The following is a 72,089-nucleotide window of genomic DNA, read 5'->3' on the forward strand; positions in this document are numbered from 1 at the left end:
ATGGGTGCATATATATTTATAATTGTTATATCTTCTTCTTGGATTGATCCCTTGATCATTATGTAGTGTTCTTCCTTGTCTCTTGTAATACTCTTTATTTTAAAGTCTATTTTATCTGATATGAGTATTGCTACTCCAGCTTTCTTTGATTTCCATTTGCATGGAATATCTTTTTCCATCCCCTCACTTTCAGTCTGTATATGTCCCTAGGTCTGAAGTGGGTCTCTTGTAGACAACATATATATGGGTCTTGTTTTTGTATCCATTCAGCGAGCCTGTGTCTTTTGGTGGAGCATTTAATCCATTCATCTTTAAGGTAATTGTCGATATGTATGTTCCTATGACCATTTTCTTAATTGTTTTGGGTTTGCGGTTGTAGCTCCTTTTCTTCTCCTGTGTTTCCCACTTAGATAAGTTTCTTTAGCATTTGTTGTAGAGCTGTTTTGGTGGTGCTGAATTCTTTTAGCTTGTCTGTAAAGCTTTTGATTTATCCATTGAATCTGAATGAGATCCTTGCCAGGTAGAGTAATCTTGGTTGTACGTTCTTCCCTTTCATCACTTTAAGTATATCATGCCACTCCCTTCTGGCTTGTAGAGTTTCTTCTGAGAAATCAGCTGTTAACCTTATGGGAGTTCCCTTGTATGTTATTTGTTGTCTTTCCCTTGCTGCTTTCAATAAATTTTCTTTGCCTTTAATTTTTGCCAATTTGATTACTATGTGTCGTGGCGTGTTTCTCCTTGGGTTTATCCTGTATGGGACTCACTGTGTTTCCTGAAGTTGGGTGGCTATTTCCTTTGCCATGTTAGGGAAGTTTTCGACTATAATCTCTTTAAATATTTTCTTTGTTCCTTTTTCTCTCTCTTCTCCTTCAGGGATCCCTATAATGTGAATGTTGTTGCATTTAATGTTGTCCCAGAGGTCTCTTAGGCTGTCTTCATTTCTTTTCGTTCTTTTTTCTATATTATGTTCTGCAGCAGTGAATCCCACCATTCTGTCTTCCCCATCACTTTTCCAATTCTGCCTCAGTTATTCTGCTATTGATTCCTTCTAGTGCAGTTTTCATTTCAGTTATTTATTGTTCATCTGTGTTTGCTTGTTCTTTAATTCTTCTAGGTCTTTGTTAAACATTTCTTGCATCTTCTCGATCTTTGCCTCCATTCTTTTCCCGAGCTCCTGGATCATCTTCACTATCATTATTTTGAATCCTTTTTCTGGAAGGTTGCCTATCTCCACTTCATTTAGCTGTTTTCCTGGGGTTTTATCTCTTTTTCTTCATCTGGTACATAGCCCTGTGCCTTTTCATCTTGTCTATCTTTCTGTGAATATGGTTTTTGTTCCACAGGCTGCTGTATTTTAATTCTTCTTGTTTCTGCTGTGTGCCCTCTGGGGGATGAGGCTATCTATGAGGCTTTTGCAAGTTTCCTGATGGGAGGGACTGGTGGTGGGTGGAGCTGACTGTTGCTCTGGTGGGCAGAACTTAGTAAAACTTTAATCTTCTTGACTGATGTTGGGTGGGGCTGTGTTCCCTCCCTGTTGGTTGTTTGGCCTGAGGCAACCCGACACTGGAGTCTACCTCAGCTCTTTGGTGGGGCTAATGACAGACCCTGAGAGAGCTCATGCCAAGGTGTACTTCCCAGAACGTCTGCTGCCAGTTTCCTTGTCCCCATGGTGAGCCACAGCCACCCCCCACCTCTGCAGGAGACCCTCCAACACTAGCAGGTAGGTCTGGTTCAGTCTCCCCTGGGGTCACTGCTCCTTCCCCCGGGTCCTGATGTGCACACTACTTTGTGTGTGCCCTCCAAGAGTGGAGTCTCTGTTTTCCCCAGTCCTGTTTATGTCCTGCAATCAAATCCCATTAGGCTTCAAAGTCTGATTCTCTAGGAATTCCTCCTCCCATTGCCAAACCCCCAGGTTGGGAAGCCTGACGTGGGGTTCAGAACCTTCACTCCAGTGTGTGGACTTTTGTGGTATAAGTGCTGTCCAGTCTGTGCGTCACCCCCCAGCAGTTATGGGATTTGATTTTACTGTGATTGCGCCACTCCTAACATCTCATCGTGGCTTCTCCTTTGTCTTTGGATGTGGGCTATCTTTTTTGGTGAGTTCCAGTGTCTTCCTGTCGATGATTGTCCAGCAGGTAGTTGTGATTCTGGTGTTCTCACAAGAGGGAGTGAGAGCACGTCCTTCTACTCTGCCATCTTGAACCAATCTCAAGCCTTGATAAACTCTTGAACAAGATTCACAGCACTTCCGAGTTGTTGAACATATTGATATGCCAGGAGGGTGGTATACTTGGACTCCATAGGGACAGATGTTCCTGTGCTTGGGACACTTCTGAACCTTGCCCTATGTACCTCTTCAACTGATTGTTCATTTGTATCTTTTTAATAAATTGCAACCATAAGTGTAGTTCCTTCTTGAGTTCCATGAATCATTCTAGAGAATTATCAAACCTGAGAGAGGGTCATGGGAACCCCTGAATTTGTGATCAGTCAGGCCAAGTGCAGTTAATCTGGAGATCCCATTTGTAGCTGGCATGTGAAGTAGGGGCAGTCTAATGGGACTGAATACTTAACTTATGGGATCTGTGCTAGCTCTAGCCAGTTAGTATCAGAATTGAATTGAATTTTAAGACACCCAGTTGGTATCAGAGGATTTGAGAACTGGGAATTGTTATTGGGGAAACAACACCCAGCTTAACCTAGAGGTCTAGTTTGGGGTATTACCATTTGTCCTCTACAGGGAGATAAGAGAAATTTTATTGTCCTTTGGGTCAGAGCAATTCATTGGATAAATGGTTACAGATCTGCTCCTCATGTAATGTGAAAAGCAAAGTATTTCTAGGGAAAGCGAACACCAACATTCTTTGTCTTTATACCATATATATCTCTGTATCTCAGGAGGCCAGGGCTTTTTACAGGAGCACTGAGAAATCCAGGAAGATTTATTTTCCTACACCTCAGAACTTTGTATGTGTACTTCGATTAGTACATCCTGCCTCCATCCCTCCTCCCCCTATCCTGTCTTGACCTGGTTAATTTGAGCCGAAACTTCAGATCTCAGATTACACATCACTTCTTCTGGAAAGCTTTCTTGACCTTCCCACTCAAAGTTTGACAAGAATGCTCCTCCTGAGTGCTTGCACAGGGCCCTGGGCCTATATAGCACAGCACTGTCATATAGTATTAAATTCTGTCTGTTGTCCCTCTAGTCTGTGTACCTCTTGAAAATAGGATATTTTCTCCTTAACATACCCTGTGCTAAGTAGAGTGCTTTCATAAAAAAAGAATTCAATAAATATTTTGTTAAATTATTTAGTCTCAGACTTTAAGGAGTTTACAATCAAAATGACAAAAACATACAAATGAGTATAATACAAAGGAAAATTATGTAAATTCTGTAAAACAAATAAAGCTGTATTTGCGTTTATGGAGAGAGAAAAATCTTACATAGTTGAAGTAATAGGAAGAGTAAAGGGACAAAGTAGGTGATTAAATAGTTAATCCCACTAGGGGATCATAAGTAGAAAAAATATGGGACACCCCTGTAAGTTAATGATTACTCAAGAAAGCAGGATTGGGACTTCCCTGGTGGCACAGTGGTTAAGAATCCGCCTGCAGAGCAGAACCAAGAAAAACTACAACCCTTCAGCCTGTGGAACAAAAACCACATTCACAGAAAGATAGACAAGATGAAAAGGCACAGGGCTATGTACCAGATGAAGAAAAAGAGATAAAACCCCAGGAAAACAACTAAATGAAGTGGAGATAGGCAACCTTCCAGAAAAAGGATTCAGAATAATGATAGTGAAGATGATCCAGGAGCTCGGGAAAAGAATGGAGGCAAAGATCGAGAAGATGCAAGAAACGTTTAACAAAGACCTAGAAGAATTAAAGAACAAACAGAGATTAACAATACAATAACTGAAATGAAAAATACACTAGAAAGAATCAATAGCAGAATAACTGAGGCAGAAGAACGGATAAGTGACCAGGAAGACAGAATGGTGTAATTCACTGCCACAGAACAGAATAAAGAAAAAAGAATGAAGACAGCCTAACAGACCTCTGGAACAATAGTAAACACAACATTTACACCTAGGGACACATACAGACAGAAAGCGAGGGGATGGAAAAAGATATTCCATGCAAATGAAAATCAAAAGAAAACTGGAATAGCCATACTCATATCAGATAATATAGACTTTAAAATAAAGAATGTTACAAGAGACAAGGAAGAACACTACATAATGATCAAGGGATCAATCCAAGAAGAAGATATAACAATTATAAATATATATGCACCCAATATAGGAGCACCTCAATACATAAGGCAACTGCTAACAGCTATAAAAGAGGAAATCAACAGTAACACAATAATAGTGTGGGACTTTAACAACTCACTTACACCAATGGACAGATCGTCCAAACAGAAAATTAATAAGGAAACACAAACTTTAAATGACACAACAGACCAGATAGATTTAATTGATACTTATAGGACAGTCCATCCAAAAACAGAAGATTACACTTTCTTCTCAAGTGTGCATGGAATATTCTCCAGGATAGATCACATCTTGGGTCACAAATCAAGCCTCAGTAAACTTAAGAAAATTGAAATCATATCAAGCATCTTTTGTGACCACAACGCTATGAGATTAGAAATCAATTACAGGGAAAAGAAGGTAAAAAACACAAACACATGGAGACTAAACAATGTGTTACTAAATAACCAAGACATCACTGAAGAAATCAAAGAGGAAATAAAAAAGTACCTAGAGACAAATGACAATGAAAACACGACGATCCAAAACCTGTGGGATGCAGCAAAAACATTTGTAAGAGGGAAGTTTATAGCAATACAAGCCTACCTCAAGAAACAAGAAAAATCTCAAATAAACAATCTAACCTTACACCTAAAGGAGCTACAGAAAGAAGAACAAACAAAACCCAGAGTTAGCAGAAGGAAAGAAATCATCAAGATCAGAGCAGAAATAAATGAAACAGAAACAAAGAAAACAATAGCAAAGATCAATAAAACTAAAACCTGGTTCTTTGAGAAGATAAACAAAATTGATAAACCATTAGCCAGACTCATCAAGAAAAAGAGGGAGAGGACTCAAATCAATAAAATTAGAAATGAAAAAGGAGAAGTTACAACAGACACCGCAGAAATACAAAGCATCCTAAGAGACTACTACAAGCAACTCTATGCCAATAAAATGGACAACCTGGAAGAAATGGACACATTCTTAGAAAGGTATAACCTTCCAAGACTGAGCCAGGAAGAAATAGAAAATATGAACAGACCAATCACAAGTCACGAAATTGAAACTGTGATTAAAAATCTTCCAACAAACAAAAGTCCAGGACCAGATGGCTTCACAGGTGATTTCCATCAAACATTTAGAGAAGAGCTAACACCCATCCTTCTCAAACTCTTCCAAAAAATTCCAGAGGAAGGAACACTCCCATACTCGTCCTATGAGGCCACCATCACCCTGATACCAAAACCAGACAAAGATACTACAAAAAAAGAAAATTACAGACCAATATCACTGATGAATATAGATGCAAAAATCCTCAACAAAATACTAGCAAACAGAATCCAACAACACATTAAATGGATCATACACCATAATCAAGTGAGATTTATCTCAGGGATGCAAGGATTCTTCAATATAGGCAAATCAATCAATATGATACACCATATTAACAAACTGAAGAAGAAAAACCATATGATCATCTCAGTAGATGCAGAAAAAGCTTTTGACAAAATTCAACACCCATTTATGATAAAAACTCTCCAGAAAGTGGGCATAGAGGGAACCTACCTTAACATAATAAAGGCCATATATGACAAAACCACAGCAAACATCATTCTCAATGGTGAAAAACTGAAAGCATTTCCTCTAAGATCAGGAACGAGACAAGGATGTCCACTCTCGCCACTGTTACTCAGTATAGTTTTGGAAGTCCTAGCCATGGCAATCAGAGAAGAAAAAGAAATAAGGGAATACAAAATGGAAAAGAAGAAGTAAAACTGTCACTGTTTGCAGATGACATGATACTATACATAGAGAATCCTAAAGATGTCACCAGAACACTACTAGAGCTAATCAATGAATTTGGTAAAGTTGCAGGATAGAAAATTAATGCATAGAAGTCTCTTGCATTCCTACACACTAATGATGAAAAATATGAAAGAGAAATTAAGGAAACACTCCCATTTACCATTGCAACAAAAAGAATAAACCACCTAGGAATAAACCTACCTAGGGAGACAAAAGATCTGTATGCAGAAAACTATAAGACACTTATGAAAGAAATTAAAGATGATACCAACAGATGGAGAGATATACCATTTTCCTGGATTAGAAGAATCAATATTGTGAAAATGACTATACAACCCAAGCAATCTACAGATTCAATGCAATTCCTATCAAACTACCAATGGCATTTTTTACAGAACTAGAACAAAAAAATCTTAAAATTTGTATGTTGACTCAAATGACCCTGAATAGCCAAAGCAGTCTCGAGGGACAAAACTGAGCTGGAGGAATCAGACTCCTTGACTTCAGACTATACTACAAAGCTACAGTAATCAAGACAACATGATATTGGCACAAAAACAGAAATATAGATCAATGGAACAGGATAGAAAGCCAAGAGATAAACCCATGCACCTATGGTCAACTAATCTATGACAAAGGAGGCAAGGATATACAATGGAGAAAAGACAGTCTCTTCAACAAGTGGTCATGGGAAAACTGGACAGCTACATGTAAAACAATGAAATTAGAACACTCCTTAACACCGTACACAGCAATAAACTCAAAATGGATTAGAGACCTAAATGTAAGACTGGACGCTATAAAACCCTTAGAGGAAAACATAGGAACAACACTCTTTGACATAAATTACAGCAAGATCTTTTTTGATCCACCTCTTAGAGTTTTTCACAAAAATAGACAAAAGGGACCTAAAGAAAGTTAAAACTTTTGCAAAGCAAAGGAAACTACAAACAAGACCAAAAGACAACCTCTGCATGGGAGAAAATATTTGCAAATGAATCAATGGACAAAGGATTAATCTCCAAAATATATAAACAGTTCATGCAGTACAATATGAAAAAAACAAACAACCCAATCCAAAAATGGCCAGAAGACCTAAATAGACATTTCTCCGAAGAAGACATACAGATGGCCAAGAAGCACATGAAAAGCTGCTCAACATCACTAATTATTAGAGAAATGCAAATCAAAACTACAATGAGGTATCACCTCACACCAGTTAGAATGGGCATCATCAGAAAATCTACAAACAACAAATGCTGGAGAGGGTGTGGAGAAAAGGGAACCCTCTTGCACTGTTGGTGGGAATGTAAATTGATACAGCCACTATAGAGAACAGTATGGAGGTTCGTTAAAAAACTAAAAATAGAATTACCTATGACCCAGCAATCCCACTACTGGGCATATACACAGAGAAAACCATAATTCAAAAAGACACATGCATCCCAATGTTCATTGCAGCACTATTTACAATAGCCAGGTCATGGAAGCAACCTAAATGCCCAGCGACAGATGAATGGATAAAGAAGATGTGGTACACATGTACAATGTACAATGGAATATTACTCAGCCATAAAAAGGAACCAAATTGAGTCATGTGTAGAGACGTGAATGGATCCAGAGACTGTCAAACAGAGTGAAGTAAGTCAGAAAGAGAAAAACAAATATCGTATATTAACGCATATATGTGGAATCTAGAAAAATGGTACAGATGAACCGGTTTACAGGGCAGAAATGAGACACAGACATAGAGAACAAATGTATGGACACCAAGGGGGAAAGTGGCAGGGGGTGGTGGTAGTGGGATGAATTGGGAGATTGGAGTTGACTAATATACACTAATATGTATAAAATGGATAGCTAATAAGAATCTGCTGTATAAAAAAATAAACAGAATAAAATTGAAAAATAAAAATAATAAAATTTAAAAAAAGAATCTGCCTGCCAATGCAGGGGACACGGGTTCGAGCCCTGTTCCAGGAAGATCCCACATGCCACAGAGCAACTAAGCCCATGTGCCACAACTACTGAGCCTGGTCTCTAGAGCCCACGAAGCACAAATACTGAGCCTGCATGCCCCAGCTACTGAAGCCTGCACACCTAGAGCCCGTTCTCCACAATTACAGAAGCCACTGCAATAAGAAGCCTGCACACCACAACGAAGAGTAGCCCCCGCTCGCCCACGCGTAGCAACAAAGACCCAACGCAGCCATAAATAAATAAATAAATTTATTTATTTAAAAACAAACAAAAAAAAGAAAGCAGGTTTGCTTAACCACAAAACCAAGCAGGCTTGCTTAGCAACAAAACCAGGCAGCAGAAGCATGAGATATGCCCCAAAACAATTAAACAATGGTGGAATGAGACCCACATCCTGCCCAGTGAGCTCAGTAAGTTAATGATCCTAGGACATGCTCTCTGCACACATAAAAAACAATAACTTAGAGAAAGGTGCTCATTGTACAGAGACCTGAAATACTTTTTTATAGTCCTGGCTTGATGATGTAGGGACAAAAAAACTCCCCTGCCCAACCCGGAGGAGGAGCTAATGATGGAAGCATGACGTCTACTCAAAAATGAAGAAAGTGGTCTTTTCCCCCTCCTCACTTTTCCTTTGATTATAAAACTGTAGCCCACTAAGTTCTTGGAGTATAGCACCCTCTCGCCCACCCACTTGTAAGCCTCACAAGCATCCTATTCTAATAAATCACTTCTTATCTCTCACTTTGCCTCTTGCTGAATTCTTTCTGCACTGAGACATAAAGGACTGGGCACTTCAGAGCCCCTCCGGAAACAATACGTATTGATTTCAGATGGCAACCGAGGCAGGACAGTGGTAAGATAAGAAGGTCTGGGGTCAGGTCCTAGAAGAGTCATGGGACGCCACGAGCCAGGAATATTGGGGAGGACACTCCGCTGATGACTGCCCGTTTTAGATGGGCTGATCAACCCTAAATACTATGGGGCTCTGATCAGGCACCTAGGTACAGGCCAGGGGACAGGGAACTGGAGGAACTGTGGCAATCAACATAGATTGCCATAGAAAGGTGGTATGGATGTTTAGAGATGTGGAAGGGATAAGGTGTCAATGGAAATGGTATATAAATGGAAGAAATTTTACTGTTTGGGTTGCTTCTGACAGAATTTGGCAATCTATACTTTTCTTCTTAATTCTGAGACTTTTCTTCTACATTCTATTATCTATCCCTGATTAAAACTCAAGTCTATGTGTTTCTCCCAAGGCCTCTCGTCTTTTGAGCTGGCCCACACTCTGTCTGTGGAATGTGTTTCTCTCTAAATAAATCCACTTCTCACCTATCACTCTGTCTCTCACTGAATTCTTTCTGTGATGAGACATCAAGAACCTGAGTTTCATTAGGTCCTAAAGCCAGGTGTGTGATCTCAGTTAAAAGATCGTGGGTTCAAGTCCCAACCTGGGTTTTAGCCAGGTTCGAGTCCTTGCTGCCTGGATTCAAGTCACAATCTGAGTTACACAGTGTTACTACTAAATAAGAAAACTTAAGATAGATGAAAAAAAGCTGTAAATTAAACAGTCAGGGCTATGGGAAATCCATGATGGCCACTTGGCTCTTCCCGGCTCCCTGGCAAACTCCATTTTTTATTTAATGGGTTAAAGCCCTTCTTGGCTACAAGGCTGATGCCCTCACAATAAAAATTAAAAAAAAAAAAAGGTTAAAAATGTGTTTTTCACTTGGGGTATACTTTTTACAATTTTTAGTAATCAGGGTAACCATTTTATTGAACAAATTATACAAACCTATGTGATCAATTATCCAGACGTATTTTACGAACAAATTTAATTTGGCTATATTTGGTAAAAAATAAGGGTCATTTTAAAGAAAAAAAATTATGTTTTAATAGATACAAAATTTTAGTTTTGCTATTTAAGGTCCGTATCTACTGTCTAAAACTCACTTTTCAAATAGCTCTTTGTTGCTATGTTATATTATTGTAAAGCTTAACTGAGTTATTAAGAAGGTATTTTATGCTTGTTTCTAAAGCTGATCATTGTAATCTATTTTTGGATGAAGACTAGATGCCCATAATCTATAACCAGGGAATTATACATACTAAAAAAAAAAATGTAAAGGACTGTGTCCAACCTAGATAAAAGGCCTCTTATCAGGTATTCTTAAGTACATCATGCCCAAGACAACTGAAGGGGATCAACTTCCAAGACTAGAGGTACTTTTCCCCTAATTACTAGAAGTGCCTGACGGAGGACTTCCTGAGCCCTGATGTCAGTCTTCCCCTCCCTCTGACCCTTACAAGTGCTGACCCTTTATTCCAATTTGCAGCCAGACCAATTCTTGCTCACTGTCAACAGCACTGGGGACCCCTTCTGTACTCTTCCTTTGCGACAATCTCTCGGGCATTAACACCTGGTTGGGAGACTACTTTGGAAGGGATAACATCTAAAGTTGTAAGCACAAATCTTAATTAAACTGCATGGTGGATTTTGACACAGTAAGAAAACCTTTGGATGGCTAACTATTGCTCTGGTGAAAGCTGCTATATCTATGGAAATGGCTGCTCCAACAAGGGCTATCTCACAGGTGGGAGCCGTTGCTCCAGCCAAGGCTATTATCCCAGGGGAAAATGCACCCAAGGGTGAGGAGAGACCTCCTTTTATCCCAAGCTACCCAGCGGGCCCATTTTCAGCCTAGTTAGCACCCGCAGCAGCATAAGTTACCAACCAACTGCCCCTACGGTTCTGCCTCCAAGAGAAATTTCTGATAAAAATCAAGGAACAATAAGAGTTCATATGCTTTTTTCAATGTCCTATCTAAGTCTGGCAGAGGATAAGTTGGGAAGTTTTTCTGAGGATTCTGAACTTTTCACAAAGGAGTTTACTGGGTTAATGAGATCTTTTGATCTCACCTGGGGGGATTTACAGATCTTATCCCACTGCTACACCCCTGAGAAAGAACAGCATATAATACTGGCAGCCAGAGCCCATGCTGACCAAGTGGCAGCCCAAGCCCAAAAGGGCCATACAATACACCAGGTGGGAAACAACACTGTCCCCGAAGCAGATCCACAATGGAATGGCCAGATAAACTTTATTGACAGGGATTGATGGGACCATATGATTAATTGTTTAAGAGAGTATGAGAAAGCTTACAGTGAAACCCGTCAATTATGAAAAAGTGAAAGAAGACCAACAGGGACCAGATGAAAATCTTACAGTTTTTCAAGTGAGATTAGTGGAAGCTTTTAAAAAGCATACAAATGTGGATCCCTCCTCCCCTGACAGACAGGCCCTTTTGGCTATGCATTTCATAGCCCAGTCTGCCCCAGATATCGGTACAAAATTCAAAAAACAACTGCTGGTCCTCAGACCCCTATGAATGATTTGCTCCAATTGGCTTATTTCATTTTCAATAAGAGGGATGTGGCCAAAAAGACTGAATGCACCCAGAGAGATAAACGAAAAGCCCAAATGATAACAATGGCTTTGTCCACTCAGAGACCACCAAAGGGGAGGCCAGGTTTTCTAGGCCAATTTGGCCATAGTAGACCACAAGGCCCATGGGTACCCAGACAAAATCAGTGTGCCCTGTGTGGACAGAAGGGACACTACAGGAAAGATTGTGATTGATGTGCCCTTTGCAAACAGCCAGGAAATTGGAAGAGGGAATGCCCCAGATGCCAGAGAGCAACGGGGGCCTCTCATCCTTTGATGGTTTCACAATCAAAGGACTGAGGGGGTCCAAGGCCCAAGATAGCCCTGCCTAAAATTATCATCTACCTAACTAATGCTGAACCTCAGGTGGTCATTGAAGTGGTGGGCCACCTGATAAAATTTCTTACAAACACTGGTGCAACCTTCTCAGTCTTAACATAAAAGACTGGAAGCCTTAACAACCATAAGAAATACAGAAGGGAGTATCAGGAAAGAGACAGGCACACACTTTCCTGGGACCCCTTTTGTGCAACATCAATGGCTGGTCATTTCTATATTCCTGATTATCCTATTTTTTTAATGGAAGAGACATATTAATTAAGTTAGGGTCCGCTCTGTTTCTCAAGGGACAAGGAAGGCACCCTTATCACCAAATGATATTAACAAAAAATAAAGAAGAACAGATTAAATCTATAACTGAGATAAAAGACTCAGTAGACCCTAAAATATGAAACACTGATGTTCTAGGCCTAGCCAAAAACAAACAGATTGAAGCCGTAAGTGACCCTCTTCCAGATTTAGAAACTGTTTGGGAAAAAGTGGTTTGGATCTTCAAAATCATGGTTATAATCTCTTTTAATGACTCCTTTAATGCTTAATTTCTTTTAATTTATATCTTTTCGTAGACTCATCCTCTGACGCTTAACATCCAAGAGGGCTTAAAGGATGATGCTAAACAAAGTGACATTCGTTTACAGTTCTCCCAACAGAGAAGGGACAGTCAGCCAGGTGTTTTACTCCTTCCCCAGGCAGGCCTACTTCCCATCTCAGCAGGAAGCAGTTAATGATCAGTTGTCACCCCTTACTCCCTTTTAAGCATAAAATGGTAAACACCTGGAGGGGGGAATGATAGGGACAGAGTAAAGGGACAAAGCAGGTGATTAAATAGTTAATCAATCCCACTAGGGGATTGTAAGTAGAAAAAATATGGGAGATCCCTGTAAGTTAATGATTACTCAAGAAAGCAGGTTTGCTTAACCACAAAACCAAGCAGGCTTGCTTAGCAACAAAACCAGGCAGCAGAAGCATGAGACACGCCCCGAAACAATAAAACAATGGTGGAATGAGACCCACATCCTGCCCAGTGAGCTCAGTAAGTTAATGATCCCTAGGACATGCTCTCTGCACACATAAAAAACAATAATTTATAGAAAGGTGCTCATTGTACAGAGACCTGAAATACTTTTTTACAGTCCTGGCTTGACGATGTAGGGACAAAAAAACTCCCCTGCCCAACCTGGAGGAGGAGCTGATGATGGAAGCATGACGTCTACTCAAAAATGAAGAACAGGGCTTCCCTGGTGGCACAGTGGTTGAGAGTCCGCCTGCCAATGCAGGGGACACGGGTTCGTGCCCTGGTCCAGGAAGATCCCACATGCCGCGGAGCGGCTGGGCCCGTGAGCCACGGCCGTTGAGACTGTGCATCCGGAGCCTGTGCTCCGCAACGGGAGAGGCCACAACAGTGAGAGGCCCACGTAGCGCCAAAAAAAAAAAGAAGAAGAAAGTGGTCTTTTCCCCCTCCCCACTTTTCCTTTGATTATAAAACTGCAGCCCACTAAGTTCTCGGGGTGTGGCACCCTCTCGCCCGCCCGCTTGTAAGCCTCACAAGCATCCTATTCTAATAAATCACTTATCTCTCACTTTGCCTCTTGCTGAATTCTTTCTGCATTGAGACATCAAGGACTGGGCTCTTCAGAGTCCCCTGATACCACATCTATCAGTTTCAGGAGGACTGTCTACAATTCCAAAAGTCATGGCAGTGGTTGTGGGCAGATGCTGTTCTCATTTAAGTTTCAGGGTAGAGAGTATGCTCAAACAAAATAACAGACTCAGAAACTCAGCCTTCATCTGCATCTCCCCACAAAATCCAGCTCCAAGGCTCTTTTCCCCATCAAGCACAAAAAGCATTCTGATGGCAAGTCTGATGATTGCTCTACAGTAATGAGCCCACCAAGGGAGCTAGAAGAGGCCCAGCTCCAGAGGCCCAGCTCCCAGCTAGAAGAGGCACTCCCATTGAGGGTGACAATGGCAGGACAAGGTCTAGGACTAGTACTTCTGCATCAAGCTGCAGAGCAAGGTCTGGCTATTCTGGAAGTTCACATTTTCTCTGTGTCTCCCTTGAGTTCCATTCATCAGAGATAGGACCACATACACTATTCTTATTCCTCATTTAAATCTCCTTAAAATGATGAAAAGCTAAGGAAAAGGTGGGATATTTCCCTCAAATCTATAGAAATACACACTGACAGGCTTCTAAGAAGTATAACTAAGAATCACATCACATAGATAATTTCTACTTTGGGGACAATTTAAGTGCTTGATATGCCTACAGAAACACATTGTTCCAAAGGCCAAGGCAATGTCTAATGAATTTAAGTCTGAGATGTCTTTATTGAGTTTGAGAATCCAGATGAAAAGACATCGAAACTGTTAAAAGGTAAACTGAGGCATATTAAAAATTTTAAGAGTTTATTTGAACATTTATCTATTCAAACGGTCCAGAACCAAACTGGAAATGGTTAGGAACACACCTTGGACAGGAGCCAGGTAAAAGATATATGAAGAAAGTGTGAAGCAAAGTAAAATAAATTATTTGATTGGCTATAGCTTAAAGCCTAGTTGGCTATTTGTGACTAGTTATCCTTAGCACTCTGATTTCCTAACCTTGAGGCAGTTACAAACTTAGATTTGGGTTTGCTTATTTAGGCTGCCACAGCACAGAATCACATCAGTCTAACGTTCTCCTCATTTAATTAATTTAACAAACATATGGAGGAGGATGGCTGTGTGATCAGGAGGCCCCCTCCAACAATGCTGACCCTTGGCCTAAACGTCTTACCTGTCTCCCAGCCACACAAGACACCCTATGAAGACCCATATCCCCAAAGAGTACTCTTATCCTAGGGCCAGTGCAGCCTCAGGAGCTCTTTATAGTCCTCCCTTGAATCAGGGTTGCAAGAACTCCTGCCTCTCTGTAGCAGATCCCAACCAGAAAAATACTGTAATGTTTATAACTGGGGGAGGATAGGTAGGAAAAGTCCATGCCAGAAGGCTGGATCAGCAAGGGCTGCCACTTTAGAACTTTCCTCATCCCCAGAGGCAGGCATACAAATCTTTAACTGAAGTGCTTATCGGATGTGAGTCTATTTGTTTGGGCTGCAGAAGAGTGGTGTCTCTGGGTTACTGTTTATCACTGCCCTCCAGTTCTGTGTCCTTAAAAGTGAGCTCATCTGTTTCCAACTTCTGAAAGAGTAAGTTGCAAAGTCAGCTGGAACAAGTAAGTTTCAGGATGCTACTGCTCTGTCTCGTCCTTGGAGCATGTCTTTTATTTTCACATAAAATATCCTAAGCTGAGTCTAGGGACCTGATTGAAAACATCTGCCTGTTAGTCTGTCTGTTACTTTAAGAAAGGAAGAAGTTTATGCAGGTAAAGTTTCTATTAGGACTAGAACTGCTATACCTTTAAGTCCCCTTCTGACTCGTATATACATATACATATGTATGTATATATAACATTTATATATGGAATATATATTTATGAATATTTGTATATTTATATAATATTGCCATATAAGAAAAATATTTACTTTTTGTCTCTAGTTCCTGGCACAAAGTTCCTAAAACCCTTGGAATTTCCTGAGTGGTGTCTTTTCTCATTCATAAGGAGCCCCCTTTGAACGCACCAGAGTTTATACTAATGAGGGGACTTTTGTAAAGTCCCAAAGAATGGGGGCTGGTTGCCAGAGGAACCAACCACCTGATTAGTGGGTTGGAACTTTTAGCCCCGCTCAGATCTCCAGGGAGGGGAGAAGGACTAGAGATTGAGTTCAATCACCAATGGCCAATGATTTCATACATCATGCCTATGTAATAAAACCTCCATAAAACCCCAAAAGGACACGGTTCAGAGAGCTTCAGGGTTGGGAAATAAGTGGAGGTGAGGGGAGAGTGGTGCACGTATAAAAAAGGCATGGAAGCTCTGTGTTCTTTCCCACATACCTTGCCCTATTTATCTGCTCAATCTGGCTGTTCCTGAGTTATGTCCTTTTATAAAAAACTGATAATTAGGTACGTGAAATGTTTTCCTAAGTTCTGTGAGTCACACTGGCAAATTAATTAAACCCAAGGAAGGGGTCTTGGGAACCTCTGATCTATAGCCAGTGTAGGGAAGCAAAAATTTGTCACCCCAAAATGTGTCTCTTTGACATGGAGATTTTTTTTTTTTGCGGTACGCAGGCTTCTCATCATGGTGGCTTCTCTTGTTGCGAAGCACAGGCTCTAGGCACGTAGGCTTCAGTAGTTGCAGCACACAGGCTCAGTAGTTGTGGCTCACGGTCTCTAGAGCACAGGCTCAGTAGTTGTGGCACACGGGCTTAGTTGCTCCACAGCACGTGGGATCTTCCCGGACCAGGGCTCAAACCTGTGTCCCCTGCATTGGCAGGCAGATTCCTAACGACTGCGCCACCAAGGAAGTCCCGATAAGCTGGACCTGTGATGGGCTTCTGAAGTGGGGGTCAGCGAGCTTACAGAACTGAGCCTGCAACCTCTGGGCTCTGATGCAAACTCCAGATAGATAGTGACAGAACTGAGTAAAGTTATAGGACACTCAGGGGTCGCAGAGTTTCTTGATGTGTGGAAAATCCACACGTCTGGTGTCACAGGCCAAGTAGTGTTGTAGTAGAATACTGAGAGCAAACGCGAACAGGAGGAAGTGTGTGTTTTCCTTTACAAATATAAAACGAAATTTCCCAGGGCCTTGATCCCTCTGTCTACAACTGAACAGGCTGTGAGCTACTTTTGTAAATTTATTAAGGACCACCCCGTTGCCACCACCACGGGAGACAAGATATCACAGAATCACTGCTGAGGTTTTAAAGAAAGGTGCTGAAAGACTAACCCAATTCCCTAGAATACTAAAATTCAAATGAGAGACTTGCCCATAGTCAGTCAGTAAGTGATTAAATGGGATAATACATGTAAAGTGCCTGTAACCGTGCCTGGCACAGAGCGCTATCCATTAGTTGGCTATGATTAACCCCTTCGATCAGATATTCTAGCTGCAGGCTCATAGCATCCCACACACTCGCTGCCTCTGGATTATACGAACTGCTTTGAATTGATAATCAAGTTTAAGGTTTTCACTTGTGTAATGCATGTCTGTTAACTCTGAGTACGATTTTAATGTACATTCTCGGATTTGGCCGCTTGGTGCCCTTTTAGCTTTAAAAAGGAAACACCGCAAATCAGTATTTTGGGTTCAGTAAGTTTTTCTCGGTGTTTTTTTTTTTTTTCCTGTTACAACTGCTACGTATTTTGATAATAGGAACTCCTTTACCTGAAGAACTCCCTTACAGGTCAAGGTGACCGCAATCCTTCCCGTTTCACGTTACTCGAAAAGCTCCGACCAACCGGTCATCCTGCTGATGTCACTGCGCATGCCTGCCTGTGACAGGACGCTCGGGAATGACGTCAGGCCCCCGCGGGTCCGCGCTCTCCGGAGCGCCATGCTGGGCGCGTCAGGCACGGGGCTCGTGCGGGCCCTGCGGGCAGGGACGCAGGTGTGGCTGTGGGGCTCGCGCGGCCGCTCCCTCACCTTGCCGCACGCGGCCCGTGGGCTACACGCGGGAGACTGGCGGCCCTCAGCCGGGCGGGGACCGCTCGAGCGGCGGCCGAGCCTGCCTGCGGCGGCGATCGTGAACTCGGCGCCCCGCCCTCTGCAGCCCTACCTGCGCCTCATGAGATTGGACAAGCCCATAGGTGAGTGTGGACGGATGTGGCGGTCCGGGGGCTGCGGGCGCAGTGGAAGTGAAGCCCGAAAGCCGGGGCTTGGCCGCCAGGTGCCGAATACCGTCAAGACACCCGAACAGGGCTATCTCCGAGGTAACCGGCCGGCTGTCAAGCCTCTCTGAATCCTGAGCACGTGAGCTGGGCAAAAAATTCGCTCATTCCACAGTCCGTGTTTAAGTAGTGAATCGAGCAGAAATTCCGTACCCGTATCTCTGCATTTGCGCAGATTTACAGTGTGGAAACACTTCTACGTTCATTATATTTCATCCTTCCCATAATCCCAGAGCAAGTAATTGAGACGATAAAGACGCTGAGGAAATTAAGGCTCTTTGGCAGAGCCAGACCAGATGATGCTGAGTTTTTTTTAGCTCTTTGCCCTGCACCATCCGTCACACAAAGATTTAATTCATTTGGATGCTGCAGGTACAGCATTTATGGACTACTTATCAGCTCACAGTCGCCTCCTAAGGGAGGATTTTGCTGAACTTCCTATTTAAATTCACCTTTCTCCTCAGTCTCTCTTTACCCCCCATTTTTCTTCATAGCATTCGCCACTAGCCGTATGCATTTATTGGTTGATACACTTCTCCAGTACAGTATAAGCTCCACTTATATGGGACTTTTATATCTAGTGTCTAGAACAGCCTAGCGGTAGTATTGAATGAATTAAGTCCTACAGCATTGCGTAGCCTTAGGGCTAGAAAGAGCTATGGAAACTTTGTACTTTCAAAGAACTCCCAGTCTAGTTTAAAAAGAGTATTGTGTGAGTTGGAGAAGATTCGGTTAATAGTATTATGTATGTTAAGAAGATACAAGCCTGCTTGCTTTGGTTCTAAATAAGGTGACTGCAGGATTTTCAGACAACTTATGAATAGTACTATCAGAATTCATTCAGCAAACATTTTTTGAGCCCTTACTGTATGCCAGGAACAATAAATTGACAGTAGTAGAATTCCAGGTTCAATACTTCTTTACTTAAATTCTTCTTTTGTGGGGTAATTTTATGTTTATTGTTTTATTTTGTTGAATTTTGATCTTGTTAAAAAGTGGGTTTCGTTGTTTTTCAGAAAGGATTACAACTTCCTACAACCATGTCACAAACTACATTATTTCAGGAGGTTTCAGCAGGTAGCACTTTTTCCACTAAATTGGTGGTATAACTGGTTTTACCACGTTTATGGCTGAAACTGCATTTATGTTTTCTTTTTTTTTTTTTTTTTTAGTATGTGGGCCTCTCACTGCTGTGGCCTCTCCCATTGCGGAGCACAGGCTCCGGACGCGCAGGCTCAGCGGCCATGGCTCACGGGCCCAGCCGCTCCGCGGCATGTGGGATCTTCCCAGACCGGGGCATGAACCTGTGTCCCCTGCATCGGCAGGCAGACTCTCAACCACTGCGCCACCAGGGAAGCCCGCATTTATGTTTTCTTGAAGACAATGTGTAATTAGTGAATGAATCTTGGCCTCAGTTTACACAAGCTCTTTGGTCTGCCCATCACCTCTCAGAATGCTTACTCACTTTATAATCTCCCAGAGAGTTTTTACTTTTTCTATAATAAGTATATCTTTCTGAAACCTATTGTATCCTCCCACCTCTGCATCTTTCTTCATGGGAGAGAACAGAATGAAAGTGTCATAGGGGAGACCAAAAAATGTTGGTGAGAATCAGGAGGGCAAAAGAACAATAAGAACTCATGGGTGTTTAGAGCTTTAGGTATCCAGAGTGATAGCCTGGAGCCAAACTGCTTGGATTTGAATTCCAGCTCTGCCATGTTTTTGCCTGTGTGACCTTGGACAAATTACTGTCTCTATGCTTCAGTTTCTGTGTTTGTTAAATGGGTATAATAGAAGTTGTGCCTATCTCATAGGTTTGTTGTGAGAATCAAAACTATTGTAGGACAGCACCTGGCACAGAGTAAGCACTATGAATTTGTTATTGTTTTCATTATCACCATTATTAATATTGTCATAACAACTCTAAGAGGTAGATGATGTTCTTTCCCCTCTTTTGTAGATGAGGAGTGCTGAGGCTTCAAGTTTAATATACTTTAGTGTCTAGTGTCACTTACTAGGAGCAGACATTGAACCTTCACTGCAGGAACCCTCCTCATCTATAGGGGTGCCCTGCAGATTCCTATCAGTGAATACGGTACCTAAAATGCAGACTTACAGCCAAGGAAATTTTGACACTGACACAAAATGCTATAGGTGGTTACACATCTTTCTCTAGAATTCTTTTTTAAATGGCGCCTTCATTTCTACTTGTACCAGGAAAATGCCTGTGAAGTAGTGATCTTTTTTTTCTGTCAGGGCAGGATCAGCTAGCTACTCCTCTGTCCCTCTGAGCTATACTGATAGGTCCAGGGAAAAGGAAGTGGTTAAACCCATTGTGTTTTAACCTCTTCGTGCATCTGTTTCCTCATCTGTAAAATAGGAATAATAATAGTGCCTACTTTATAAGGGTGTCTTTGAGGATTAAATGAGTTTGTATATATAAAGCATTTAGAACACTGCTTGACATTTCACAAACATTTAGAAAATAGCATTGTTGTTATTGTTTTAGATGGGACACACTGAATATGAGTCTGCCCAGAACAACCTGAATTCAGGTCTAGACTGGTCATTTCTGATTTTTAGCCTCTCCTTGCCTTGCCTTTTCTGTGTGTTTAAGCCCCTTTTGGAAAAGACTTCCTGAGTTTTTCCTACTCCATACCCCGTTAACTTGGGTGGCATTGTTTTATGCCTTTATAGCATCGTGTACTTTCCCCGTTGTTGAATTGATCTATTTCAGTGTTATTTATTTAACCGTGTTTCTTCCTTTTGCTTTATAAGCTGTGTGAAGGCAGAAATCAGCCCTCACTTAGTCACCATTGTATTCCCAGTTCCTGGAACAACTCTGGTACAAAATATTTGCTTTATAAATATTTGCAAATGAATAAAGCTTAAATTTAATGAAGCTTAAACATAATCATAATGACTTTGTCATTTGACCATTTTTGTACAGGATCGATTTTTCTTTAGCCAAATGTCCTATTTATTCCACTTTTTGAGGAGGAAGAAATTATCCTCTACCCTTCTAAGTTAAGTCTAAGAATTAAGTTGACATGAGACAGATTAATAGGAAAAAATCAAACAAAAATTTAATAGCATGTGTGGGTGAGAGAGACCCAGGAAGACTGAGTAACTCACCAAAATGGCCAAAATACCCTCACCTTAAATATCTTCAGCTAAAGACACAGCAGGATATTGGGGGTAGTGGTTTGGGAATTAAAAGGGGAGGAAGGTAATTCACTGGAGATAGAAAAGTAAATGTTTGGTAAACGGTCGTCTCTGGTCTCTAGGCCCTATCAAGTTTCCCCACCACACCTAGCCCATATTTTTGGCAGATATCTGATGATAGGTCTACTCTGGTAACATTCTTGAAAATGTTCTTGAATCTTCTGTTTCTTAAAAATAATTGGCCTAAATTAATCCTCATGCCAAAGGGACACATTTGTGGGGTGGCACTCTTATATTGCTAATATACACTCTTATATTACGAATAGAAAAGAAAAGCTCAGAATTTATCTAATAGGTACAATATCCAAACATTTGTTGAAAGATTTTCTTTTGAAAATAGGATATCTACTACAGGTCATGTGTGAAGGCTCCTATCCCTACAATTTATTTGGTTTTAGCTTAATTTCATCTAGTTTATGGGCTGAGTACCAAGAACTAATCCCATTTGTGCATGTAGTAGCAAAATATTTTTAAAAAAACAATAGGTTAATCCTTCTTTCCCCCCCAAACCATTTTATTATATTATATTAACAATAAAGAAAGTTTTATTAAAGTTTTTTGAGGAGGTAATACATGCAGATGATACAAAATTTAAAAAGGTATAAGGGTATAGAGTGAAAACTAAGTCTTCCACCCCTTTTTCCCAACCAACCAGTTTTCTTCCCCAAAGGCAACTCTCAGTATCAGTTTCTAATGTTTCCTTCCTGACATAGTTTATGAACATACATTCAAATGTATGTATTTGTTTTATATGTGTATGCATGTGCGTATACACACACACACACACACACACACACACACACATGTATAGGAAAACTCTTCAGCTTACCCTCCATAGGAACTGGAACATTTGCAACCTCATCAGACATATATGACTATCCAGCTCCCCAGAGTATGTTGTCAGCCTTTGGGTTGTGCCAGTCTGCTAGGTGGAAAATGTTATCTCAATGTAATTTTCATGTGTATTTATCAAAGTTGAGTATCTTTTCATTGGTATAAGAGCCATTTGTATTTTCTATTATGTTTTTTGTCCATTTTTCGATCAGGCTTTTGATCTGTCTTCAGTTTCTGGGAACCCTATATATTAGGGAGAATAGTCCTCTGTTATATGAGTTGCAAGCTTATTTTCCCAGTTTTGTCATGTGTTTTTGACTTTGTGTTCCTTACTTCTTTTGGATACAGCATTTCAAACAAATGAAAACAGCTAACTTAATTTGTACTTTTTTTGTCTTTTTATTTTGCTTAGGAACCTGGCTACTGTACCTGCCATGTACTTGGAGCATTGGTCTGGCAGCTGAACCAGGTTGTTTTCCAGATTGGTACATGTTATCCCTCTTTGGCACTGGAGCTGTTCTGATGCGTGGAGCAGGCTGTACTATTAATGACATGTGGGACCAGGACTACGATAAAAAGGTAGATTCGTCCCAGAAGGGAACAGAGAGGCTCCTCTCAATTCTGCAGAGTAAGATGGTGGCATCACTTTTGAATGCCACATAAAGCAACAGGATCATTTAGCGTCCTCACTGAAATCCAGCGTAAGAAGTGCCAGTATCAGTTGAATAGCTGGTGTTGCAAAGTGCGGTGTGCTTCCTTTCTCAACAGAGGAGCGGCCATGGGGGCAAGGTGTGTACATCATTTTTACAAAACGAATTAGAATTTGGAAGGCCAGAGAAAGGATGTTGGGAGTGAAGGTGAAAATTCCATTCTGAACCTTTGGGTGTCTAAAAGAACTGTCATCCCTTCCTTTGAGATATACGTTGGAGCCATAACTATTCGTATGTAAATCAGATCTTAATTTAAATGAATCAAGGCAGCCCTATTAGCATTTGCTATAATTATTTCTTTTAAAAACATAATTTTATTTTTTTCTCCTTAGAAAAATAATACATGTTTATTCTGAAAAATTCAGACAGTACAAAAATAGAAAGGATAGAAAATGCAAGTCTTCCTTATCACCTCCCCCAAGCCCCCAGAAAAAACTTCATTTAAAGTTTGATACATCATATGTCTCTAGATTATTTTCTATGCATGTTCTAATGCATGTGTGTAATTATTTCTTTGTTCTTCAATAGACCATTATTTTCTCAAGGGAATGGTCTGTCTTGTTTGCCTTTTATTCCAGCAGACATACTATAACAAGTATAAAATCATTAAATGCTTGAGTAAATAATCAAGTAAACGTTCAATTTATAAGAAATCCAGGGTGAATTATGTGAAGTAAATAATCATGTGACACTCACATAAAGTGAATAATCTTCCCTGGTTTGCCTTTCATATAAGTCTTAGTTTTCCTTAAGCAAAGCACACCCATAATGATTTTTAGCTTATAGAACAGTGTCACATTAATAATTTTTAAATTCAAAAACATTTATTGAATACCTACTATCTATGAGACACAGTGACAGGTTCTAGGATTGTGTGGATGAAAGACAACATTGCTGACTTCAGTTTAGTAGCTATCAAGAGATGGTGTCCACAGGGCACTTACTGCAGACCACCTACCTTACCTTAGCATAATGCAGGGGGTTAGAGAGAAGTTTTGATGGGGTGAGGTGGGGTAAGGTGACTTTGGAACTATGACAGACTAAGATGGCAAAAAAAGCCTGTACAGGAGGGTGAAGGTCACTCTAGGCAGAGGAAACAGCAGACACAGAGGCATGGCTGTGAGATAAAATATATTATGCTTGACAACTGCAACTATGTGGTTTGTGTGTGGCTGGAGGGTAGGATAGTGGCAGAGTGGCAGGTGATGCATGTTAAGGCATCTCTATGTCTCGCTGACCATTGGGATGCTTTGATCTATGCCAGGAGATGCGTACTTTCTTGTTTTGGGGGTTTGCACATCCTGGTCAGTTTTTCATCTGCATAACCATATTAATGAGGCTTCTGGCCAGTATCACTTCAAAATAACTATTGAACACATTTAGAGCAGCCTAATGTCAAAATCCTGGTTGTGATATTGTACTGTAAAGTTTTGCAAGATGTTACCCTTGGGGAAAACTAAATAAAGGATACATAGGATCTCTATATTTCTTATAATACAGAGATTTTTTTAAAAAAATTGCATGTGAATCTACAATTATCTCAAAAGAAGTTTAATTAAAAAATAACATAGGACTTCCCTGGTGGCGCACTGGTTGAGAGTCCGCCTGCCGATGCAGGGGACGCAGGTTCGTGCCCCGGTCCGGGAGGATCCCGCATGCCACGGAGGGGCTGGGCCCGTGAGCCATGGCCGCTGAGCCTGCGCGTCCGGAGCCCGTGCTCCGCAACGGGAGAAGCCACAGCGGTGAGAGGCCCGCGTACCGCAAAAAAAAAAAAAATAATAAAAAAAAATAACATAATCAAACCAACCAACATTTTCTACTTTTTTAATTAACGAAATAGAGCCATTTTAGTTTTGTCTTAAGTGATTTTTATACTCACTAGATAAAAGGGAACTGATTAGATATCTTACATCTCCCCCATGCCATTTTTCTCTGATTAGAGGAATCTACAGTCTGTGGTGACATACAACAAAGCACTTAAATGAGTATTGTATAGCTATGGTTTTGCTAACATGAATTTTAAAATGTTGTGAGCATCTCTTTTACAGAATGGGTTAAAAACCTTGGTCAAATTGTAATGCTTACCTTACATTTTCTTAAAGACAGTATGTTTATGGCTGAGGGTTTTGCTTAATATGTTAGATGACTAAGTAAATTGCTAATACATTAAGTGGTAAGTGAATTGCTATTAGGTTATTTGGGTTAACTGTGTTTTGTTGATGATGTATGTAATCTGCTAGTCATGCGATAAACATTAGGTCCAATAAACATTGAAATAATATCAATGCACAGGTATTAATGATTTGGTTTTGTAAGCTGTGAGCATTCTAGTTTCATAAAAGCCACATAGAATATGTTTTTTGATCATCATATTGCATCGTTCTTTTTCTTTTGATGGAGTGCTTGTTTTTCACCTCTCGAGTTTAGCCAGGCAATTACCATTGTACTGGAGGGGCAGTGTAATTTTGTGGTTAGTACTGTGGTTGGTGGGACTGGACTGACTGTGCTACCTTAGTATCTGTGACCTTGGAAAGTTACTGAGCCACTCTGCCTCAGTTTCCTAAAACTTAGAAATGGCAAGAACTTGTGAGTGGCTAAAAGAGAGTTGTTACAAGGATTCAATGATGTGATGCATATATAGCTCTTAGATTATTAGCATTCAAATACTGGCAGGAATAATCATAATATCCTAAATCAAATACAAGAACATAAATATTATTCCCACTTGAAGCTACAGGGACCAAATCAAGGATGAGATATCCAGTTCTGGCACTAAGCAAGATGAGTCATTACAGTTTTTGACAAACAGTTTTATTGCACAGTGAAGCATGCTATAAATTGGGTCAGCAAATTTCTTCTGTAAAGGACCAGATAGTAAATATTTTAGGCTTTGTGGGCCACACAGTCTTTGTTGCAACTACTGCACTCTGTTACAGCGTGAAAGCAGCCACATACAATATGTAAAAAAATGGGTGTGTCTCTTTCAATAAAATTTTATTTGTGGACACTGAAATTTGAATTTCTTATTTTCATGTGGCACAATACATTACTATTTCTTTGTTTATTTTCAACCACCAAAAAAAGTAAAAACCATTGTTAGCTCATGGTTCCAACCAAAAACAGACAGAAAGCTGGATTTGGCTCACAGGCCATAGTTTGCTAAACCCTTGCTATAAATCATACAAAAATATGTTATATTAATTATAGTTAACATTTATTGCATCAGGCATTGCATTCACTCTGTAAGGTACGTGCTATTATTACGTCTCCCTCTCTTTCTGTTTTTCCTTAAATAGGTAAATAACCTAAGCCTGAGGGAGGTCAAGTAACTTGCCAGAATTCACACAGCCAATAAGTGATGGAATTGAATTCAAATGCTAGGCTCTCTAATCCCAGATCCTGAGTTCTTAACTTCCAGCAATGCTGAAAATTTTGGTTATGCTCTTTATTTGTGGTTGAATTTAGAATAATCACATTTCATGATCTCTTGGAAGGAAAAGAACAATATATATTATTTGTTCACATAATTGCTCTACCTATATTCTTACAGTGAGTTTGCCCTTTATATATGGGTGCAGTTAATATAAGATTACAGCCCCATTCCTACGTAGACTGGCAAAAGCACTCCCACTTTCAAACTCAGATAATCTGTCTTCTTTCTTCATGTCTGATATCTGATTGCAGTGCTTCCCATACTCAAAGCATTTACATGATATCAGCCTTATCTAACATGCTCTGCACTTTCCTCTTTCCTGAGAATTCTTATTATTTTTGTCCCTCTTTGCTCCATGGAAATTGAACATATACTTGCTAAGCTGGATAGGTAAATAGTTAGATTACGAAATTGCTTTGTTTTGTTTGTTTGGAGATGGGGATAGGAGATGGAAAGAAAGAGGAATGAATGGTGGGAATTTTTAGTTCTTTTCAATGCTATTTTAAATAGAAGTTTTGATTCATGGTAGTACTTCCAATGTTCACCTTTTATTCATATTTCTGCCTTAGTACGTACCATGGGCCAGTCTCTTGAGTAAATGTTTAAGTAAATGATTGAGCTATTCCCCGATGCTAAGGTATCTGTTTTTATGTTGTTAAGGTTACAAGAACAGCAAGTCGCCCAATAGCTGCTGGAGACATTTCAACTTTTCAATCCTTTGTTTTTCTTGGGGGACAGCTGACCTTGGCACTGGGTGTTCTTCTGTGTCTGAATTACTACAGGTACAGTATATGTGTTTTTTCATAATCATGTAAAAAATCTTTCCTTTGACATAGAAGTACATATAAAATAAAATAGAAATATCTGTATTACAAAGTTGTTTATTACCTAATCAAGCATCTGTAAAGTTAGCAATGTAAGTAAGTCACCACACAATGTAAAGTCAAGAATGCTTTCAGCCAAAGGAATGAAGAGATCAGTGTTTCGTTTTTTCTGCACCACCTCCAGTACTTGCACTATGTGTTCCCTAAAGGACTCAAGACACTTTTCCTAGGTTTTCTAGGTGCATGCGTGGGAGTGTGTGTATATACCCATTTGTATAATTTTATTTATCCTGGTAGTATCTCTGAAGCGTTAGAGGCAGAAGTGATTATGCTTACTTTGCAAAAAGAGGAACTGGGTCTTTCCCAGAGTCGTATTCCTAATCAATGACAGAAGAAAAAAGAACTCATTCTTATACTTCTTAAACAGAGACAAAATTAGACATTTGTGTACCAGATGGCTGCTTACATAGTGCTTCAATAAGACAAAAAAGAGTTCAGCAAATAAGCATATTTTATAGAGACTAGACTTAATTGTATATCTTGTTCTGATAGCTTCAGTCAAGTGAAAACACTTTGAAAGGTTATTCCTGGAGGGGTAGTGTTAAGTGAGCTGTGAGCTTCCTAAAAACATCTTATCTGACTGTCATCCTTTCATAGGTACTTTGTGACCTTATCCTCTTCTAGAGAAGTAACCCCTTGTGCATATAGGGAGGGATATCTTGACTCTAATTCTCTGTTAGGACATCTCAGTTTACTAGCTATCTTAATGTTTGAAAGCAACATTTAGGCAGCAGCACATGGGGAGTATTATGTTGGATACTGGGGCCAGATGCCTTAGGTTTGCTTCCTGGCCCTGCTACTGACTAGCTGTATAACAATTGGCAAATTACTTTCTCTCTTTGACTTTAGTTTTTTCATCTGCAAAAAAACAAGTAGAATAAAACTACCTGCCTCGTAAGGTTGTGGTGAAGGTTATAATGAGTTAACATATGTAGAGCAGTTAAAACAGTCCTAATACGTGAAAGCAATATATGTGTTAGCTATTCTTATTTTGTTTCATTGTTTGTAACACTTAAGATATTTTCTAATCACCCTTTATGTTAATTAAAGTCCAGGAATAAACGTCTAGGAAGAGAATTTTACAAAAAATACAATTTAGATAAATCATTTCCTCATTAGTGTTGCTATTATTGCCTTATTTACCGTTTTTTTTTTTTTTTTTTTGGCGATACGAGGGCCTTTCACTGTTGTGGCCTCTCCTGTTGCGGAGCATGGGCTCCGGATGCGCAGGCTCAGTGGCCATGGCTCACGGGCCCAGCCACACCGCGGCATGTGGGATCCTCCCGGACCAGGGCACGAACCCATGTCCCCTGCATCGGCAGGCGGACTCTCAACCACTGCGCCACCAGGGAAGCTCCTTATTTACCGATTTTTAAGAGATGGTGATATTAATCTTTTTCATGTTTTTTCTTGATTTCAGTATAGCTCTTGGAGCAGCATCCCTACTTCTTGTCATCACCTACCCGCTAATGAAGAGAATTACATACTGGCCTCAATTAGCCTTGGGTGAGCTTGAAATAACTATAAGTATTTCCTTCAATACCCTCAAGCTATACTTTTATATATAATATCAATCAATGCATGTGTGTGTGTGGGGGGTGTGTGTGTGTGTGTGTGTGTGATGTGGCAGAGATAAAATGTTAAGTCAGTCATGAAATTTTCCAAACCAGGAATAGATTTTCATGTTTTAATGGAGGGCAATTAGCCATTTTTATTGGCTAAAAAATCTTGGACATCTGCTAAGATATCATCATTATTATTTTCTGAAATGCTCTTAAAAATCTAGGTATGTCATGAAGAAAGAAAATTAGCCCCTTGACTTCACCGCTCTCTTTAGGTAGTTGATCTAGATGCCCTGAAGATTTTGGGGATTGGAATAGAAAGCACTCTGAGGCAGGAGAACAAGAGTTGAAGTGTGTGATAGCTTAGCTCCCTTTCTGGGAAGCCTTCCTTAAACTTACCAGAAGAAAGTTAGCCAGTCCCTCCTGGGCTCCCATAGCACTCTAATGTGACACTTACTCGTTTCAACAGCACTAATTCAACAGGAAGATATTGAGAGCCTACCCTCTCTTCCCATTAATAAATTGTAAACACCTAGAAGATAAAGCATTCTTTATATATGGATGGTGCAGCATCTAACATGGTGCTTGGCACATCACAGGTATTCAATAAATATTTGTTGGCAGATAGAGGAAGATAGGTAGGTAAGTCGAAACCTATTGCAAAAATATCTACTCCTAGACTTTTCTGTTCTATTCCTAGAATAGAGTATTAAGAAAACTAGTATTTTTACTTTAAATATTTATTGAAACCCTGACTTTTACTTTGTGCCAGGAATCACATCAGGTACTAGGAAAATAAACATGACTGAAACACATTCATCATCTTGAAGGAGCAAGTCCCTCAGATACCTCAAAGTCAGTGGGTCCCAAACATCTCAGAAACCCTTTTTCTCCTCCTCATTGCCTGTTTCCACTTAGAATCCCTCCTCCTCAGTTGATGAAGTACCTCTCCTCTGTGGCCCCACAGAGCATGCATGTCAGTGTACCTGAGGGACTTGCAGGTGGAGATGTCTAGCAGGCAATTCAGTATCTAGTCTGAAGCTGAGGGAAGTGATTAGGCTTACACATAGATATTTAGGAGTTGTCACCATGTGGAGTTTGTTTACAGTCCACAGAGAGGGTGGACTTGAAGAACAAGTGTTCCTGTCTAACTCTTGTTTCTGTAACTTAAAGGGGAAATAGAGCAATAATGGAAAAAACACAGGAGTTTGACTCAGATAGGTCTAAGTTCAAACTCTAGCATCTAATACTATTTATCATTGGTGCCAGTCGTCATACTAGGTAGGATAAATGTTGTTCTCATGAAACCTCCTATTTATCAGGGAGATATTATTCTTTCTGTTAGCTCTGTTATTTTAATTGTTATTTAACCTTTCTGGTTCTGTTTTCCTTTTTTGTAAAATGTAGCTAATAACTACCACATGAGAGACTTGAGAAAATTTAAGGGAGAAAACAGCATACACAGAGCCTAATACATAGAAGCATTTAATACATGCTGATGCCTCTCTCCTTCCCTTTGGAATTCTAAAGTACATTTAGACTTTTCTCCTCTTTCTGTTTCACTAATTATAGGATTGACTTTTAATTGGGGAGCATTACTTGGATGGTCTGCTGTCAAGGGCTCCTGTGATCCATCTGTTTGCCTTCCTCTTTATTTTTCTGGAATTATGTGGACTCTAATATACGATACTATCTATGCTCATCAGGTAAAGAAATATTCTTTTTCATAACTTTGGCTTAACTGTTATTATTTTTTAAGAACTTTAAAAATAAGTACTAAATTAAAGGGAAAGTTTTTTTTCTTTAGGCTTTTAAAAAAAATTGAAGTAACATTATATGTGTCATGTGTACAACATTATATTTCGACTTCTGTATACACTACAGCATACTCAGCATCAAAAGTTTAGTTTCCATCCATCACCATACCACTGACCCCCTTTACCCGTTTTGCCCTCCCCCTTCCCCTTTCCCCTCTGGTTACCACTAATCTATTCTGTGTATCTATGTGTTAGTTTTATTTTGTTTGTTCGTTTATTTCTCTCTTTCTTTTAATATTCCACACATAAGTGAAATCATAGTGGTATTTGTCTTTTTCTGTCTGACTTACTTTACTTAGCATAATACCCTCAAGATCCATCTATGTTGTTGCAGTTGGCAAGATTTTATCTTCTTATGGCTGAGTAGTATTCCACTGTATGTATATACCACATGTTTATCCATCCATCTGTTGATGGGCACTCACATTGTTTCCATATCTTGGCTTGTAAATAACACTGCAGTGAACATTGGGGTACATATATATCTTTTTGAATTAGTGTCTTTGTTTTCTTCAGGTAAATATCCAGAAGTGGAATAGCTGGACCATATGGTAGTTCTATTCTTAACTTTTTGAGGAATCTCCTTACTGTTTTTCCGTATTTATATTCCCACCAACAGTGCACAAGGGCTCCTCTTTCTCCACATCCTTGTCAACACTAGTTATATTCCTGTCTTTTAGATAGGCATTCTAACAAGCATGAGATGATATCTCATCATGGTTTTGGTTCGCATTTCCCTATTAATTAGTGATGTTGAACATCTTTTCACGTGCCTATTGGCCATCTGTATGTCTTCCTTAGAAAATTTCTTCAGGGCATTCTATTCATATCCTCTGCCCATTTTTTAATTGGGTTATTTGTTTTTTGGTTGATGAGTTCTTTATATATTCTGGATATTAACACCTTACCGGATATATGATTTGCCACTATCTTCTCCCATGTGGTAGATTGTCTTTTCATTTTATTGATGGTTTCCTTTGCTGTGCAGAAGCTTTTTAGTTTGTTGTAGGCTCATTTATTTATTTCTGCTTTTGTTTCCCTTACCTGCGGAGACATATCCAGAAAGATATTGCTAAGACTGATGTCAGGGAGTGTACTGCCTATGTTTTCTTCTGGGAATTTTGTGGTTTCAAGTCTTACATTCAAGTCTTTAATCCTTTTTTTGTGTGTGTGTGGTACACGGGCCTCTCACCGCTGTGGCCTCTCCCGTTGCGGAGCACAGGCTCCGGACGCGCAGGCCCAGCGGCCATGGCCCATGGGCCCAGCCGCTCTGCGGCACGTGGGATCCTCCCGGACCGGGGCACAAACCTGCGTCCCCTGCATCGGCAGGCGGACTCCCAACCACTGCGCCACCAGGGAAGCCCCTTTAATCCATTTTGAGTTAATTTTTATGTATGGTATAAGATAGTGGTCTAGTTTCATTTTTTGCATGTGGCTGTCCAGTTTTCCCAGCACCGTTTGTTGAAGAGACTGTCCTTTTTCCATTTTATGTTCTTTGCTCCTTTGTTGTAAATTAATTGTTCATATATGGGTGGGCTTATTTCTGGGCTCTCAATTCTGTTTCCAATGATCTGTGTGTGTCTGTTTTTCTGCCAATACCATGCTGTTTTGATAACGATAGCTTTGTAGTATAATTTGAAATCAGGAAGTATGATACCTCCAGCTTTGTTGTTTTTTCTCAAGATTGCTTTGGCTTTTCAGGGTCTTTTGTGGTTCCATACAAATTTTAGGATTTTTTTGTTCTATTCCTGTGAAAAATGTTGTTGGTATTTTGATAGGGATTGTATTGAATCTGTAGATTGCTTTAGGCAGTATGGATATTTTAATAATTTTAATTCTTCAAGTCTATGAGCACGGAATATCTTTCCATTTGTCTTCTTCATTTCTTTTAACAATGTCTCATAGTTTTCAGAGTACAGGTCTTTCACCTCCATGGTTAAATTTATTCCTAGGTATTTTGCTGTTGTTGTTGTGATTGTAAATGAGATTATTTTCTTAATTTCTCTCTCTTTGAGCTCACTTTTAGTATATAGAAACACAACAGATTTTTGTATATTGATCTTGTACCCTACAGCTTTACTGTATGTGTTTATAATTTCTAATAGGTTTTTGGTGGCCACTTTAGGGTTTTCTGTATATAAAACCATGTCACCTGCAAATAGTGATTGTTTTTCTTCTTCCTTTACAATTTGGGTGTCTTTTATTTCTTTTTCTTGCCTAATTGCTCTAGCTGAGAATTCCAATACTATGTTGAATGAAAGTGGCAAGAGTGGGCATCCTCATCTTGTTTCTGATCTTAGAAGGACAGCTTTCAGTTTTTCACCATTGAGTATGTTTGCTTTGGGTTTGTCATATATGGCCTTTATTATGTTGAGGTACATTCCCTCTGTACCCACTTTGCATGCAGCCTCTGATGTCACATGACTGTGATTACAACATTATATGGAAATGCTTACAAATAAAGTTGCTGGAGGAGACCAGTCAGCCAGATGTGAGTGTATCATCAGGACCTAGCTCTACTTAAACAGGAAGGATTTGATGGGAGAGGCAAGGAATAAACTGAGCCAGAAGTGAAATCTGAATGGATGTGGTTAGGTGGCAAGTGAGCATTTTTCCACATGTGTGATTTTAGCAAGATTGAAACTAAAATGTATAGGAAATTATTGAGATTTGAAAACTCTGAAGTAAAGAAGAGCTATGTGAAGAATTAGAGTCTGACTTCTAATTTATTAGTAAAAGTATAGTTGAAAGTCAGTATAGGGTCGTAAAAGTACGATGATATGTAGAAATAGGTCTGGAAGATAATTTTAGCAGTAACATTTAACTTTGATTTGGCCTGCACATTCATTTTTGATCAACTGTTTCTGAGTTACTGTCATGTTCTTTAAAAGACAGTTTCTCCTGGAATTAGATGGTAGTGATGGTTGCACAACCTTGTGAATATACTAAAACCACTGAATTACATACTTCAAAATGGTAAACTTTATGATATGTGAATTAAATCTCAGTAAAATCCAGGCAATTTCTTACTACTTTCTCATGTTAGGACAAGAGAGATGATGCTCTGATCGGGCTTAAGTCCACGGCACTGCTGTTCCGTGAAGATACCAAGCAGTGGCTCAGTGGCTTCACTGTGGCGATGCTGGGGGCACTGAGCCTGGTGGGAATGAACATTGGTCAAACTGTGCCCTACTACACTGCTCTGGCTGCTGTAGGGGCCCATCTGGCTCACCAGGTTTGATCTTTTCCATATCTTTCCCTCTTTTTTCTTTGGTGTAAATTATAAAAATTATTTAAACAGGGCTTCCCTGGTGGCGCAGTGGTTGACAGTCCGCCTGCCGAGGCAGGGGACACGGGTTCGTGCCCCGGTCCAGGAAGATCCCACATGCCGCAGAGCAGCTGGGCCCGTGAGCCATGGCCGCTGAGCCTGCGCGTCCGGAGCCTGTGCTCCGCAACGGGAGAGGCCCGCATACCGCAAAAAAAAAAAAAAAAACCACTCCCCCCACCAAAAAGAAAACTATTTAAACAAAATGCCCTCTGTGTTTACCAAGCAAGTTAATTCCTTAAACAACTACTTGGCTTGTACTGCCTTGAACTGCCCTTTCCCTGCCCCAATATGTCATATAAGAAAGCTAGCTGTATTATTTTAGAGAAATAATGTAAACCTAAACCTAGATATTTTTTTTCCTTCTAATTTTCCTAGAATTATTTCTGATGTGTGTCTAGAGAAATTTGAGCAATGTCTTAAGGTTGTGGGTTGAGTTGAATTACTCTGAAAGCAAACTGGTCAACACAACTGTATTGTTTAAATGTGGGCATCTATTGATGGTTAGCAAACTAATCATTCATATGTTTGAGTCACAGTGGCACAGGGACCAAGGCAAGATAAGACACAAAATGGGAAGATGTCAGGGTTCTGCCTACACAGTAGGAAACTGCCAGGATGTTCACCCAGCACCTCAGCCCCACTTGTTTATATGGCAGGTCTACATCACTGACTTCTGTAAAATGAATAAACTAAGTAGAATTTAATTAAATAGGTTGCTTGTAAATGGACTGTATTTTTGCATCAGTATTACTGTTATTTTCTTTGGACAAAATCGAGAAGATGCTAGTAAGCCTGTATTTAGATGATCTATTTTATACAGATCGGTGCATGTGTAAGCAGGACTTGCATAACATGGTATGAAGGAAACTAAAATCTGATGTCCATAAAGTAAACCACATACTATATCACCTTCATTGTTTTCCTCACCAGGAAAGCTAAAAGGTTTGAATTAGTGATTCTCCACATTTCACCATTTTCCTCTTCAGAATTTCTCAGCATCTCCTTTTGGTCATTACTCAGCTTCACGGGAGTTGTTATCATCAGTTGATTGTCTGGTTAGGATAATGGATGTTTAGCAATATTTAAGCGCCTGGATATTAGCAGAGGAAGGCAAAAATTATGGGGATAATCACAAATATAGGAAATATTTGGAACCCACTTTATATTCTGAATTGCCTTTGTGGTCCTCTGCCTAGTCCTTGACACGGTACTTTAAGATGGACATAGTCTTCTAGTATTTGGAGAAAGGAAATCATGATAATTTTAAGCCTGCAGGTCACATAATAAAGAATAGTTGAGGGCTTCCGATGCTTAAGTCCAGGGAAGCGTAAAATAGGGACATGAGACTTTCTCAATATATTTGCAGGACAACTGTGGAGAAAAGAGAGTATGTTTGGTCGCTACCTGCAGATCTAGGATTTTAGGTGCCCTTCTCTATGTGGGGATGGGAGGGAGATTTTAACATGTATGGGGGTATTTTGGGGTATCATAAATAGACTGGGGAGGGACCACTACAGGCATTTAGTGAGCGAGGGCCAGGTACATTAAATATCTCTTGATGCAGTAGACAGCCCTGCACGGTAGAGAGTTGTCCTGCCCAAATGTAACTTGTTCCTCTGTTGAGAAACATTGCTCTGAAGAATAGAGCTAAACTGGAGGGTAGGAGTTATAGAGAGCAGATTTTAGATCAATCAGTTTAAGGAAGAACTTTCAAAATAGAATTAAAAATAGCATGCGTTGCCTCTCAGAGTGTTCGTGCACCCGTCAAGTGCAAGTTTTTAGCTTAGATGATATCCATTGAGAGATATGGTAGATTTTTTCTGCGTTGGAAAACAATCTGGGGTACATTAAAGGCTTCCCATTGCTTAAAATTCTATAACAAAGTGCTGTTATCTTCTTCATATTGATGTGTTTATTTGTGATGCCTAGAAGTCCATACTGCGTTCTAACATGGCATGTATTCTTTTCTTATAGATTTACACTCTGGACATCCACAGACCTGAGGATTGTTGGGATAAATTCACCTCCAACCGAACAATAGGACTAATAATTTTTTTAGGAATTGTCCTTGGGAATTTGTGGAAAGAAAAGGAGACAGATAAAACAAAGAAAAATATAGATAATAGAGTAGAAAATTAGCAAATTAAGTTTATCTGGGGATTTTTAAAACAAACTTTTACAAAATACTCACAGGTCTTATTACCACATAACTAGATTTGAATAAGTCTTACAATATGGTAATGAATTACAAACCAGTAGATGAAGTTGTAGAGCATTTTTGCCTGGATTTTAGTTCAACTATGTACTAGTCAAATTCTTCCCCATCACAGAAACCAGGAACTCTTCAGGATTTGCGATCACCTGGAGTATTTAAGTTATAATTCTCATCTGCAGTTACAGGAATTATATGAGTTTTGGCACTTTAGAAGAAAACTTGATGTGTGTCTCATCTAAATGACTGTCTTTGTAGGAAAATGGACTCTCTTTTTAGGGCAAAATAAAAGCTGCTACAGGAAGTTGAGGCTTATTGTTCTTTGCGTTGACCTTTACTTACTGCCAAAAGCTGTAATTCAGGAAACCGTTCTGTTTTTTATATTTTAGGAGAATTTAAATCAGTAAATAAAATTTTTTACCTGTTGTACCTGTACATACTACTGTTTGTTACCAACCCTGACATTTATTTGAGAGGTCTCTGTATACAACCATAGTGACCAGAATGGGCAGACAGTCACTAATGATGATTTTAATTTCTATTTATTTATTTTTTATCTCAGGTGATTGTAATTGATAGGATAGCGGTATGTTGGCTAGGTGTAGTAACTGTTTTTTCCTTACCCCCTTCAGAATATTCTCAACACAGCAGCCACAATGATTTTCTTAAAACCTCTATAAGGTCATGTCATTCTTCTTCTCAGAACCCTCCAGGATCTTCCCAGGTCACTCAGTACAAGCTAAAAGTCTTGTCACCTGCTAGGCCCACCATGATCTGGCCTTGTCTGTGGCTCCTCCACTCACACCCCTCTACAGCCCTGCTGGCCTCCACACTGCGCCTCAACAGGCTGGACAGACTCAACCGAGGGCCTTTACATGTACAATTTCCTTTGCCTACAGTGCTCTCCTTGAATTATGTCTTAGTCCTTCACTGCAGGTCTTTTCCTAAATGTCACCTTCTCAAAGAGGCTTTTCTTAGCCATTGTTTCTAAAATTTCATTTACAGGGGCTTCCCTGGTGGTACAGTGGTTAGGAATCTGCCTGCCAATGCAGGGGACACGGATTCCAGCCCTGGTCCGGGAAGATCCCACATGCTGCGGGGCAACTAAGCCCGTGCACCACAACTACTGAGCCTGCGCTCTAGAGCCCGGGAGCCACAACTACTAAGCCTGCACTCTAGAGCCCGCGAGCCACAACTACTGAAGCCCACGCGCCTAGAGCCTGTGCTCTGCAACAAGAGAAGCCACCGCAGTGAGAAGCCCGCGCACCGTCACGAAGAGTAGCTCCCGCTTGCCGCAACTAGAGAAAGCCCACGCGCAGCAACGAAGACCCAATGCAGCCCAAAATAAATAAATTTTAAAAAATAAATAAAATATATTGAAAAAATTCATTTACAGATACTACCTACACTACCTATATTATTGGGTTTTTTTTTTCTCTTCACAACTTACAACTCTCAACCTAAAATATGTCTTACTTGATTTAAGTGGCTGTCATGAACAGTGAGGTGTAGTGTGTTTACTGCTGCCCACAATGGAGATGGGTTATGGGCAGCAGTAAACACAAAATTGCTCAATGATGGTAGTGAGGATGATGTGATGCAGCTGACACAGAGCACTTACACATGCCAGGCACAGATAAATGAGCATAGGAAAATGTATTTAACTGCTTATTCGGCAAACACTAAACCACTGAGTGTGAGTGTTTAGACTTCAGACAGTAGTAGCAGCTGTAATTGTACTCTGCTATAGCAGCAATGAGTTGAAGAGAAGAAATAGAAACTTTGTACCCTATTTTTAGGGAAATACATTTGGTCACTATTTTATCTAATCCTGACACTGTACCAGGATACATAAAATTTAAATCTTTGTTGATTTCTGTTTTCTTACAAATATCATCCAACCCCACCCCCCCGAAAAGATTTACTTAGCAAAATTTACACAATTTTTCTAGAAAATATAGTAATAATAAAAAATAGGGAGTTTAAACAGATGGGGGATATCTTCAACAATGAATGAAGTGAGAACCAGGAAAAAAAAATTGGGCTTAGAAAAGGGTTATGCCTCTTAAAAATATACCACTTCTCATAGCAGAAAAATGTTGATCTCTAAATGCCTTTTTTGCAGGTGTAAGGTCTGGAAGAATTTTGACCAGGATAAGTGGCAGAGGAGAAGATCCAAAAGGAATCTGTTTTTCCCTTATACAGCAGAAACCAACACAACATTGTAAAGCAATTATACTCCAATAAAGATATTAAAAAAAAATTATCTTGCTCTCAAAAAGCTGCTTAAGCTTAATTGAATTGTTTTAGTTCCTTTTCATTTCTCCCCGCCAGGTAGAAAGGCTGAGAAAGTAATATAAATGGGTAAGGGGCAGTTAAGGGGGAAAAACTGAAATAGATTATTTGCTTCTAAAATCACAGACTTTAAGCAATTCAGGGTTGGAAAGAAGTACATCCATCATCTGTCTGGTATCAGGGTTGTCTATCTCCTGTGTAGTCATGACGGGAATTATAACAAGATAAGTGAAACTACCACTCTTGTCTTGGGAAATTTGATCAATGGAGTGGGCCCTTGCCCTAGTTTTCTGCTGTAGAGTCACCGTGAGGTTGTAAAGAGCAAGGGTGTGAAAGAACTTTGTAAGCTGAACACTTACCTAATATAAGTTTATGGTGAGGGTGGAGGTGGGGTGGAAGCTATAGGAAATTTGGCTTGCTGTCTGAAAATTGCATCACAAGCGCTGCCTCTCCTGCTTCCTGAACTTTGCTGAATTGCTTTATACCTCTTGCAGGTTGTAAAGGCCTCCACAGTTAGGCCCTACCATTTTCCCCAAATCAAGATACACTCTCGCCCTTGGGCTGGTCTCTTCACTGTCAGCACTTCTGCTGTCAAGCTAGCAGCTGGTAGGATGACTAGGACAGGGCAAACTTTTGCCCCTTCAGGGCAAACAGGCCTGTGTGAGAATTCTCCCTGTAATACTTGCCAGCGGGAGACCTCAGACCAGTGATGAACCTCCCTCACAGCCACCACCTCATCTGCCAAGCCTGAGCTGTTGTGAACATTAAACAGAGTTGGTATATGTTAAAGCCTGTGATGGGCTGAATTGTATGGCCCTGAAATTCATATAGTGAAGTCCTAGCCCCCAGTAACTCAGAATGTAACCATATTTGGTGATAAGGTCTTTAAAGAGGTTATTAAGTTAAAATGAGGTCATTAGGGTGCGCCCTAAACCATTACATGTCCTTACAAGAGGAAATTTGGACACACAAAGAGACACTTGTACACAGAGAGATGACTGTGTGAATGCACAGGGAGAATATTGCCATCTACAAGCCAAGGAAAGAGGCTTCAGAAGAAACCAACCCTTCCAACACCTTGATCTCAGAATTCTGGCCTACAGAACTGTGAGAATATGAATGTGTTTTTTAACCACTCTGTCTGTGGTGTTTTGTTATGGCAGCCCAAGCAAACTTAATATGAAGCTGTACTGTAGTACTGAACTGCGCAGAAAAGATACTCTACCAATGCAGTTTACTAGAAAGTGCTCCCTTTTCCACCCCAACTCTGCTTTTTTGTCTCAAAGCACAAGTTTTAGCCCTTACAGTGTTCATAACAGTGGTAGGCTGAATACAACCTTCCAAAGATGTCCATGTCCTAATGCCAGAGCCAGCAAATATATTTCCTTATATGGAAAGGGGCTTTGCAGATGTAATTGAGAAGGACCTTGAGAAAGGGAGATTATCCTGGTTTATCTGGGTGGGTGCAGTGTAATCACAAAGATCTTTACAAGAAGGAGGAAAGAAGGTCAAAGTCCGTAGTAGCAGATGTGATGATAGAAGCAAGAGGTTAGAGTGAGGCAAGAAAGGGTTTGCAAGCCAAGAAACACAGGTGGCCTTTAGAAGCTGAAAAAGACAAGGACACAGATTCTCCCCTCTGAGCCCCTAGAGGGAACCAGCCCTGCTGACACCTTGACTTTAGCCCAGTGAGACTGAGTTTGGACTTCTGACCTCCAGAATTGCAAGATCATAAATTTGTGTGGTTTTAAGTCACTAAATTTGTGGTAATTTGTTGCAACATCAACAAGGAAACTAAAACAACTATTTGAGCTCTATTGAGCTGTCCTCTGAACCACCAGAGCTCTTCATTGGCACCAGTAGAGCAGTGGTTAAGAATGCAAGTCCAGGTGACAGCTTGCCTGGGTTTGAATCTCTCTTTTAACACCTGCCAGTTACCTGATCTCCCTGTGGTTCTGTTTCTCAAATGGGGCTAATAATAGTACCCTTCTCATGGATTTAAAAATGATCTGTCTCGGGCTTCCCTGGTGGCGTAGTGGTTGAGAGTCTGCCTGCCAATGCAGGGGGCACAGGTTTGTGCCCCGGTCCGGGAAGATCCCACATGCCGCGGAGCGGCTGGGCCCGTGAGCCATGGCCGCTGAGCCTGTGTGTCCGGAGCCTGTGCTCTGCAATGGGAGAGACCACGACAGTGAGAGGCCCGCGTACAGAAAAAAAATAAAATAAAAAAAAGAATGAGTTTACGTCTCTGACATAACATAATAAATACTCAATGAATATTTTAAATAAATTCACTTGAAAACAAGAAAGTTTTTTTTGGCTGTGCAGCTTGTTCTTAGTTCTCTGACCAGGGATTGAACCCAGGCCCTCGGCAGTGAAAGCACGGAGTCCTAACCACTGGACCGTCAGGGAATTCCTGAAAACAATAAAGTTTTTAACACAAATTAATTAATTACTAACTGAAAATTGTTAAGATCTCATGATGTGCAAAAGAAAGTAGGAAAAAGGTATGCAGTTTCATAATTTCTCCCCATCCCTGCCTTCGGGTTTCTGAGTGCCTCGGTTTTATTCCTGGCTGGTGTTTATTGTGTGTACAGGTAGGCCCTCCTTCAGAGTCAGATGTGAATGAAATTACAATAACAGGTGCGGATGTGCTCCAGCAGGAAGGAACAGCAAGTGCGAAGCCTGGAAATAGGGACAAACCAAGCAGATTCAAGGAACAACAAGGTCAGATTTCTTATTTATTTCCAGAGCCATGCTGCATTTTAACACATGGCAGTGAGGCTGCTGCTAGAAGGTGCAAACGGTGTCACCACTTTTGAAAAGAGTGTGGCAGTTTCTTAGAGTTAATTCTGCCTTTACCAATTGACCCAGCAATCCCATGCCTAGGCATTTACCCAAGAGAAAAGGGAGCAGGTTCACACAAAAACCTGCACATGAATGTTTACAGTAGCTCAATTTATAATCACCCCAAACTGGAAAAAAACCCAAATGTCCTTCAACTGATAAAGGGTAAATAATCTGTGGCACATATATATGATGGAACACTACTCAGCAGTAAAAAGGAACAAATTACTGATCGAGGCAGCCACGTGCATGGGTCTCAAACGCATTATACCAAGTGAAAGAAACCAGACTCCAAAAGCAGGGTACTGTAGGATTCCATCTATATGATATCCTGGTAAAGGTAAAACTATGGGGATAGAAAACAAATCAGTTGTCGCTAGAAACTGGCAGTCAGGGGAGAGGTTGACTATAAAAAGGCACGAGGGAGTTTGGAGGAATGCTGGAACTGTTCTGTATCTTGATTGCAATGATTTTACACAATTGTATACATTTGTCAAAATGCAGAGAAATGTATATACACACAGAGATGAATTTTACTGTATGTTAATTATACCACTCACACACAAAAACTGAATGGAAGTCTTTTCATCAAGTTAAGGTGAAAACAGTCAAAATGCAATCACATTGTTGTTATGCTAATTAAACTAGAAGCTAAAATTTTATCCATCCACATATAGATTTATGCTCCGGAAGAACCACCCTTTTTCCAACACCTAGAGTCATTCATTTAATCATTATTTATCGTATACCTACTGTATGCTATGCACTGTTCTATGTTCTGAGGATACCTCAATGAACAAGATGTGTCCCTACCTTCCTAGAGCTTGCATTTTAATAACAAATAAGTAAGTGAATAAATACATAGGTAAATAAATACATACACTATTTAAAATAATATAATTTGACATAGTGGTAAGTTGTAAAGAAAATAAAGCATGGTAAAGGGAAAGAGAGTTATGGGGCAAGGAGACTATTTTTTTTTCCTTTTGGCCACACAACACGGCATGTGGGATCTTAGTCCCCCGACCAGGGATTGAACCTGCACCCCCTGCATTGGAAGCATGGAATCTTAACCACTGGACCGCCAGGGAAGTTCCCAGGAAGGAGACTATTTTTGATAGAGCGCCAGGGAAGAAATTCTGAGTGGCAGTTGAACAGAGGCTTAAACGATGTGATGGAGGGACTGTGTAATATCTGTGGCAAGACTGTTCCAGGAAGAGGGAACAGCACGAATATCAACCTTGAAACAAGGATGAATCAAGCAGATACAAGGAGCAACCAGATTGCCGGATTTCTGGTCTTGTTTCCATAGTCCACTATCATGCCACATTATGAATTCAGATCACTTTAATTTATACCTATCAAAATTATAATATACTGGGGAAAGTTTAGTCTATTTATCCCAAAAAGATAACTGGAAGATACAATCATGCACAACTACTGTCAAAAAGTGGGAAGCAAAACAAAACAAGTGTGCCAATTCTTAGTTGCAAACTGGTCAATCTCAGCAGACAATTTATCGAGAGAACATCAGAAATCTCACAGAGAGGCTTCCCTGGTGGCGCAGTGGTTCAGAGTCCGCCTGCCGATGCAGGGGACGCGGGTTCGTGCCCCAGTCCGGGAAGATCCCACATGCTGCGGAGCAGCTGGGCCCGTGAGCCATGGCCGCTGTGCCTGCGCATCCGGAGCCTGTGTTCCGCAACGGGAGAGGCCACAACAGTGAGAGGCCCGCGTACCGCAAAAAAAAAAAAAAAAAAAAAAGAAAGAAAAAAAAAAGAAATCTCACAGAAATGAAGAACCGGTGTGCTTGTTATCAAGTTATTGCCTCTCAGGTCTAAATCCAACCCACATTATCTGCTTTACAATAATGGGGCTGGACCCTGTAAGCATTTCTCCTTGGCATTGAGCATGATATTAAACTTTGTCAGTAGAGGGTGCTGGAGGGACATTGCAGGAGGAAGGGGCTCCCTTTCCGGATTCAGGTGCGTTTCTATTTTCTTCTTGTTTCTACATGTGGCTGTCAGCAGCATGTGGTCAGGATTTCAGTAATGCTTCTCCCCAGCTATGAGCTGAATTGAGTTCCCCCAAAATTCATAAGTTGAAGTCCTAAATCCCCAGAACCTTAGAAAGTGAATGTATTTGGAGATAGGGCCTTTAAAAAGGTAGTTAAGGTTAAATGAGGTCATTAGGAGGGGCCGTAATCTGATATAACTGGTGTCCGTATAAGCGGAGATCACACAGAGGGCAAACCATGTGAAGACACTGGAGGAAGGCCATCTATAAGCCAAGAAGAAAGGTCTCAGAAGAAATCAACCCTGGTGACAATTTTTTCTTGGACTTCTAGCCTTCTAGCCTCCAGAACTGTGAGGAAATAAATTTCTGTTGTTTAAGCCACCTAGTCTGTGGGACTTTGTTATGGCAGCCCTAGTAAATTAACACACCAGCTGTGCACATAAAGGTAAGCTCTCAGTCCCTACACAGCTAGGCGACCACCTTGCTGCAGCCCTCCTGACATCAGGCCTCATGACTACCAGCTGGAAAATGGGTTCTTGTGCCCATAACCCCTGCACAGGCCCACATGCCAGCCCCTGTCCTTCTGTACTCCAGAGTGTTTGCCATCCTTGCCCATGTGTACCCCAGAGGATGTTTCCTCTTGCCAATTCTGACCATGGCTTCCCGGCCAAGTTCAGCCTTCCTCTCCCCAGATGGTGTTCCCTGCTTGTCTGGTGGCTATAGACCATCTGGCTGAGGGCCACCCAGCAGCTTGGCCGTGGGCTACAATCCAGTGGGCTACAACGACTCCTTCCCCCACAGGTTTGAGTTCCAGCTTAAGGACAGGGAGACATTCCAAGTTTGTTTCTTCCTTGGGTACTTTTCTCAGACCTAGGGTATCCTTTAGAGTTCTCTTTACCTCTCATAGTTATCACCCTGTTATACTTAATAGTTCTTTATATTAAACTTTCCCTGTTCATATTATGCTTAGACTCTCACTGCTGCAGTCTGTTACAGAGTCAGTACTGCGAGCAGCCCTAAGAGGTAGACCTGTAAAAATGGGATTGGGCAGTTTGTTTGCCGATGCCCTTGCATTTGAGCACAGTGTTGAGCTCCTTGCCAATGGGATATGGGAAGCTAGTGGTTCCTGGCATGCTGGGATAGCACAATCAAACTATCACCTGTGTTTGATTGTAACGAAGTGCAAACTGAAGCAAATGTCTTAGCATCCCAAGTGGTTGCTGCACCTGCCTGTGACAGCAGTCAGTGATGACGATAAGGGATGTAGTGTGAGATCAATTTTTCTGAGTTCGCTTGAGTACTTACAGAAAGAAAATGACAAACTCAAATCTTTGAACTCAGCTCAAGTCACAGTTGGAGAACCAGAAAGCTCCCATGACAGCCCTAAAAGAATCTTTTCCTTTTACCCAGAGAGCTGGTACTACTGAAAATTAAACATAAAATTTAATTGTTTGGATTGCTGAATTAAAACAATGGTGGAACTTACAGTTTCTAAGCCTCTCTTTTGTACGAGAGAAGCTTGCAAACTAAGTCCAAGCCAACTAGCCTTCCTTTGCTTAAATACCTGTGAAAACCTCATCTGAGGCAGATGTCTTGAAATGGGTCTTTCATTTTCCTGAAGACCCAGCCCAGCTTTGTGACTAGATGCATAACTAAGGTTAAACCTCAGCATGTTCCCACCTGACAGGTACACATTATGACCCAGGAAGAAATACTTTACCCCCTGAAAGAACTGCCACACTTTTCTAATATATCTCACATGTAGGAGTTTATTCTAAAGATGTTAAAACCAGAAGAGTGGAATATAACACTAGGTCAGGCCAAATGTATTGATATGAGTGCACTTACCGGAAAGCTTTCCTGGCATAATGTGGAGGAGGGAATGCAAAGGCTTAAGGAGATAGGAATGTTGGACCTGATTTATCACATGCACTCTGTACATCCACCTCCCAGCTATGTTCCAGGAAAAGACCCAGGAGACAAGTCTCTTCACTAAGGCACCTACATTCTTGGAAATCTCTGTCACTCTTTTTTTTTTTTTTTTTTTTTTTGCGGTACGCGGGCCTCTCACTGTTGTGGCCTCTCCCGTTGCGGAACACAGGCTCCGGATACGCAGGCACAGCGGCCATGGCTCATGGGCCCAGCCGCTCCGCGCCATGTGGGATCTTCCTGGACCGGGGCACGAACCCGTGTCCCCTGCATCGGCAGGCGGACTCTCAACCACTTCGCCACCAAGGAAGCCCCAGTGTCCTTGCTTTAACCGTCAGTCATATTGCCCTTTCACAGGCAATAACACAGTCACACGCAAAGGAATTGAGAAGGACTGTATCAGTGGTCCTGTAATTTGAGCTAGGACTGATGCAAAAAAATAAGAACCACTTTAATTTATAATAAAGACCTAGAAACAGGAAGTGGAAATCCCCAAATGGTGTGAGATAAGTGTGGAACCCCATAAGGGGATCAAGGTCATCCTGAAAATATTCCCCTGGCACAGAGGTTAGCTTTTATGGCCGGTTCCTTAGAGAGGGGAACCAGAAATTGACATATGGACTTCTAGAATTGTGTAAAGCACAGAATGGATTCAATCATTTTTCAATACCTTTGTCTTCTTCATAAGATCCTGAATTACAGAATCTCTCTGGGAAAATTTGTATGTTGATAACTGGACAGAATGAACCCTACCTGATAATTATCATCTTTATCCTGTTTTTTTTCCTTTTTTAAAATTTTATTTTATTTATTTTTTTATACAGCAGTTCTTATTAGTCATCAATTTTATACACATCAGTGTATACATGTCAATTCCAATCTCCCAATTCATCCCACCACCACCGCACTCGCGCCACTTTACCCCTCACGTCCATATGTTTGTTCTCTACATCTGTGTCTCAATTTCTGCCCTGCAAACTGGTTCATCTGTACCATTTTTCTAGGTTCCACATATATGCGTTAATATATGATATTTGTTTTTCTCTTTCTGACTTACTTCACTCTGTATGACACTCCCTAGATCCACCAACGTCTCTACAAATGACCCAATTTCATTCCTTTTTGTGGCTCAGTAATATTCCATTATATATATGTACCACATCTTCTTTATCCATTCATCTGTCGATGGGCATTTAGGTTGCTTCCATGACCTGGCTATTGTAAATAGTGCTGCAATGAACATTGGGATGCATGTGTCTTTTTGAATTATGGTTTTCTCTGGGTATATGCTCAGTAGTGGGATTGCTGGATCATATGGTAATTCTATGTTTAGTTTTTTCAGGAACCTCCATACTGTTCTCCATAGTGGCTGTACCAATTTACATTCCCACCAACAGTGCCAGAGGGTTCCCTTTTCTCCACACCCTCTCCAGCATTTGTTGTTTGTAGATTTTCTGATGATGCCCATTCTAACTGGTGCGAGGTGATACCTCATTGTAGTTTTGATTGACATTTCTCTAATAATTAGTGATGTTGAGCAGCTTTTCTTGTGCTTCTTGGCCATCTGTATGTCTTCTTTGGAGAAATCTCTATTTAGATCTTCTGCCCGTTTTTGGATTGGGTTGTTTATTTTTTAATATTATGCTGCATGAACTGTTCATATATTTTGGAGATTAATCCTTTGTCTGTTGAATTGTCTGCAAATATTTTCTCCCATTCTGAGGGTTGTCTTTTCATATTCTTTATGGTTTCCTTTGCTGTGCAAAAGCTTTTAAGTTTCATTAGGTCCCATTTGTTTATTTTTGTTTTTATTTCCATTACTCTAGGAGGTGGATCAAAAAACATCTTGCTGTGATTTATGTCAAAGAGTGTTCTTCCTATGTTTTCCTCTAAGAGTTTTATAGTGTCCGGTCTTACATTTAGGTCTCTAATCCATTTTGCATTTATTTCTATGTATGGTGTTAGGGAATGTTCTAATTTCATTCTTTTACATGTAGCTGTCCAGTTTTCCCAGCACCACTTATTGAAGAGACTGTCTTTTCTCCATTGTATATCATTGCATCCTTTGTCATAGATTAGTTGACCATAGGTGCATAAGTTTACCTCTGGGTTTCTATTTTGTTCCATTGATCTCTGTTTCTGTTTTTGTGCCAGTACCGTATTGTCTTCATTACTGTAGCTTTGTAGTATAGTCTGAAGTCAGGGAGTCTGATTCCTCCAGCTCCATTTTTTCCCCTCAAGACTGCTTTGGCTAATCGGGGTCTTTTGTGTCTCCATACAAATTTTAAGATTTTTTTGTTCTAGTTCCATAAAAAATGCCATTGGTAATTTGATAGGGATTGCATTGAATCTGTAGATTGCTTTGGGTAGTATAGTGATTTTCACAATATTGATTCTTCCAATCCAAGAACATGGTATATTTCTCCATCTGTTGCTATCATCTTTAATTTCTTTCATTAGTGTCTTATAGTTTTCTGCATACAGGTCTTTTGTCTCCCTAGGTAGGTTTATCCCTAGGTATTTTATTCTGTGTGTTGCAATGGTAAATGGGAGCGTTTCATTAATTTCTCTTTCAGATTTTTCATCATTAGTGTATAGGAATTCAAGAGATTTCTGTGCATTAATTTTGTATCCTGCAACTTTACCAGATTCATTGATTAGCTCTAGTAGTGTTCTGGTGGCATCTTTAGGATTCTCTATGTATAGTATCATGTCATCTGCAGACAAGGACAGTTTTACTTCTTCTTTTCCAACTTGTATTCCTTTTATCTCTTTTTCTTCTTTGATTGCCATGGCTAGGACTTCCAAAACTATGATGAATAATAGTTGTGAGGGTGGACATCCTTGTCTTGTTCCTGATCTTACAGGAAATGCTTTCAGTTTTTCACCATTGAGAATGATGTTTGCTGTGGGTCTGTCATATACGGCCTTTATTATGTTGAAGTAGGTTCTCTCTCTGCCCACTTTCTGGAGAGTTTATGTCATAAATGGGTGTTGAATTTTGTCAGAAGCTTTTTCTGCATCTATTGAGATGATCATATAGCTTTTATTCTTCAGTTTGTTAATATGGTGTATCACATTGATTGACTTGCATATATTGAAGAATCCTTGCATTCCTGGGATAAATCCCACTTGATCATGGTGTATGATCATTTTAGTGTGTTGTTGGATTCTGTTTGCTAGTATTTTGTTGAGGATTTTTGCATCTATATTTATCAGTGATATTGGCCTGTAATATTCTTTTTTTGTAGTATCTTTGTCTGGTTTTGGTATCAGGGTGATGGTGGCCTCATAGAATGAGTTTGGGAGTGTTCCTTCCTCTGCAAATTTTTGGAAGAGTTTGAGAAGGATGGGTGTTAACTCTTCTCTAAATGTTTGATAGAATTCACCTGTGAAACCATCTGGTCCTGGACTTTTGTTTGTTGGAAGATTTTTAATCACAGGTTCAATTTCATTACTTGTGATTGGTCTGTTCATATTTTCTGTTTCTTCCTGGCTCAGTCCTGGAAGGTTATACCTTTCTAAGAATGTGTCCATTTCTTCCAGGTTGTCCATTTTATTGGCATAGAGTTGCTTGTAGTAATCTCTTAGGATGCTTTGTATTTCTGTGGTGTCTGTTGTAACTTCTCCTTTTTCATTTCTAATTTTATTGATTTGAGTCCTCTCCCTCTTTTTCTTGATGAGTCTGGCTAATGGTTTATCAATTTTGTTTATCTTCTCAAAGAACAAGCTTTTAGTTTTATTGATATTTGCTATTGTTTTCTTTGTTTCTGTTTCATTTATTTCTGCTCTAATCTTTACGATTTCTTTCCTTCTGCTAACTTTGGGTTTTGTCCGTTCTTCTTTCTCTAGTTCTTTTAGGTGTAAGGTTATATTGTTTATTTGAGATTTTTCTTGTTTCTTGAGGTAGGCTTGTATAGCTACAAAATTCCCTCTTAGAACTGCTTTTGCTTCATCCCATAGGTTGGATCGTCGTGTTTTCATTATCATTTGTCTCTAGGTATTTTCTGATTTCCTCTTTGATTTCACAGTGATCTCTTGGTTGTTTAGTGACATATTGTTTACCCTCCATGTGTTTGTGTTTTTACGTTTTTTTTCCCTTAAATAATTTCTAGTCTCATAGCATTGTGGTCACAAAAGATGCTTGATATGATTTCAATTTTCTTAAGTTTACTGAGGCTTGATTTGTGACCCAAGATGTGATCTCTCCTGGAGAATGTTCTGTACACACTGGAGATGAAAGTGTAATCTGCTGTTTTTGGATGGAATGTCCTATAAATATCAACTAAATCTATCTGGCCTATTGTGTCATTTAAAGCTTCTGTTTCCTCATTTATTTTCATCTTGGATGATCTGTCCATTGGTCTAAATGAGGTGTTAAAGTCCCCCACTACTACTGTGTCACTGTTGATTTCCTCTTTTATAGCTGTTAGCAGTTGCCTTATGTATTGAGGTCCTCCTATGTTGGATGCATATACATTTATAATTGTTATATCTTCTTCTTGGATTGATCCCTTGATCATTATGTAGTGTCCTTCCTTGTCTCTTGTAACATTCTTTTTTTTAAAGTCTATTTTATCTGATATCAGTATAGCTACTCCAGCTTTCTTTTGATTTGCATTTGCATGGAATATCTTTTTCCATCTCCTCACTTTCAGTCTGTATGTGTCCCTAGGTCTGAAGTGGGTCTCTTGTAGACAGCATATATATGGGTCTTGTTTTGTATGCATTCAGGAAGCCTGTGTCTTTTGGTTGGAGCATTTAATCCATTCACGTTTAAGGTAATTATCAATATGTATGTTTCTATGACCATTTTCTTAACTGTTTTGGAGTTGTTTTTGACGGTCCTTTTCTTCTCTTGTGTTTCCCACTTAGAGAAATTCCTTTAGCATTTGTTGTAGAGCTGGTTTTGTGGTGCTGAATTCTCTTAGCTTTTGCTTGTCTGTAAAGCTTTTGATTTCTCCATTGAATCTGAATGAGATCCTTGCCAGGTAGAGTAATCTTGGTTGTAGGTTCTTCCCTTTCATCACTTTAAGTATATCATGCCACTCCCTTCTGGCTTATAGAGTTTCTGCTGAGAAATCAGCTGTTAACCTTATGGGAGTTCTCCTATATGTTATTTGTCATTTTTCCCTTGCTGCTTTCAATAATTTTTCTTTGTCTCTAATATTTGCCAATTTGATTACTATGTGTCTTGGCATGTTTCTCCTTGGGTTTATCATGTGTGGGATTCCTTGCCCTTCCTGGACTAGGGTGGCTAGTTCCTTTCCCATGTTAGGGAAGTTTTTGACTATAATCTCTTCAAATATTTTCTCGGATCCTCTCTCTCTCTCTTCTCCTTCTGGTATCCGTATAATGCGAATTTTGTTCCGTTTAATGTTGTCCCAGAAGTCTCATAAGTGCTTTTCATTTCTTTTCATTCATTTTTCTTTAATATGTTCCATAGCAGTGAATTCCACCATTCTGTTTTCCAGGTCACTTATCCGTTCTTCTGCCTCAGTTATCCTGCTATTTATTCCTTCTAATGTATTTTTCATTTCAGTTATTGTATTTTTCATCTCTGTTTGTTTGTTCTTTAATTCTTCTACGTATTTGTTAAACATTTCTTTCATCTTCTCGATCTTTGCCTCCATTCTTTTTCCGAGGTCCTGGATCATCTTCATTATCATTATTCTGAATTCTTTTTCTGGAAGGTTGCCTATCTCCACTTCATTCAGTTGTTTCTGGGGTTTTTGCTTGTTCCTTCATCTGTTACATAGTCCTCTGCCTTTTCACCTTGTCTGTCTTTCTGTGAATGTGGTTTTTGTTCCACAGGCTGCAGGATTGTAATTCTTCTTGCTTCTGCTTTCTCCCATCTGGTAGATGAGGCTATCTAAGAGGCTTGTGCAAGTTTCCTGATGGGAGGGACTGGTGGTGGGTAGAGCTGACTGTTGCTCTGGTGAGCAGAGCTTAGTAAAACTTTAATCTTCTTGACTGATGTTGGGTGGGGCTGTGTTCCCTCCCTGTTGGTTGTTTGGCCTGAGGTAACCCAACATTGGAGCCTACCTGGGCTCTTTGCTGGGGCTAATAGTGGAGTCTGGGATGGCTCATGCCAAGGAGTACCTCCCAGAACTTCTGCTGCCAGTGTCCTTGTCCCCATGGTGAGCCACAGTGACCCCCTGCCTCTGTAGGAGACCCCCCAACACTAGCAGGTCAGTCTGATTCAGTCTTCCTTGGGGTCACTGCTCCTTCCCCTGAGTCCTGATGTGCACATTGCTTTGTGTGCGCTCTCCAAGGGTGGAGTCTCTGTTTCTCTCAGTCCTGTCGAAGTCCTGCAATCAAATCCTGCTAGCCTTCAAAGTGTGATTCTCTAGGAATTTTTCTTCCCATTGCCAGAACCCCAGGTTGGGAAGCCTGATGTGGGGCTCAGAACCTTCACTCCAATGGGTGGTATTCTGTGGTATAAGTGTTCTCCAGTCTGTGAGTCACCCCCCCCCCAGTTATGGGATTTGATTTTACTGTGATTGCACCCCTCTTACCATCTCATTGTGGCTTCTTCTTTGTCGTTGGATGTGGGGTATATTTTTTGGTGAGTTCCAGTGTCTTCCTGTCGATGATTGTCCAGCAGCCAGTTGTGATTTTGGTGTTCTTGCAAGAGGGAGTGAGAGCACGTCCTTCTACTCTGCCATCTAGGTTCAGGGCATCACCTTTATTCTGATATCTAGTCTCCTGTATTGTGTGTGTGTGCACGCACTTGTGTATAATGTTTGCAAAATGTATCAAGAGCATGGACAATGTGATATACATGTGTTTGTTAGTTTTAATCTAGGGTTAGTAATTAAGCATGTGAAAGTCCCTCATCAGGAATTTACTCCCCAGAATATATTTGAAATGCCTTTATCAAGTCTCCACATTCCAGAGGACTTATTACAAGTGGTTCAACTATTTCTATCTCAATATGCTAATTGTTAATAAGCTTAAGAAACAATAGAAATAATTTTAATTGAAAAATGAGCAGTGTTTAAGTAGTATATATTAACTATCAGTACTGTAGAGGCACTTCTGCACTTATATGTACAGGAATATATGAATTTATGAGCCCAGCAGACTATGTTTTTCAGAGTAGTTTCTTTGGCTCTGGCTCTGTTCTAGACCTGAAGTTTCTGCTACCTGTTCTAACTAGTGAGTGAGTTGCACTTGCCTCTAGAATATTATTGAACCTGCCTAGATTAACCCTTTCATGCAAGATATTTGGCAATAGGCCAGCAGTGGTGACAACTGGTCATCTATGAAAAAATCCATTCTGCCTTCTTCTTAGGTGCATGGCTACACCTTACTTACGGCCCACCTAATGGATAGCTATAGTCACACAGCTATGTTTTGTCTAATGGAATGTAAGAGAATGTGAGCCTAGATTTTTGGGCCTAAGCCTTAAGACCATGAGTATGCCTCCTCCATGTTCTTTTCCCTTCTTGCCATTTGGGTAGCTAGGGCCTTGGCCATGCAGGCAATGAGGCCCTGGAGATGGTGGAACATCATGTTAGAAGGAACCTGAGTCCCTGCATAACTGCATGGAATAGAGGCCACCAACTGACTTGAAACGTTCCCTTTAGACCCTCGCTTTAAACTACTGTACTACTGTTGGATCTCTTTGCTGCATCAGCTTTGCCTTACCTCAACTAATACCTCAACTAGTACCTAATGGATTGAGCTGAACTTATAGAAACAGGGTACCTGCTTGCTAATAATGACAGGCAGAGCAGAATTTAGTCTGAGGCTTGATACTAGAGTAACATGCCAACTTTTAGTGACTTCTAAGTTTAAAGACATGAAGTCTTCACCTACCTTTAACCGTGGGAGGCATCTCCCAGTAAGAATCTAACAGTTGTTAACAGCCAGTTAGACTTAGTTTAGTTTGCAACATGCCCAGTGTGAGCTCAGGGAGAGAAAGGGAGACACCAAGAATAACTCAGGTGTCTGGCTTGGGCAACTGGGGGACAGAATGGCATTTTCTAAGTGAAAAGACAAAAGGATGAGTTCACTTTAGGATATGTTGAGTTTGAGGTGACTGCAAGATTTCCAGGTAGATCCAGAGTGAAATATTCAGGCTTAGAAATCAGAAGAGAGAGATCTGGTTTCAGGATAAAGGTTTGGGACTCATCCACATATGGAGATTACCTTAGGAGAGGGTATGAAGTGAGCAAATCAGAAGGACTAGGCCAGAGCTTTAAAGAGAGCAGGCATTTAATGGATGAGGGAAGAAGAGGAACCTGCGGAGGAGATGGCGAGGTGGAGGGGTATTAGGAATTAACCAGAACACTGATTTTCTGGAAGCCAAAGAGGGGACTTATCAGGAATGAGAGAGCAGTTAATAGTTCCAGATCCCAGAGAGAGGGATGAATTTGGATGGTGCAGTGAGAGCAAGAGCCAGACTGCAGTGGATTTAAGGTGAGAGTTAATAAGAGAAATAGAGTCAACTTTTCAAGAATTTTGGCTCTGAGTATGAGGAAAGAAATAGGACAAGAGCTGATAGAGGAGGACCAGTCTAAGGAAGTTGTTATTTTGTGTTGAGTTCACATGAGAGAAATGTAAGCATATGTAAACACTGATGGGAAGGATCCATCAGAGGGTAAGGGTGGAGGATGTGCAGGAGAAGATGGTTGGTGGACTAAGGCCCCTGAGAGAGCAGGAACGGAAGCACAGGTAGAGGAAATAATGTTTTACTTGGAACTCAATATTCGGAAGTCAAATGTCAGCTGAAAACTCTAGCCTCTCATGCTCATCATGGCCAGATGTATGGCCTCTGTTTCATTCTGCATCCACCAAGGACTCAGCACTCATTCCTTCTCCAGTTTTCAGGGGGAAAAAATCTAGTAACCCAGGCATTTCATAATTTTTCTAGAATCTACTTGGAATTTGAAGGATCCATAGAGAGGGTCGTTGTGCAATGCCAGCATAATAGCATCCTTAGACCTATAGGAAAATCACCCGTGCTGGGCTCCATGCTTTAGAGAGCCTTACTCTGACCTCTGACCCTCCCTACAGGGCAAGGAATCCATTGGGCCTGGAAGACATGCTCACCTGGGTCCAGCACCACTCCCTTCTATATCATGTTCAGGCTGCCTGAGAGCCCAGAATTATCTGCCCAAACAGCCCTGAACCAGCCCTTCAGGAGCTGTGCAGCCTGTTTCCTGACTCAGTCCTCCCAAGGGAAGACTGCCCAGTGGGAGTACATACCCATAGTCCCCAAGGGTGCCAAAGGGACACACGTTTTATAGAGAGGGTGTAGATATGTCTAGATATGCAGTTTAGTTTGGCCACACGTGGGCACAAAGCCTTTGCAGAGTGGGATGGGGCAATGGGTAGAAATAGAAGAGGAACTGGCTCTAGGCCAGGGAGGGGCAGCCAGGGAGCCAGCTATCTCTATATTCTGCTGTAGAACCCCAAGGAGTCTGAGAAAGCTAAATTTGAACCTAACCTTTCAGGTCATTCTAAATGTATACTTGTCAAAAGTAGGAAGGTCAAACATATTTTATTTATGTTTTTATAGCTTTTAAATGTTTAGACATATGTTATACTGGCTTCTACTTACAGGCATATCTCGTTTTATTGTGCTTCACTTTATAGCACTTCACAGATATTACATTTTCTTTTTAAACCAGTTGAAGGCTTGTGGGTTGTCAGGTGATGGTTAGCATTTTTTAGCAATAAAGTATTTTTAAATTGAGGTATGTACATTTTTTTAGACATAATGTTATTGCATACTTAACAGACTATAATATAGGGTAAACATATCTTTTATATGCACTGGGAAACCAAAAAATTCGTGTGACTCACTTTATTGCAATATTTGCTTTACTGTGATGGTCTGCAACCAAACCCACAACATCCCTGAGGGTGTGCCTGTATACTCTTGCTCTGGATGCAGAGGTGTTCTGTGAAATAGGCTCTCAGAGGAAGGGTAGGGTTGGTGACCCCAATTTGTAGTGCTCACCAATTTCTGTGGTATAAATTCTCCTACCATGGATTATTTCCAGCTAGCAACATGACATCACTGCCAGAGTTGCACAACCGGCTTTCCTGAGCCAAACAGGAAAAGCCACATCCCTGCCCAAATCCACAAATATTCAGGGTTGGACTGGCCTGCATCGCGTCATCTTGCTTGCCTCTTTTTTTCTTATCCTACTCCTTCTCCTCCCCTCTTTTCGTCCTTTTTCCCTCTTAGGAGCAACCTAACTTCTCCTCATAGATGGGTAATAGTTTTATAGCCATCTTCTGTTGCTTGAGTCTGGCCTTGGGTCTTAACCCTTCACCCTCACTAGCTTTTCAAAGTATTTCTTTCTTTCTTTTTTTCTTTTTACAAATTTATTTATTTATTTATCTATTTATTTGTGGCTGCGTTGGGTCTTTGTTGCTGTGCGTGGGCTTTCTCTAGTTGCGGTGAGCGGGGGCTACTCTTCGTTGCGGCGCGCAGGCTTCTCGTCACGGTGGCTTCTCTTGCTGCGGAGCACGGGCTCTAGGCGCGCGGTCTTCAGTAGTTGTGGCGCACGGGCTTAGTTGCTCTGAGGCATGTGGGATCTTCCCAGACCAGGGCTCGAACCCATGTCCCCTGAATTGGCAGAAGGATTCTTAACCACTGCGCCACCAGGGAAGTCCCTCAAAATATCTCTTTTATACAAATTTGCCACTCTTTTCTACAGAACTTCTTATTGAATTTAAATCTTCTCCAGAGTGTTCCACTGTAGACTGGCTTGTATAATAATTTGGTCTGGAGATAGATAATTCACCCTAATGGCAATGATGAACTTGAAACAGAGAATGTTAAGAGGCTTTTGAAACTGTAAAGCTGTCCCCTGCTATTGTCCCAGTTTACCAACTCTTCACAAACTATGTGCAGTTCATCACTGTCACTTACCCAGCTTCCAGGTGCGGAGTAACAGCTAAGGAAAGGAGTCCAGCATGGGGGGGATCCAAAGTTCATTTTATTCTGAGACTGCAGTTGTTATTTGTAACAGGAGTGGTACCCACTTGGGTATCTGCCTCTGAATCCAGGTTCTGAGAGCTGGTTTTAAATTACCTCGTACAGTTTGTCTGCTGGTTATCATGGTGACTGTTTCCCTATTTCAGTCCTCATTCTGGAGATAGTCCCTGGAGGGATGCTATGTGGACATCAAACATCATAATTGTTTTTATTTTAGTGAATATTTAACTTTAATCAGGTATTCATTAAACTTAAACTAGTTGACTGTTTAATAGTTGTGGAATGCCTTTAATACTCAAGAAAATGAAACCAAATGAAATTCTAGAAAAGTGCTGAAGATCATAATGTTAAAAGTAAGTCAATAATAAAGCTTCTATGAATGTATCTCTTTTGAAACAGTTCTACCTATGAATTTAAGCATTTTAGTATACATTTCAAGAATAGACTCTAGGGCTTCCCTGGTGGCGCGGTGGTTGAGAGTTCGTCTGCGGATGCAGGGGACACTGGTTCGTGCCCCGGTCAGGGAAGGTCCCACATGCCGTGGAGTTGCTGGGCCCGTGAGTCATGGCCACTGAGACTGCGCGTCCGGAGCCTGTGCTCCGCAACGGGAAAGGCCACAACAGTGAGAGGTCCGCGTACTGCAAAAAAAAAAAAAAAAAGATTAGACTCTAAAAATAAGACAGGTTGTTTCAACTGTCTTAAGCTACCTAAGACAGAAGCCTACATTTTCTAAGATTTGATAGTTTGCATTAGCTTTATCTCACCATACTTCTTCAGATTTTGCTCTTCTGAAACATAAAGAAAAAGAATTACCTCTGTTAGTATTATATTCCTAAGAAAAACTGTATGCAAATAGCTTAATTTTAGATGATCACCCTTCTCCAAGATGGGAGTGGAGGAAGGATAAAGACTGTAGTGACATAGGTTACATATGTTAATCTCAGTTTGTGTCAGGTGCACGTACATTTTAAAAATAGTCCCTTCATCTTATTGGATCTTTACATTCACATCACTTCCAATAGTGTAGGTGCTAATTTAAATGCTTGATCTCAATCTCTTCTGATCATTACCAAATCAACTTATTCAATACTTAACATTGGTATTAGAATAAATAATGAAAGATTGGCAGTGCTTTCTTAGGAGTAGTAAATAGAATCTAGGGATTGGTTAATAATTTTCAGTACTTATAATTTTGAAAGAAAGTAGTATTCTGTTTTTGCCAATTAATATAGTCTTTAGCCTGATAAACTATTTCAATATGCATTATGATTCTAATTATAAGCTCCCTGGGGCAACAGCTATGTTTATATTTTATATATTACCTGTCATTGTGCCTAATAATCCATATTTTCTTTTCTTTTCTTTTCTTTTTTATTTTTTTTCTGAGGAAGGTTAAGAGGAAGCTTTTTTTCTTAAAGTTTTGTGTGTTGGAATATAGCTAATGGTACAAAAATTCCATGTTTATTGGAGAACAAGGAAAGGAGATAGGATATAGAGGTCTTAATGGCAAATTAACAGACAAACTAGGGGACAATCTTTCATAGTATCATAAAATAAGATAGTCCTCAAATCATAATTTAGTAAAATCCCCACCTTGTTTCTTTTATTTTTTAAAATATTTATTTATTTATCTGGCTGCACCGGGTCTTAGCTGCGGCATGCAGGATCTAGTTCCCTGACCAGGGATCGAACCTGGGTCCCCTGCATTGAGAGCACGGAGACTTATCTGCTGGACCACCAGGGAAGTCCCCCCAACCTTGTTTCTAAGAAAAACTTCAATACTAAAGAATTGGGGGAAAAGAAAAATAGTATTATCAATGCTAAACACACTCATACACATATAAGTACTTATTGGAGGAGAAGTTCTTTCTACCCAAGGACACCTTAGAGATTCCTATTTCCCAATCATTGTTCGCTCACAATCTTCTCTCAATAATTAGTCCAGAGGTAGGTCTGGGCTCCTGTGATGGCAGGACATTCAAATCACTCAAGATAGTTCACCACATCCTCGTTGATACCTTAATTAACCAAACTCTTCAAATCAGAGGATACAGAGAGATAAGGAATCCACGTCTCCTGATCTCAAAACAGACTTGAGAAAGTTAAGAAAACAGCAGTGACACTTGTGTGAATTCCTGCTTGGTGCCTGTTTATTTTTATCCTCCAAGGAAAGTTCTCCCTTGTGACATTCTAATGCCTTGGATAGAATATTTGGAATTTCCTGGACCTTGTCTTTGGAGATTACTTAGACTTTTTGATGGCAAATCCTTTATGAGGCTTGTGGTCCTGAGATCAGAGCCAGGTGTCACAAGGGGGCCCCTGCTCCACCACACAGGGCAACAGTGATTGTTTTTGCTGAATCTCACATCGACCATCTTTGAAATCCATTAATGGAGGTCCAAGGTCCTTTGCTACCTCAGCCATCCTCTCCAGCACAAATTATACAATGGATTTCTCATCTCTAAGTGTCCTTGCACTCAGAGCAGGGGACACGATGCAAGGTTTCTTTCCAACTTCTTAGGACCCACTCATAGCAAAATGTGTCCTCTTCAAATTGCAATTGATCTGGTCAAATAGTGTAAACAAATAATGAAAGCAGAACAAGTCAGGTCTTCTTGAAATCTGGTGGATTTGAGGCAGCCATCTTTCTTGATATGATATCACTATGATATCTGCAGTCAAAGCTCTCAAACCAACCCTCAAATGACAGCTTTAGTAGTTCCACAGTTTTTTTAAAAATAATCTCTTACTACCCCCTCCTTCCCCCTTATTGTGAAGTTTATGGGGCAGAGGCCATAGACTGATGAAGTTTTATGAGTCTGAACACACTGATCACTGATTTTAAGGTCTGTGGGCTTTACACACATTGTCCCAAGAGTCTACTTTCATCTCAGAGCATTCTAGCCCAGCATAGAGGAATTCCACGTTCACTCATTACTGGTTAACTCAGGATCCTTGACTCCAGTGGACAAACTTCACTGTTTCTTTGTTTTTAGTTCTTTTTACATTATTCTAAGAAAACACAGGGAGACTTCCCTGGTGGCACAGTGGATAAGGCTCTGCACTCCCAATGCAGAGGGCCTGGGTTCTATCCCTGGTCAGGGAACTAGATCTCACACACATACCACTACTATGAGTTCGCATGCCACAACTAAGGAGCCCGTGAGTCACAACTGAGGAGCCCACGAGCCACAACTAAGGAGCCTGCCTGCCTCAACTAACACTCAGTGCAACCAAATAAATAAATAAATATTAAGAAAACACAGGGATGCATGCAGACTGATTCTATGTATAGGAAGTTCTAGAATCAGCAAAACGAATCTATGGTGCTAGAAATCAGATCAGTGGACACTTAGGGCAGGTTGGGGGATGACTGCCTGAATGGAGCACAAGGGAGCTTCTGAGGTTGTTGAAAATGTTCTATATCTTGACAGGTGTGTATATTTGTTGAAGCTCATCAAACTGTCCAATTAAACGTATGCCTTTTATTGTATGTAAATAATATCTCAATAAACTTGATTTTTAAGTCTTTTTATTGCCTTTGAAAATTTTCACAAGTATCATAGCATTCTGAAGATTGAGCTTCCTGAAAATTGCCTTTCAATTCAAGGCCACACTTGAAATTTAATCTTCTTCTGTCTTTCGTGCATGTCGTTTAATATCTGAGTTTACTAGAGAATTTACTAGGCTGCTAAGTTTGTCTCTTTAGATAACTCTCCCTTTTCTTCCTACCCAGGATCATCCATGTCTGCAAGATTTAGAATTTCATTTCAAAGGACTTCTCCCAAACACTTGCATCTTCCCTTTGGGGGTCTCTATCCAGAGAGTCTTATCATTTATCAAAAAACTTTCGAGCTATCTTACCAAAGTCTAGGATATACATCTAGTCACGTCCAACTCTCCCTGACTATCACGAACTCTAGAATAACTTGATCATTCTCTTCCCACGAATTCAGGTCACTTTCACTTCTCTGACCAGTTTCCCTTGTGGCCAGCATTTGGTACTTACTTCCTGAGAAAACTCCCACTTCAAAAAATTGGTGGCCCCGGGAGCATGATGTTTTTAGATAAAAAGGACCTTATAGGTCAGTAATGACCTATTCACTTGCTGCATGAGACAAGTGAAGGTTTTAAGGTTTTAAGAACTGAGGTGTTTGCCCAATGTCAGGCAGTTAATAAAGCTCTGTATTGAACCGGCATCTCTCTCAGGCCTCTGCAGACTCTTGGGCAGGATGTTTATTTCCCAAGGGCAACTAGCTGAGGGCTGAGTGGGGACTGAATTTAGTCTGTGCTCTGTTTCCTTTCCCAAGCTGTGAGTCCTGTTTAGGGCTATACCCCACCTCAGAAGAAAGGGCGTCCCTCTAATTTTCATAAAAGTATCATTTGGCTAATAGTAGCTCTGATCTATAATTAAATTTTCTTCCAAATTATTTCAAATTTAAATATTTCTTAGAAAAAATTTTATTAGGAAGAAATTTTTAATTTTTATTAAAAAACTTAGTACCTTATAACTTTTAGGTTCCTAGCAATTCTTATCACATCTTTTTCAAATGATGTTTTGTGAATTCTTAAGCAGTCCAGGACATTCCCAAATTTGATGTCTTTTGCTTCAACTCCTTGAGAAATGGAGGCCCAGCTGCAGATCCAGTCCAGGGTCTCAGTGTCCAAGCCAGCTAGGAATGAGAAAGGCTGGCCCAGGACAACAGGGTGGGAGCAAAGGAAGACTTAAGTTCCCCACCACATAAGGCAGCTTTCAGTCTGACAGAAGGGACCAAGTCCAAGGAGACCAGAACTTAATCCTAAGGAAAACATCTTGAGTTGAAGACAAACAGGACAGAGAGAGCAGTTCAGACAGAGCCTGGAAAGGCTCCCTGAGACGGTGGAATTTATCCCTGTATAGGGTGCCTCCTTGTGCCTTGGATGAGTCAGGAAAAGTATGAAAGACCTCATGGACCTGTAGAGTCAATGCAAAAATGCCACTGGAGGCCAAGAGGATTCAGTGAGAGCATACACCAATGTCCTGGGCTAAGTGGGACAAGACACTGCAACCAGAGCCCAGTAAGGGCCCACTGAGCAAAAGGGAAACTCACTGTGGACCAGTCACCACTCCACTCTACTCCACTATGTGGATGCATATACATTTCCCCTCCCAGACATTGTCTTGGCTAGGGGAAGAGGGAAAGAGGAAAACGCCTGAAAGACTGAACACTTACCCCAAAGATATTGGATTAACCCAAAGTTGTTTCCGGTAACCTTTAATTGTAAAGTTGATGTTTGGTTATCTACCCTCATTCCACCACCCCATCTCTCCGTCAGAGGAAATGGAACTTTCAGAAAAAAAGAATAGTTACAGAAAAGAAGAATGCCACATTTTTTCAACCTTTGAGTGCAATTTAACCCCACTACACTGGTCCTTCTAATTCCATAGGACATCATGTGCCCAATACCCAGGAGTCACAAAGTCGAAATATAAATTGTCAGTGTGAGTCTTTGGATGCCCTTGAGGCTGGTTTTTGGTTTTTGAAAAGATTATTCAGAGGTTACCTTTGTTTTTAAAATTAATATTTAATTTACTAAAGTTGCCATCTAAAAACTTAGTTTACCTTAAGATTTTACATACAACTTACAATTCTTATTGTTCTTTTACAAATATAGCAAAGTTTAAAAACCACTTTGAAAGGACTTAAATATTATTTGGTGCCATTTACAAAAGTTATTAAATAAACTCACTAAAATCTTTTAAATTACACTTATAAATTTAGTATATTTTTTCTTCATAAATATATAATTATTTGATTTAATATCAAAACTTCCCTGGGAATCTACATAAGCATACAAATCTAATAAATCCAACTTATAAAAGTTGTGATTTTTAATTTAAGAGATTTAGTAAGAACCTGACTTAAAATCAAAAATGTTAAATCAATTACTCCCTTTGACATTTTTAAATGAAATCATAAGACTGATCTCTTGTTCTAACAAGACAAATTATCTTAAACATTACAACTACTTAAAACACTAAGTTTTACATTAACACAAAAATATTAATACTATAGGTGTCATCCTCTTAAACATTTCTATTTTTAAATCTAAATCTTCCCAGAGTTGAAAGATGATTTGTACTGTATTAATTTGCTCAGGCTGCTATAACAAAATAACACAGACTGGGTGGCTTAAACAACAAAAATTTATTTTCTCACAGTTCTAGAGGCTAGAAGTCCAAGATCAAGGTGTCTGAAGGTTTGGTGTCTTCTGAGACCTCCCTCCTGGGCTTGCAGACTGCCACCTTCTCTCTGTGTCTTCACGTGCTCTTTCCCCTGTAAGTGTGCATCCCTGGTGTTTCCTGTTTGCCCAAATTTCCTCTTATAAGGACAACAGTCATACTGGTGGATTAGAGTCCACCCAAATGGTCTCACTTCAAGTTAATCACCTCTTTAAAGACCCTTTCTCCAATTAGTCCCATTCTGAGGTGCTGGGGGTTAGGACTTCAACATTTGGTGGTAGGGGTACAATACAGCCCATAACATCCACCAAAAACAATTGTGCCAACCCAAGCAATTTGGGGAGGGGTTGCCTTTTCAAGACAGTGCCTTGTCAGGATGAAGACTGGAATGAGGTGCCTGTAGCCCTTACTGTGCAAATGGTCTACATCCCCGACTAGATCTATCTTTACCTCGCTCTGGAGGACTGCACCCCACTCAGACTGCTTGGTCAGAGTTTGTATTTCTTCCACTCTTAAGATTAATATACAGTTGACCTTTGAACAACACGGGGGTTAGAGGTGCCACGAAGTTGAAAATCTGAGTATAATTTATAGCTGGCTCTCCCTATCCCCAGTTCCTCCGTATATGCCGTTCCACATCTGCGATTCAACCAATCTCGGATCATGTAGTGTTGTAGTATTTTCTATTGAAAATTATCCGTGTGTAAGTGGACCTTCACAATTCAAACCTGTGCTGTTCAAGGGTCAACTATAGTATCTCCTATTTAGCTTCAAAGACTGTGAACTAGGTAAGAATCTTTCAGTCTTTCCATAGTCTTCTTTTCTGGTATGATCACAAAACTATTTCAGATATTAAAAGTATTTCCTTCAAACTCTTATTGTAGTAGTTTTCAAACATCCAGAAAATTTGGAACAACAATACAATAAAAACCATATATCCTCCACTCTTGGCCATATTTTTTTTTTTTCTCTCTCCCTCTTTCTGTCTCTGTGTGTGTGTTTGGCTGAGCTTCTTGAAAATGAATGATAGAAATCGTAGCACTTCACTTTCAAATATACATACTTCCTAGAAATGAAGACAGGCTCTTACATAAACACAATAATATTATCATACTTAAGAAAATTATTAATAATTCCACAATCTAACCTAATATACTGTTCATATTTGAATTTCACCAGTCCCAAGAATGTCTTTTTTTTTTTTTGTATTAAAAAGTTTTTTAATTACACTTTTCGTGTTAGGAGATAAAAAAAATTTCTAATAAAAGTTCACATCTTTTTTAGGCATACATAATTACAATATAAATGTGACACAATTCACACCATTATTTCAACCCTATACTCACCTGGATCTAAGTATATACCCAGCTTTTTTTTTTTTTTTTGTGGTACGCGGGCCTCTCACTGTTGTGGCCTCTCCCGTTGCAGAGCACAGGCTCCGGACGTGCAGGCTCAGCGGCCATGGCTCACGGGCCCAGCCACTCCACGGCATGTGGGATCTTCCCGGACCGGGGCACGAACCCGTGTCCCCTGCATCGGCAGGCGGACTCTCAACCACTACGCCACCAGGGAAGACCCCAGCTATTTTTTTTATTTTTGTATGTCTCTTACATGCCAAGAATGTCTTTTATAACTGCTTTTTTTCAAACCAGCACGCTTTCTTGCATTTGCATTTGGTTATTATGTCTCCATATTTCCTCCACTTCCTCCCTCACCCATATTGATTCCCTAAAGAATTCAGGTCAGTGATCTTACAGAATGCCTCAAATTCTGGGGTTTTCTGATTTTTTCCCTCATGGTCCTTTAACTTGTTTCTCTACCCCTGCATTTCCTATAAACTTCAAACTACAGGTTAGGTCTTAAGGCTTAATTTAATTTGATCCAGGTTAAACATTTTGGGAGGAAATACTCTGTCGTTGAAGCCATGTGCTTCGTACTTCACCTCAGCAGGAGGCTTAAGGTCAAAATGACTCATTACTAATGATGCTAAGTTTGGTCAACTGGTTAAGGTGGTGAGTGTCCGGTGTTTCTGTGGTAACAGTAATTTCCCCCTTTGCAATCAGTAAATAATTGGTGGGGTGATTCTTTGGCACCATGGGGATATTCCCTAAGAGACTTTTACCTAATTCATTAACGGGCATGACCTAAATCTCTTATTACAGTGGAGTACAGAACAGTTTTTCAATTCTATAATTCTTTCTACATTATTAACTGGCATTCTTACCACCCTCTTCTTTTTCTCTTTTTACTTTTTCTCTTTCCTTACCATCCTTTTTCTTTTTCTCTTTTTTTTTTAAGTGGCACTATATCATGGGTTGTTACTTGTTCAATGTGTTATAATTCATTTATTCACTATTTTTTTGCTAATGCTTAAATTGTCCAAAATTTGACCAACAGAAACCCCTTCAAGCTGACTTTTGTGTCCTTTTGAAGTTTTCATCATTTGTTTTTAACACTTTCTTACTTTCCAGTGCACAAAGTGTTCCAGGTTCACTTTGTTCTTTCTTTGTCCCAGACATGGAATCAGCCATTTCTCAAAGCAGGCCTGCTTCTTTTTACTGAGGAGTGTTTCTTAGAAACCAAGATCTGGATGCTAGCTAAACATATTGTTGCTGGAGTGTCATTGTTTCTAGACTTTTTCAGTGGACAGAGGTAGGGAATATATTTTTTAATTAGTAAGTACGTAGTGATATTTTCAATTCAAATTTAAATTTAAAGAATTTTTTTCTTTTTTTTTAAAATTTATTTTGGTTGCGTTGGGCCTTCGTTGCTCTGTGCAGGCTTTCTCTAGTTGCGGTGAGCAGGGGTTACTCTTCATTGTAGCACACGGGTCTCTCACTGTGGTGGCTTTTCTTGTTGCAGAGCACAGACTCTAGGTGCACCGACTTCAGTAGTTGTGGCACATGGGCTCAGTAGTTGTGGCTCGCGGGCTTAGTTGTTCCACGGCATGCGGGATCTTCCCGGAACAGGGCTCGAACTTGTGTCCCCTGCATTGGCAGGCGGATTCCTAACCACTGTGCCACCAGGAAAGTCCCCTTAACTGGTTTTATTTCATGTTTATATTTGTTTTCTCTTACACTGAAAACCATGATCCTAAAAACATTAATGTATTTATTTTATTTTGTAGATATGGATTAGTGTAACTATTTCCCCAGGGATATACAGTAGAAGGCTAAGGTAGGCAAAGTACACAGGAAAGGTCAGATCTTCCAGGAATGACTTTACATGGTGGTCTTCAATATGAAAACATTTTTATATTGAAGCAACTATAGATGTATTAGTGGAGTAAAATAGGAAATCCACACATATTTTTTAAATCAAGCATGCAACTGCAAAGAAATCTTGAACTTAGGGAGTTGAAAATAGGCTGCTTTGGCTTATTTCCTTTAACCTCCTAGAGGTGCCTTTTTACTTCTCTATCCTTAATGGTACACCAGTGGAAAAGTCTGAGAAGTACAGGCTTTAGAGCACATATCTGTATTTTGTCCATGAAGTACTGGTGGGAAACTTTCTTCTTCCCTTCTAGAGTGTCTAAAGGAATCACTCGTGCTCTCATGTAAGTTATTCCAGTTCTGATGACCACTACCACCCAATTTTGAGGAGGGAGTTTGTCAAGCTATTCCAGGTTCATGTCAAATGCACTGGAGTAGACTTCCTTGGTTCATAGTTGTTATTATTTGCAGAATTTCTTGGTCTTTTTTAATGTGATTGTTCAATGTGTGACTTAAGTACCATTTATCTGTTGACTTCTACAAAGCTGGTGCCCTTCAATAATGTCTGGAAAATGCCAGTCCTATTGTCCTTGTTATGCCAGGAATGGCACCTCACAGTAATATGAGCCCTCCCCATCCTGGCAACCCAGCAGACCACAGCTCCAGGGAGAGGACACATTACAGCCAGGTGCTGTCACTAGGACCCTCTGCTCCCTTAGGCGAGGAGCTTGATTGGGTTCCAAGATGAAGATGGATTTCCCTCACTTGCAATATCCTAACTGGTGCTGAGTTACCCAATAGACAAAGTATGCATTTTGACTACTACTAAAGCAGAGGCATCCAAAAACTAGTTTTGGTAAGATAATTAGATATTTCCCCCAAAGAATCAAATTTGTCACTGTAGGAAAAATGAAAACTTTGTTCGACCACCTAATACTTATTTTATGATTTGGTATAGTTTTTAAATTTTTATTACATAGAAGGGGAATAAAGGAGAAATCATCTCTTCAATGCTCAAGGTCTCTGCTGATCTTAATAGGTTTCTTGTTGTTCATGCCCTATAATACACTGAGCATCCTTCCCTTGCTGGCCACAGCTCAGGTTAATTCTGGTGTGATCACTCTCCTGTGTTCTCTGGAACTATTAGAAAAATCACAAATTTGGGGGCATATCTACATTTCCCTTCATTGTAATCCTTTGTTGGAAATATACTTGTGGTCTATTACCTTTGATGCTACAGTGGTTAGGTACTCCTAACTCTGAGAACTAAGATCACAGTTCACCTTAGTTCCTACCCATGGGAAAGGGAGTATGGGTAGTGGCTGAGAGCACAGCTCAGGGCAAGGTTCTAAACTGGGATCTAGGAATTTGGATGCGGAAAAAACACATGTTTATTTTCACTAACCTTAAAATAAAATTTAGCATTTCCCTCAATTATGAATCTAGGCACCATAATTCCCTGGAGGTCCAATGGTTAGGACTTCGCACTTTCACTGACGATGGCCCAGGTTTAGTACCTGGTCAGGGATCCTGCAAGCTGTGCAGCGTGGCCAAAAAAAAAAAAACAAAGAAAATGAATGTAGGCAACAAACCCCAGTAGTTTTTTTTTTTTTACATCTTTATTGGAGTATAATTGCTTTACAATGGTGTGTTAGTTTCTGCTTTATAACAAAGTGAATCAGTTATACATATACATATGTTCCCATATCTCTTCCCTCTTGCGTCTCCCTCCCTCCCACACTCCCTATCCCACCCCTCTAGGTGGTCATAAAGCACCGAGCTGATCTCCCTGTGCTATGCAGCTGCTTCCCACTAGCTATCTATTTTATGTTTGGTAGTGTATATGTGTCCATACCACTCTCTCACTTTACCACAGCTTACCCTTCCCCCTCCCCATATCCTCAAGTCCATTCTCTAGTAGGTCTGTGTCTTTATTCCTGTCTTACCCCTAGGTTCTTCATGACATTTTTTTTTCTTAGATTCCATATATATGTGTTAGCATACGGTATTTGTCTTTCTCTTTCTGACTTACTTCACTCTGTATGACAGACACTAGGTCCATTCACCTCACTACAAATAACTCAATTTTGTTTCTTTTTATGGCTGAGTAATATTCCATTGTATATATGTGCCACATCTTCTTTATCCAGTCATCCGATGATGGACACTTAGGTTATTTCCATCTCCTGGCTATTGTAAATAGAGCTGCAATGAACATTTTTGTACATGACTCTTTTTGAATTATGGTTTTCTCAGGGTATAGGCCCAGTAGTGGGACTGCTGGTCATATGGTAGTTCTATTTGTAGTTTTTTAAGGAACCTCCATACTGTTCTCCATAATGGCTGTACCAATTCACATTCCCACCAGGAGTGCAAGAGTGTTCCCTTTTCTCCACACCCTCTCCAGCATTTATTGTTTCTAGATTTTTTGATGATGGCCATTCTGACTGGTGTGAGATGATATCTCATTGTAGTTTTGAGTTGCATTTCTCTAATGATTAATGATGTTGAGCATTCCTTCATGTGTTAGTTGGCAGTCTGTATATCTTCTTTGGAGAAATGTCTATTTAGGTCTTCTGCCCATTTTTGGGTTGGGTTTTTTGTTTTTTTGTTATTGAGCTGCATGAGCTGCTTTTTCCATTTCTCTAGGAGGTGGGCCAAAAAGGATCTTGATGTGGTTTATGTCATAGAGTGTTCTGTCTATGTTTTCCTCTAAGAGTTTGATAGTTTCTGGCCGTACATTTAGGTCTTTAATCCATTTTGAGCTTATTTTTGTGTATGGTGTTAGGGAGTGTTCTAATCTCAAACTTTTACATGTACCTGTCCAGTTTTCCCAGCACCACTTATTGAAGAGGCTGTCATTTCTCCACTGTACATTCCTGCCTCTTTTATCAAAGATAAGGTGACCACATGTGCATGGGTTTATCTCTGGGCTTTCTATCCTGTTCCATTGATCTATTTCTGTTTTTGTGCCAGTACCATACTGTCTTGATTACTGTAGCTTTGTAGTATAGTCTGAAGTCAGGGAACCTGATTCCTCCAGCTCCGTTTTTCATTCTCAAGATTACTTTGGCTATTCAGGGTCTTTTGTGTTTCCATACAAATTGTGAAATTTTTTGTTCTAGTTCTGTGAAAAATGCCAGTGGTAGTTTGATAGGGATTGCATTGAATCTGTAGATTGCTTTGGGTAGTAGAGTCATTTTCACAATGTTGATTCTTCCAATCCAAGAACATGTTATGTCTCTCCATCTATTTGTATCATCTTTAATTTCTTACATCAGTGTCTTATAATTTTCTGTATACGGGTTTTTTGTCTCCTTAGGTAGGTTTACTCCTAGATATTTTATTCTTTTTGTTGCAGTGGTAAATGGGAGTGTTTTCTTGATTTCACTTTCAGATTTTTCATCATTAGTGTATAGGAATGCCAGAGATTTCTGTGCATTAATTTGTATCCTGCTACTTACCAAATTAATTGATTAGCTCTAGTAGTTTTCTGGTAGCATCTTTAGAATTCTCTATGTATAGTATCATGTCATCTGCAAACAGTGACACTTTTACTTCTTCTTTTCTGATTTGGATTCCTTTTATTTCCTCTTCTTCTCTGATTGCTGTGGCTAAAACTTCCAAAACTATGTTGAATAAGAGTGGTGAGAGTGGGCAACCTTGTCTTGTTCCTGATCTTAGTGGAAATGCTTTCAGTTTTTCACCATTGAGGATGATGTTGGCTGTGGGTTTGTCATATATGGCCTTTATTATGTTGAGGAAAGTTCCCTCTATGCCTACTTTCTGGAGGGTTTTTATCATAAATGGGTGTTGAATGTTGTCGATAGCTTTCTCTGCATCTATTGAGATGACCATATCGTTTTTCTCCTTCAGTAGCTTTAAAAGAAGCCATGGCATTTCTACTAGGAGAAATCACAGACATTTTCATATCCAATTCAGTTGTTTGAAATATCTTGAAATATTATATCACTCATCACTACTTCAAAATTACTAAGGTTTTTGGCTTCCAATAGATCACCTGTGGCTGCAGTCTTCTTGTGCGTAGCTGCTCTTAAGCAAATGTGAGTCTAGACGTTCCATATTCTACATTGGTTGTCCAAAGATATCCATGGCTTTTCTGCTATTTCATATCGACAAAATTTTTTCTGTTTCTTTGAAAAGAGAAAGCTGAGAACATCTGGAAACATTTAGAACTCTTCCAAAACTTATTTCTATCATAATGGCATCAAAGTTGACCATGAATTTATGATCGTTTTCTTTTAAGTTATATTGAAGGTGTTGATCTAGGACAAAATACTTATTTCAAATAGAGTTGTACTTTGGGGCTTCCAGTGGTTAAGACTCCATGCTTCCAGTGCAGGGGGCACAGGTTGGATTCCTGGTCAGGGAAGATCCCACATGTCGTGTGGTGTGGCTCAAAACAACAACAACAACAAAATAGAGTTGTACTTTAAAAGTCAGGCAGTTCTGGTGTTTCTTACAAAAAGGCTCTGGTGTTTTGCTTTGTTAAATGAGATATTGGAGCTGTCATTTCATTTGCAACAATATATTTTTGTGGAACAGTCTTCTTAATGCTTGTAATTATTAAAACAAAATGTCAAAATGGACTGAATGTCTATTATGACATGCATATTGCCTTGTTGTTTTAAAATGTGTGTTTTATTATTATTCAGGTTTTGCAAGGCCAATGCATCAGGAGAAGACTGCCATTGACAAGATAGTTGGTTATTGTATTCATCTGCTCAGCTGCTATACCAAAACACCACAGACTGGGTGGTTTAAGCAACAGAAAATTTATTTCTCACAGTCCTGGAGGGCTGAAAGTCCATGATCAAGGTGACAGTAGGGTTAGTGTCTGATGAGAGTTCTCCCCTTGGGATGTAGACAGTCACCTTCTTACTGTGTGCACACAAGGAGAGAGCGAGAGAGAGAGAAAGAGTTCTCTGGTGCCTCTTCTTATAAGGATACTAATCCTATCTGATCAGGGCCCCACTCTTATGACCTCATTGTTTGTTTTTTTAATTCTTTGGCCACACCACACTGCGTGTGGGATCTTAGTTCCCCGACCAGGTTTCGAACCCACATCCCCTGCATTGGAAGTGTGGAGTCTTAACCACTGGACCACCAGGGAAGTTCCTTATGACCTCATTTAACCTTACTTCCTTAGAGGCCTCATCTTCAAATACAGACACACTGGGGGTTAGGGTTTCAACATATGAATTTGGGGAGACATAAACATTCAGTCCATAATAGTTATGCTCACAGAAGAGGAATGTCACACCATGGGGTGGGGGTTAGGGTCAAAGGGAAGCACTGGAGTCGATCAGGAGGCAGAGTGATTGAGGGGAAAACATGGACAAGAGCCTTTTGTGGTTTCCACGGGAAGGAACAGGTGAGGCAGGATGAACAAGCTTAAGATTGTCTAGTATGAGTAAATTCAGTGGGCTGTGAGGCATAAGGGCCATCCCCAGTTGTCTGGTACCTGGCCCTGGGGTGATTAGAGCAGGTGGACAGTGGACCAAAGTATGGAGCCAGACAGAGGATATGGGCTCTGGACAGATTGGTTTGCATATGAAAGACATGTCACATACCATCTCTAGGAACTGGGTAGCCCTGGGAGGGGCAGCTCTCCAGGATCAGCAAAGCCTTAAGATGTCAAAGCGTCAAATACAGAAACTAGACAATGTGGTTATTACTTTAATTTGCCTAAATTTTAAACATACTTTCTCGCTGCTAAGTACCACACATATTACCCAAAATTTGTTTTATCTTAATGTGTTGGTGTGTTAGTTATTTATTGCTCATAACCCAAAACTAGTGACTGAAAACAACAAACACTTAGTATTTCACAGTGTCCCTGGCCAGGAATTCTGGTGCGGCTTAGCCAGAAGGTTCTGGGTCAGAGATTAGCCTAGGCTTCAGTGCTGTTGAGGCTGGATGGGGAAGGATCTGCTTCTGAGCTCACACACGGTTATGGGCAGCCCTCAGTTCCTTGCCACACGGGTCTCTTCACAGACTTACCACAGGATAGGGCAACTGGCTCCCTACACTGTAAGTCACCCAAGAGAGAGGGCGAGGAAGTCCCCAAGAAGCCACAGTCTTTTTATAACCTAATCTCAGAAGTGACATCCCATAATTTCTGCCATATTCTATTCATTAGAAGTGAGTCACTAGGTCCACCCCAAATCCAAGGGGAGGGGGCATGAATACCAAGGGCAGGATCATTAGGGGTCACCCTCAAGGCTACCTACCATAATTGATAACTGTATTTCAACACAATTGCTTTTCCTTGTAATTCAATGTACTTATTTTTCTGCATTTAAATCATTAATGCTAAGAAATGATTAAGGCTAAGACCCATTCTAAGAAAGGGTCCAAAGGCTTCTCCAGCTATACATAGCATATATAAGTTGAGACCCTGCTCTAGTGCCAGAGAGATAAGGGTTCAAACCCTGCCTCATCTACCAGCCATTCGGACCTTCAGCAATCGCTTCAACTTTGCAAGCACTGGTTGCTCCAACAATAAGATAAAGATAATAATAGTATGTATCACAGATGTGTTGTAGAGATTAAATTAGATCATGCATATAAAACATCAACATTCTGCTTGAGTATCTTAAGCACCCAATAAATGATAGCTAGTATCAGTATAGAAAAGAATGTATCTGAATCTCACACATATGCATAGTTTTCTATTTCACATAATTACAAAGCCTGTTTACTGATGGTTGTGTTCCACTCTTTCCCCCTGTTGTATACCTTAAATATCTTAAGGAACATATGTGATGAAGTCCAATGTCTGTACCTCCTCCTGCACCAAAAAGGCCCATGTAAAATATTAAGTATTATTGTACGCAGAACTATGAATACAAACGACATCAGCATAGGAACCAGATGCTGGGCCAAAATTGTCCATTGGGAGGGGATGCATAACTCAGAAGTTTCTCACTGACAGAATCTCAAGCCTGATGATTTGCATTTTCAATCAGTAG

The 72,089-nt window shown here is 40.2% G+C and overlaps 1 protein-coding gene across 2 annotated transcripts; it reads left to right on the forward strand.

Moving 5' to 3' along the window:
* The first annotated feature begins 17,198 nt into the window (after nt 1–17,198).
* COQ2 (coenzyme Q2, polyprenyltransferase) lies at nt 17,199–36,047 on the forward strand. Of its 2 annotated transcripts, none has more exons than XM_033409982.2 (7): nt 17,199–17,658; nt 22,088–22,254; nt 26,479–26,600; nt 28,123–28,208; nt 29,837–29,970; nt 33,128–33,316; nt 35,384–36,047. In XM_033409982.2, the coding sequence occupies exons 1-7, from the start codon at nt 17,202–17,204 to the stop codon at nt 35,546–35,548; spliced, it is 1,320 nt and encodes a 439-aa protein (XP_033265873.2). In that variant the 5' UTR covers nt 17,199–17,201; the 3' UTR covers nt 35,549–36,047. The 2 variants fall into 2 exon arrangements, with proteins under 2 accessions (XP_033265873.2, XP_004282209.2); XM_004282161.2 differs by having other exon boundaries at nt 17,199–17,535.
* The last annotated feature ends 36,042 nt before the right edge of the window (nt 36,048–72,089 follow it).

This window comes from Orcinus orca, chromosome 4 (assembly GCF_937001465.1).
Source record: "Orcinus orca chromosome 4, mOrcOrc1.1, whole genome shotgun sequence".
Classification (NCBI taxonomy): domain Eukaryota; kingdom Metazoa; phylum Chordata; class Mammalia; order Artiodactyla; family Delphinidae; genus Orcinus; species Orcinus orca.

What these genes read in the sequence shown, in the direction of transcription:
- COQ2 (XM_033409982.2), top strand. Translation starts at nt 17,202, where the DNA reads ATGTCACTGCGCATGCCTGCCTGTGACAGGACGCTCGGGAATGACGTC. An exon ending in ACCAGGACTACGATAAAAAG is followed by an intron (nt 22,255 to 26,478) that starts GTAGATTCGTCC and finishes TATGTTGTTAAG; the next exon opens with GTTACAAGAACAGCAAGTCG. An exon ending in ATACTATCTATGCTCATCAG is followed by an intron (nt 29,971 to 33,127) that starts GTAAAGAAATAT and finishes TTCTCATGTTAG; the next exon opens with GACAAGAGAGATGATGCTCT.